At 43.7% G+C, this 72,089-nt stretch overlaps 1 protein-coding gene and 1 pseudogene across 1 annotated transcript; both read right to left on the bottom strand.

The window, feature by feature from the left end:
- Positions 1 to 20,243: 20,243 nt before the first annotated feature.
- On the bottom strand, positions 20,244 to 46,494 carry LOC129819836 (brevican core protein-like). Its single transcript, XM_055876462.1, has 14 exons — positions 46,153 to 46,494; positions 37,487 to 37,566; positions 36,383 to 36,769; positions 36,064 to 36,238; positions 35,432 to 35,559; positions 34,344 to 34,637; positions 32,283 to 34,163; positions 31,122 to 32,123; positions 25,968 to 26,075; positions 24,938 to 25,096; positions 24,299 to 24,381; positions 24,002 to 24,146; positions 23,533 to 23,715; positions 20,244 to 22,841 (listed from the first exon to the last, which is right to left on the bottom strand). The coding sequence occupies exons 1-14, from the start codon at positions 46,170 to 46,172 to the stop codon at positions 22,714 to 22,716; spliced, it is 4,773 nt and encodes a 1,590-aa protein (XP_055732437.1). The 5' UTR covers positions 46,173 to 46,494; the 3' UTR covers positions 20,244 to 22,713.
- Positions 46,495 to 58,739: 12,245 nt separating this feature from the next.
- LOC129819473 (probable 39S ribosomal protein L24, mitochondrial) lies at positions 58,740 to 70,191 on the bottom strand (annotated as a pseudogene).
- Between the last annotated feature and the right edge of the window lie 1,898 nt (positions 70,192 to 72,089).

Here is a 72,089-nt window from a genome sequence, read left to right as displayed (position 1 = left end):
ATTTCTGCCCTGCTCGAGCTGCCCCAGTCAACTGTAAGTGCTGTTATAGTGAAGTGGAAACATTTACGAGCAACAACGGCTCAGCCGTGAAGTGGTAGGTAACACAAGCTCACAGAACGTGACCGCCGAGTGCTGAAGTGCCTAGCGTGTAAAAATCGCCTGTCCTCGGTTGCAACACTCAGTACCTTGTTCCAATCTGCCTCTGGAAGCAATGTCAGCACAACAACTGTTCGTCGGGAGCGTCATGAAATAGGTTTCCATAGCTAAGCAGCCTCACACAAGCCTAAGATCACCATGCGCAAGGCCAGGAATCGTCTGGTGTAGTGTAAAGCTCGCTGTTTTTGGACTCTGGAGCAGTGGAAATGCGTTGTCTAGAGTGATGAATCACACTTCACCATCTGGCAGTCCGACGGACGAATCTGGGTGCGATAGAATAAATCTCTCGCTCTCTCTTGCTCTCTCGCTCTCTCTCTCTGCCTCTCTCACTCTCTCTCTCTCACTCTCTCTATCTTATACTTACCCCTTTGAGCTGTCAATCATTAATTGAGTGGCACATTGGCCTTTAAAACCAATAGGGAGTCTCTTACAGTGCATTTGGAGGCCTCAGCTACAGGGCCAATACAAATGAATTATATGTTATTACATTTAGTTACTTACACTACATCACCAGAAGTATGTGGACATCTGCTCGTCAAACATCTCATTCCAAAATCATGGGCATTAATACGGAGTTGGTTCCCCCTTTGCTGCTATAACAGCCTCCACTCTTCTGGGAAGGCATTCCACTAGATGTTGGAACATTGCAGTGTTTTGTCCTATATTTATATTGTATTTATTAATTTATTTTTAATCCCAGGCCCCCGTCCCCGCAGGAGGCCTTTTGCCTTTTGGTAGGCCGTCATTGTAAATAAGAATTTGTTCCTAACTGACTTGCCTAGTTAAATAAAGGTCAAATTAAAAATTAAAAATTGCCTCAGGGACTTGCTTCCATTCAGCCACAAGAGCATAAGTGAGGCCGGGCAGTGATGTTGGATGATTAGACCTGGCTCGCAGTCAGTGATCCAATTCATCCCAAAGGTGTTCGAGGGGGGCTCTGTGCAGGCCAGTGAAGTTCTTCCACACTGATCTCGACAAACCATTTCTGGATGGACATCACTTTGTGCATGGTGGCATTGTCATGCTGAAACAGGAAAGGGCCTTCCCCCAAACTATTGCCACAAAGTTGGAAGCACAGAATCGTCTAGAATGTAATTGTATGCTGTAGCATTAAGATTTCCCTTCAGTGGAACTAAGGACCCAGCCCAAACTATGAAAAACAGCCCCAGACCATTATTCCTCCTCCAACAAAATTTACAGTTGGCACTAAGCATTCGGGCAGGTAGCGTTCTCCTGGCATCCGCCAAACCCAGGTTCGTCCGTCGGACTGTCAGATGGTGAAGAGTGATTCATTACTCCAGAGAACACATTTCCACTGCTCCAGAGTCCAATGGTGGCGAGCTTTACACCACTCCAGCCAACCCTTGGCATTGCGTATTGTGATCTAATGAACATTCTAAGGAACATTCTAAGGAAATTCCATTGATTAAAATATTAATTGGATGCAATATCCACCCCAAAATTGTGTGGGGCTGCTCGGCCATGGCAACCCATTTCTTGAAGCTCCCAACGAACAGTTCTTGTGCTGACGTTGCTTCCAGAGGCAGTTTGGAGTGTAGCAACTGAGGACAGACAACTTTTGCATGCTATGCACTTCCAAACTCAGCGGTACCATTCTGTGAGCTTGTGTGGCCTACCACTTCCCGGCTGAGCCGTTGTTGCTCCTATAAGTTTCCACTTCACAATAATAGCACTTACTGTTGACAGGGGCAGCTCTAGTAAGGAAAACATTTGATGAACTGGCTTGTTGGAAAGGCTGCATCCTATGACGGTGCCACAATGAAAGTCACTTAGGTCTTCAGTATGGGCCATTCTACTGCCAATGTTTGTCTGTGAAGATTGCATGGATGTGTGCTTGATTTTATACATCTGTCAGCAAGGGTGTGGCTGAAATAGCTGAATCCACTCATTTGAAGTGGGGTCCACATACTTTTGGCCATGTAGTGTAGTAGGTAGCGACGGATCAATAAGTAGACCCATCTACTTCCACGCCACTGCTCCATTTCTGCTGTTGACATTTGATTAACATTCAGGCTGTTCCCTCCATTGCCACATTCTCCTCCCATTCTCTCTGACTCTCTCCTGCAAGCCACTCTGTGCAGACATAGGGTCTTAATCTGATCACCCTGTTGCAGGTAAACATTGTAAAACCTGCAATGCAGGACATTTTTAACTTGTAGTGTATTTGAGGTTTAAAAAGACTTCTGAAGTTTGTAATTTCCACTTTGAAATTTCAGACTTGCTTTTCTCTTACGAAAAATGTATCAACCCCAACAAAAATGTCCAATAATTATAATCCACATAATAATTCACATTTCCTGTTGCTGCAGGATTATTTTCCTGCTGTAGCAAACTGGCTCAAATTAAGATCCTACATCTGTATGTCAAAGGTGAATTGTTTAAAATCACCATGGCAGGATGAACTTTGTGTGTGTGTGTGTGCGTGCGTGCGCGCGCGTGCGTGCGTGCGTGCGTGCGTGCGTGCGTGTGTGTGTGTGTGTGTGTGTGATTCCTACAGAGCTAGGGAATGATAGGGTTTGAGTTGGTGCTGTCCATGTTAAAAGTGCTGTTGATATTGTATTTGTGCTACTTGGAATGCAAGGGAGATTGTTGTACACAAAGGTTGTTGGTCATTTGGAACAGGATGCAATGAGAGTTGGGGTGAAGGGTTATGGGTAAAGAATATCGGTGGGATTCCCAGCCAACTTGGCATGCCTGTTTAACACGATTTTTAAAAATGTTGTACATGCCAGCCCTCCAATGAGATCCAATGCTGTTATTTGCTGTGCTGCAATTTGTTGCTCATAAACTAAAACCTCCCCTTTTTTGTCTATTGGCTAGTGACATTTTTAAAGTATACCAATAAAATATACTAATATACATTTGGAGAACCCCCCCTTCTCTAACAATTTCTCTCCTTCTACCCATGGGAGTTGGGGTGGCTGGTCATTACCGAATGACAAGCACGTTGCGCTTGGTGTGGGGGCAGAGGGAAAATCTTTGACCAGTTTTCAATTAGTGCCACACGTCCTTTGAAAAAAAGGAGGAACCCCATAAAGTGTTCATAAGCACTGGCCTCTCTTCACCCCTTCTTGACCCCATGACCTTGGGGTCAAGGCCCATAATGCAATCCCATTTGGGGCCGTGTAGTTGTCCTATTTGGTGGAGGTAAGCGGTCCAACCTTCCCTATTGATGTCCAGCCTATTGGGGCCCATTGACAGCCTGAGATCCGTGGCCGGGCCCCTCTTTAAACCACCTCTCCCAATATCAGCCATCCTTCTAGAATGCAGGTTCCTCCTCTAGTCAGGTTTGCAGAGGTAGAAGGTTCCTTTTGACTCAATTATTATTGAGACCACAGTCCTGCACAAAACCCCACGCCATTGGTCCAAGCATAACTCGGTTGAGTTGTGGACAATAGGATATTTGTTTGAGACCCTGAGACTTTAGCCAAACAACCATAAGAAAAACTGCATTCAGGGTTCACCTCATTGCTGTAATAGCACAAGTGCACACACACACACACTGTTCAAAATCTGATAAAGCTGTTTTCCATGTTGCTGATGGTGAAAGGATTAGTAGGGGCCAACCTTGGTTAGGATCTGAGAAATTTGTTTAAGATTCTGCTCGGGTTCGGCGTTATTATCATAATCCCAATTAGTGACATTTTCTTGCATTTAGAATTAGAGCTTTACGCCAGAATTAAATGTTTTCTTAATTACCGTCCATTCATTAATACAAACGAGCACCTGGCTTGGCTCATGGGAAAGCCCTGCCGTGCTGGTTTACGTGGAGATGGGGCCTATAGCGGGATTCTCCTGATGATGCCCACTCAGCCACTCTGTTCCGCCATCACACACAAACATGGCCCTAGCTACCCCCCAGGCCCAGTTTAACGCAGTGCGTCAAAAAATAAGCACGGCAACTGTGCCTTCAGTCGTTTGATCCTTTTCAAAGTAGAAACTGTATTAATTTAGCCAAACGCGAAATACAATCTGGATGCCAACAATATCCCTTGCTGCACTAATATCACAGTTTATATAAAGTATTCCTGAGGATTATCTTTCACACATACGGCCAACACACACACACTTTCGCAATCATAGGCATGAAATACTTTTCAAATGTACAATAGCTCGAACACAGATCATTAGGCTGGTAAGGAGTTCTGTTTCCTCTCTTGAATGACTATAATACATATGATCTTCAAAAAAAAATCCCCCCAAGCTGCTATCAAAAAGAAAAAATGTACTAGAACAGTGCATTGAAACTAATAACAACATTTGTCCTGTCTTCCCTTGGCTCTCTCAACACACCCAACCATGAGTGTATAAACATGGCTCAATATTGCCATCTAGTGGTCGAAGAGGAAGTGAGCGCAAAGGCCTATTCAACTTGACAGTTTACCCATCCACATCGCTCCGGCCAAATGTAGTTTCTTCTCCAAAATGAGTCTGACTTTGCCGCCCTCCCCTACGATTCTTACAACGCAAACCATTTCTGACCGTTCTGACCGGTGTCAGCAATCGGTGGGTTGTGCCAGAGCCAGCCTACTTGATGAGTTATCAATTTTGACACTGATTTGTTAGAAGTGATTCAATCCTTGAAGTCACACAAACGACCTCTATGATGGCAGATTTAGACCGAATGTATGTATGTGCGATCAATAGATCAGCGGAATTAAATTCAGGGTGAGTCGTCAGCAACTATTCAACCCCTCAAATACTGCCCCAATATGGCTGTGTTGGTTTACACAGCCAGCGCAATTCTGGTACTTTTGACCAATCAGATCAGATCTTTTGTCAATAAGGCTGCGTTTACACATGCAGGCCAATTGTGCTCTTTTGCCCAATTATTGGCAAAATAGATAATCTGATTGGTCAACTGACCAATTTGGGAAGGAAAAAATATAATAATTGTGCTGCCTGTGTAAACAGAGCCTAAGACCTTGGAAGGAGCAATATTTTAGCCGTTGCATTGAAGTTTTGCTAACGTTGTCAACCTCGTGAAGGAGAACCAATTGCAAAGTTGCAGTTGGAGAATGTAAATCATTTCTAACTCATTTAATTCCAATACATTTTAACCACTGTAGTTGACTAAATCCTAATAACACCTATAGGCTCTTGGTATTATTTGTGGGGTTACTAATTATATGCATTGAGGTAGTAGCCTACTTGGTAATAACTCAAATGTTTTGCATCGTTGAATATATCATAAGAATAACAATATCATTATTGAAGGCTGCAAAGTACATCGAGGTGGCTCACTAAACTTGCACAAAAAAAGGCCAACCCTCTCAACCTAACACCCTGAATTTCTCTCTCACTTCAATCGCCTGTCAATCACCCATCACACCCTTTCCAATTTCTAACCAATCAGTGCACATGGATGCACTTCAGGACACTGTCTCTCCCCCTCCATGTTAGAGCATGCTTTCTACCGGCCTGAGAGCAGTAGAGGACCACGGTTGGATATGGAGGAACCATGGCGGAAGCGGAAATGCTATTTGATTCTGATGGCAGGATGACGTCATCACTGGAAGGGAGTTTCAAGAGGAGTAATGGCGGCTGGTAGAGCTTTTTGAGTCGATGTGACATTCTTAGCGTTCATAGTCATGGTTATCAACTGTACCACAGAAATGGAACATAAATCACAGAAAATAGATGTTGTGGTGGCAGCTGCAGAGAAGTACTTGGATGTACGAGATTTTGCTGCGGTGGAGTTAGTGTGGGTTTTAATGATAGTGTCCTGTCCTAACCAGGCTGCCGGCCTGTTGTAAGATCAGGGCCAAGTAGTGGAACAGTGGTGAGGTTTTAATGGTGTAGGGTTAGTTGGTAGGACAATTTTTCTTCCCTTTTCCCCATCCTGTTTCCTTTCCCTTTTGTGTCACAAAGTGTAATGAATTCCCAGTACAGAACAGTATGTAGAAACCACAGGAGGTTGGTGGCACCTAAATTGGGGAGGATGGGCTCGTGTTAATGGCTGGAGCGGAATAGGTGGAATGGTATCAAACACATGGTTTGATGCCATTCCATTTGTGCCGTTCTAGCCATTATTATGATACGTCCTCCCCTCAGAAGCCTCCACTGGTGGAAACACAAGGCTAGATAAGAGAAATACATGAATAGGGAGGACGTGACTGGCCTCACACTTCAGTACAGTAGGTGGCGGTGTATGCACCTTTCAGTTGGTTGCAATCCTCCAATACCAATTTAAAAAGAAGAAGAAGAAGAAGAGGAAGTAGAAGAAGAAGAAGTAGAAGAAGGTGGCACGTTGATTGAGTTTGGTGAGAGTGAGTGGAAGACAGTAACAACAAAAACACAGCAAAAATTGTACATTTTATACATGTATCTTAAAGCATAATTGAGAAATAATTGATTTAAGTTGGAATACAGGACGTCGCCTGATGATCCCAAATAACCCCCCCCCCCCCCAAAAAAAAATGATGATGTTTGTTACTATTGCCGAGCCAATCAAGGCCCTGATTGGTGAACCACTGTGCTGGACATCTTTTATGTTTGAGCTTTTCTAATAACTAATTTCTGTGTTCTATTCATGTGCTTTTCTGTGTTCATGCAAGTGACTGACGGAACAAATCCTCACTATCAGCAGCTGCAATTTGGCAGCATGCCCAGACCTTTGTTTTGAGAACCAAAGATATCTCAGTTTCAAGGTCTCGGCTTAGAGAGAAGTCTCGTGAGGTATTGGTCTGTCACATGTTATGAACCAGTATTGGTCGGTCACATGAAAGAAACAAAATGGTAATGATGAATTAATTATGCTAAATCATGTAAATATAACTTGTCTGTGTATAGCTGTATACAAGACAACTGCTGGGACTGCCCCAGCAGAGCTCCTGATTGACATGTGTACTATGGTGCATTGAGTTGGTTGGAACCTCTCCAGCACTCCGATAAGAAAGGATGATTAATTTAAGATTGACTTCGTGTCCCTAATGGTAATTTAGACTATACCATTGATCCATTCACCGCTCTTTAACTGTTGGCAAGGTTAGAGATACTCACCACACAGTGCTTTTAAAATACAGTGTTTTCAACACACATATACTAGATTGTGCATGTTCTTTTATACAATAACTCATATTCAACAGTCCTCACCTAGGATTTGAACTCCCAACCTCTTGGTTCACAGTACACCAATCTTCCTGCTATGCTACCATTTCCATGTCATGTGTCAGTTAATCTGACCCTACTCATCATTGTTTTGATTGACTTATTTCAGCAATTTAAGGGCTTTCAGTATACTTGTCTAATGTTGATGGGGCATGTTAACATGCTTTAATGATACTCCTGAACATGGGTTGGAACCGGTTCAGGGAACAGAACAGAAAAGCGGAAAATAACAACATTATTTAAGGAACAGAACCAGAACTAAAAGCGACCGTGATCTATACTGTTCCGGAACAAAACTGTTATTTTAAAAGCATTGGAACAGGTTAATAACCTTCTTTAACATTCCATGCATTTTTTTCCAGTCCAACAAAAATTGCAACAGTGTCTATGCAAAGCCCTCACTCTGTCTCTCAAAAACGTATTCCAGCGTCTGCCTGCCAGCTGGAAATCTTTGCCAGTGGGTGTACGTGTGTAAGCTATGATCTGCCCCTCCCCTCTGTAGCATAGGTCAGTAGCCTACTGACAAAGTTACAACCACAATTCAGAAATTAGGGAGATGTTTAATTAGAGAAGAATGGATTTACTTTTTCAATGCTGGATAAGGATACCATAGTTAGTTATCAAGTGTCACATTGGATTTATTAACTACAAAAAGGTAAGACGTGTTTTTCATTCTAGTGCTGCTCTGCACACACAAGCTTGTTAGCTGGTAGGCCAGAACTGGTAGGCCAAAAAACGGCCTATTTGCCAGGTGAAATGCAGCCTTTTATTCAAAAAAATGTACACAAACACCAGAATGAGAAAAGGCTGACCTGAGAACTGGTAAACTAACACTAACTATGGGTGAATAACTGCTTAATGTAAAGTCTACACAATGTCTCCCCCTTGTGGGAACAAGAATACATTGTTTGTTTTTGTTGGAGAGGTTAATAATGGGATGGAAATCTTTTTGAGTTAGATATCCTTAGGAAAATCTTATATTAGCATAACAAGGTTGTTGGTTGAAGTTTATGTCTTTATCTCTTTGTTCAATTAATGTCAGGGGTATTCATAATTTACTCAAACGTAAGGCTATTTTCCTGTATTGCAAACGATTTAATGCAGACTTTAACTTTCAACAAGAGAGTCATGCTTGTTATACCGATCTAGCTTTTTGGAAAAAAGCATTTAAAGGGAAGGTCATCAGTAGTAAGACTCACCACTCTGCAGGTGTAGCAGTTTTAAGAGGTGCATTTAAAGGGAAGGTCATCAGTACTAAGACTCACCACTCTGGACGTTGTTTAATTCCAACAGTGAATTTTTGTATTGTGTCTTGTTCAGTTGTTTATTATAAAAACATTTACATTTACATTTAAGTCATTTAGCAGACGCTCTTATCCAGAGCGACTTACAAATTGGTGCATTCACCTTATGATATCCAGTGGAACAACCACTTTACAATAGTGCATCTAACTCTTTTAAGGGGGGGGGGGTTAGAAGGATTACTTTATCCTATCCTAGGTATTCCTTAAAGAGGTGGGGTTTCAGGTGTCTCCGGAAGGTGGTGATTGACTCCGCTGAGCTGGCGTCGTGAGGGAGTTTGTTCCACCATTGGGGTGCCAGAGCAGCGAACAGTTTTGACTGGGCTGAGCGGGAACTGTACTTCCTCAGAGGTAGGGAGGCGAGCAGGCCAGAGGTGGATGAACGCAGTGCCCTTGTTTGGGTGTAGGGCCTGATCAGAGCCTGAAGGTACGGAGGTGCCGTTCCCCTCACAGCTCCGTAGGCAAGCACCATGGTCTTGTAGCGGATGCGACCTTCAACTGGAAGCCAGTGGAGAGAGCGGAGGAGCGGGGTGACGTGAGAGAACTTGGGAAAGTTGAACACCAGACGGGCTGCGGCGTTCTGGATGAGTTGTAGGGGTTTAATGGCACAGGCAGGGAGCCCAGCCAACAGCGAGTTGCAGTAATCCAGACGGGAGATGACAAGTGCCTGGATTAGGACCTGCGCCGCTTCCTGCGTGAGGCAGGGTCGTACTCTGCGAATGTTGTAGAGCATGAACCTACAGGAACGGGTCACCGCCTTGATGTTAGTTGAGAACGACAGGGTGTTGTCCAGGATCACGCCAAGGTTCTTAGCACTCTGGGAGGAGGACACAATGGAGTTGTCAACCGTGATGGCGAGATCATGGAACGGGCAGTCCTTCCCCGGGAGGAAGAGCAGCTCCGTCTTGCCGAGGTTCAGCTTGAGGTGGTGATCCGTCATCCACACTGATATGTCTGCCAGACATGCAGAGATGCGATTCACCACCTGGTTATCAGAGGGGGGAAAGGAGAAGATTAATTGTGTGTCGTCTGCATAGCAATGATAGGAGAGACCATGTGAGGATATGACAGAGCCAAGTGACTTGGTGTATAGCGAGAATAGGAGAGGGCCTAGAACAGAGCCCTGGGGGACACCAGTGGTGAGAGCACGTGGTGCGGAGACAGATTCTCGCCACGCCACCTGGTAGGAGCGACCTGTCAGGTAGGACGCAATCCAAGCGTGGGCCGCGCCGGAGATGCCCAGCTCGGAGAGGGTGGAGAGGAGGATCTGATGGTTCACAGTATCAAAGGCAGCCGATAGGTCTAGAAGGATGAGAGCAGAGGAGAGAGTTAGCTTTAGCAGTGCGGAGCGCCTCCGTGACACAGAGAAGAGCAGTCTCAGTTGAATGACTAGTCTTGAAACCTGACTGATTTGGATCAAGAAGGTCATTCTGAGAGAGATAGCAGGAGAGCTGGCCAAGGACGGCACGTTCAAGAGTTTTGGAGAGAAAAGAAAGAAGGGATACTGGTCTGTAGTTGTTGACATCGGAGGGATCGAGTGTAGGTTTTTTCAGAAGGGGTGCAACTCTCGCTCTCTTGAAGACGGAAGGGACGTAGCCAGCGGTCAAGGATGAGTTGATGAGCGAGATGAGGTAAGGGAGAAGGTCTCCGGAAATGGTCTGGAGAAGAGAGGAGGGGATAGGGTCAAGCGGGCAGGTTGTTGGGCGGCCGGCCGTCACAAGACGCGAGATTTCATCTGGAGAGAGAGGGGAGAAAGAGGTCAAAGCACAGGGTAGGGCAGTGTGAGCAGAACCAGCGGTGTCGTTTGACTTAGCAAACGAGGATCGGATGTCGTCGACCTTCTTTTCAAAATGGTTGACGAAGTCATCAGCAGAGAGGGAGGAGGGGGGAGGAGGGGGAGGAGGATTCAGGAGGGAGGAGAAGGTGGCAAAGAGCTTCCTAGGGTTAGAGGCAGATGCTTGGAATTTAGAGTGGTAGAAATTGGCTTTAGCAGCAGAGACAGAAGAGGAGAATGTAGAGAGGAGGGAGTGAAAGGATGCCAGGTCCGCAGGGAGGCGAGTTTTCCTCCATTTCCGCTCGGCTGCCCGGAGCCCTGTTCTGTGAGCTCGCAATGAGTCGTCGAGCCACGGAGCAGGAGGGGAGGACCGAGCCGGCCTGGAGGATAGGGGACATAGAGAGTCAAAGGATGCAGAAAGGGAGGAGAGGAGGGTTGAGGAGGCAGAATCAGGAGATAGGTTGGAGAAGGTTTGAGCAGAGGGAAGAGATGATAGGATGGAAGAGGAGAGAGTAGCGGGGGAGAGAGAGCGAAGGTTGGGACGGCGCAATACCATCCGAGTAGGGGCAGTGTTTGAAGTGTTGGATGAGAGCGAGAGGGAAAAGGAAACAAGGTAGTGGTCGGAGACTTGGAGGGGAGTTGCAATGAGATTAGTGGAAGAACAGCATCTAGTAAAGATGAGGTCAAGCGTATTGCCTGCCTTGTGAGTAGGGGGGGAAGGTGAGAGGGTGAGGTCAAAAGAGGAGAGGAGTGGAAAGAAGGAGGCAGAGAGGAATGAGTCAAAGGTAGACATGGGGAGGTTAAAGTCACCCAGAACTGTGAGAGGTGAGCCATCCTCAGGAAAGGAACTTATCAGGGCGTCAAGCTCATTGATGAACTCTCCAAGGGAACCTGGAGGGCGATAAATGATAAGGATGTTAAGCTTGAAAGGGCTGGTAACTGTGACAGCATGGAATTCAAAGGAGGCGATAGACAGATGGGTCAGGGGAGAAAGAGAGAATGTCCACTTGGGAGAGATGAGGATCCCAGTGCCACCACCCCGCTGACCAGAAGCTCTCGGGGTGTGCGAGAACACGTGGGCAGACGAGGAGAGAGCAGTAGGAGTAGCAGTGTTATCAGTGGTAATCCATGTTTCCGTCAGTGCCAAGAAGTCGAGGGACTGGAGGGAAGCATAGGCTGAGATGAACTCTGCCTTGTTGGCCGCAGATCGGCAGTTCCAGAGGCTGCCTGAGACCTGGAACTCCACGTGGGTCGTGCGCGCTGGGACCACCAGGTTAGAGTAGCAGCGGCCACGCGGTGTGAAGCGTTTGTATGGTCTGTGCAGAGAGGAGAGAACAGGGATAGACAGACACATAGTTGACAGGCTACAGAAGAGGCTACGCTAATGCAAAGGAGATTGGAATGACAAGTGGACTACACGTCTCGAATGTTCAGAAAGTTAAGCTTACGTTGCAAAAAATCTTATTGACTAAAATGATATAGTACTGCTGGCTGGTGAAATAGGCTAGCTAGCAGTGGCTGCGTTGTTGACTTTGTTTGAAAGTGTAGCTAGCTAGGTAACCTCTAACTGGCTAGGTAACCTCGACAATTACTCTAGACTACACAATTATCTTGGATACAAAGACGGCTATGTAGCCAGCTAAGATCAAACAAATCAAACTGTTGTACTGTAATGAAATGAAATGTTATACTACCTGTGGAGCAAAGCGGAATGCAACTACTCGCTCCAACCCGGAAGTGCGTATCGTAGAGGGAGAGGCAATAGAAGTGTTGTTTCTTGTATTATTGTCTTTTGTGTCTTTAGAGGACTGCTTCACCTTAATGTCCCTTTTCCCCCCTTTCCCTTTTCTTCTGTCCTTATTTTGTCCCACTTTGTCCCTTCTTTGTCCCTTCTTCTCTTCTGCCAACTAGACACTCCTTGTTAGCTAGCTAGCTTCTTCCAGGAATGTCCCTAGCAACTGCCTAGCAACAGGTAAACAACTTAGCTAGCTAAGAAAACGGTATAATTTTATGAAAAAATTGTTACTTTTTCAAAAGCCTTTCTTCTTTGTTTGCTGCTTGTTTGGTCTCCTATTCAGTTTGCAGTTTTCTTTTGATTTTTTTTCGATGTACTTTACTCTAAAAAACATTTAAATTTCAATATTTGTAGGAGCTCATCTTTTCAGCTGCTGCTGCTTAATTTGGAACTCCGGAACTCCGGAACATTGACACTAACTACGCTGCGTCTTGGTCCGATCCCTGCTACACCTCCTCTTCAGACGAAGAGGAGGAAATCTGCCGTTACAGAACCACCCACCAAAACCGGACCAAGCAGCGTGGTAAAGGACAGCAGCAGCAGCGGCAAAAGACACAGGATTCATGGACTTGGGAAGAGATTCTGGATGGCAAAGGACCCTGGACTCAGCCAGGGGAATATCGCCGTCCCAGGGCAGAGTTGGAGGCAGCGAAGGCAGAGAGGCGCTGGTATGAAGAAGTAGCACGGCGGCGCGGTTGGAAGCCGGGCAGAGAGACTGACGGCTCTCCCCCCAAGGTGCGGACTCCGGCCGCAAAACCTGAACCTATAGGGGAGGGTCTGGGTGGGCATCTGTCCACGGTGGCGGCTCTGGCGCTGGACGTGGCCCCCACCCCACCATAGTTAATCCCAGCTTCCGTGGCCTCCTCTTAATGGCGTCCCTCCATATTAACACCACTGGACTAAGGGGCAGCACCGGACTGAGGGGCAGCACCGGACTAAGGAACAGCACCGGACTGAGGGGCAGCACCGGACTGAGGGGCAGCTCCGGACTGAGGGGCAGCTCCGGACTGAGGGGCAGCTCCGGACTGAGGGGGAATTCCGGCATCGCCGGCGTGACAGGTAGCTCTGTCAGCTCCTGGCTGACTGACGACTCTGGCAGATCCTGGCTGACTGACGGCTCTACAGATCTCTGACGGCTCTGAACTGGAATGCAGCCCTAGGACAAGTGACCTGGAATGCAGCCCTAGGACAAGTGTACTGGAATGCAGCCCTAGGACAAGTGAACTGGAATGCAGCCCTAGGACAAGTGAACTGGAATGCAGCCCTAGGACAAGTGTACTGGAATGCAGCCCCAGGACAACTGAATTGGAACAAAGTCTCGTTGTCTGGTAAATATTGTATATCTAATAAGGTGAAAGAAGCATCATACAAACTCATTCATATAACCTACCCTGTAAAGACCTTTATTATACACAATTTACAATTGGCTCATTCATCCCCCTCCTCTCCCCTGTAACTATTCCCCAGGTCGTTGCTGCAAATGAGAACGTGTTCTCAGTCAACTTACCTGGTAAAATAACGGTAAAATAAAAAATAAAATAAAATTTTTTAAAATAGCTATTGATAACAAATGTGTATTTTGTGGTTGTCACCCAGAAACTCTTGACCATTTATTTTGGGATCGTTCTTATGTCAGAAGATTTTGGAGTTAGAATATTTTATTTTAAAAGAAATGACTATTAATGTTAATCTGAGAGACTCTGATATTATGTTCTATTTTGATCCAAATGATATGGACCTTGACTTAACTTTCATTGTTAATTTGTCTATCTTTCACGGAAGATTCTTTATCCATGAAATGAAGTGGGTAGAAAACAAATCCCTCTTCACATTTTTTTTTAAAGAAATAAAACAACAACAAAAAAACAAGCTTGTTAGCTAGCTAGCTTTGGTCCAACGTTAAACCAACTCGGAAGTTCAAAAACATTCAAAGCTCTTCCATAGAAGCCGCTCCTCTTTAGGTATAATTCCGTGGGCCTAATTTAGATAATGCATGTGGTAACAAGATGCCCAGCGCTTCAACTCAAGCTTCTGCCATCCTCTCCTCACTCTCTCCTCACCCTCAAAATGTCAGTTGCATCTCGTCCCTGACACTGTGACTGGCAGCACAGTGTGTGTGTTTGTCTTTCACTATGATTAAACTATGCTGTTACAGCCAAATACAATTTGCTGTTAACAACTTTCCTATACAGATTAAATGACTTACCCGCTCCACAGCAAGCTGCTCTATCCGCACTGATTGGTGAAATCATTTAATGTTGAGCTAAATGTAAACAAACCAAAAATATTCAGAGGTTGAAAACGGAACAGAAAGGAACAAAATAAACCGGTACTTTTTTTGGGTTCGAACCTGTTCAGAACTTTATTTTGCTGGTTGGAACAGAGGAACAGAAAAAGAAAAAAAAAGAAACGATTGGAAAACAATTTGCGTTCCAACCCCCTGCTCCTGAAAGTTGTTCTTGAGTGTACTTTGAACAGAGCAGAGGTTTACTTCAAAGTGCAGTCACCCTATGGCTTACAGCCTTACTGTACACTTATCAAGTTACACCTACACACAGAAACTGATACACAGAAATGTTCCTCCAACGTTCCCATGAAACGTGTCTAGAACAATAATATCTTATGTTCTGAGAACATGGCAACCATGTTCTGTGTGTGTTTGGTGGTACGTTGGTGGAATATTCTCCTCACCCACAGAAAAGTGGGCACGAGAGTTCTTGCAATGTGCCTATTTATTTCCACAATCCTGGTTTCTCTGTCACACGGTGGCCTTGTTAGTAGCAGTAACGTGGATACAAACTCACTTAAAATCTCCTCACATACCGTCCTTTCTCCATTTCAGAAGTTCAAGTTGTCGATGCTGTATGAATTTACTTATTTTCCCAGAAACTTTTCATACTGTCCTTTCCAAGTTGAATACTATTGAATCTGTAAGGCCGAAAATTACACTTCTAATAGATATTAAATGATGTAAATACTACATGGGACCATGTGCCTGGAGTAGGACCTTCCATTTTGGGCCATAGGGTCATGGGAACCATAGTTCTCTGATGTGTCCAAAGTATCTGTACCATGTATTTCACAAAACCTGCAACATGAACTAGAATTAGGTAAAAAATAAATGAATCCTAGCATGTGTTTTAACTGAACAAATGTGTGTTTTGACTGCAACTACCCTGTTGATATTCTCACCCAGGGAACCTTTCCTGCCTCTGTCGATTCAAATTATAGCTGCCTGAAGCCTTCACCATGTATGCTACTATGGCCTATTTATTGCCATACTTCCTCATGCCATTTGCACACACTGTATATGGACTTTCTTTTTTTTCTATTGTGTTATTGACTGTACGGCTGTTTATTCCATGTAGCTCTGTGTTGTTTCTGTCACACTGCTTTGCTTTATCTTGGCCAGGTCGCAGTTGTAAACGAGAACTTGTTCTCAACTAGCTTACCTGGTTAAATAAAGGTGAAAAAAATGTTAAATGCACATGGTAGACAACATACGGAAGACCTGAGATCAGCCACCAGTCATTTTTATATGGCTGTTTAATGGTATGATTTAATGCTGACCAAGTTGAACTACCCTCATTTATTGCAAGATGAAGCCTCTGGGAAATGTGGATTATTACTGTAACATTAGCAAATAGATCAAATATTTTTTTCTTCGAGTGGTATTAACCAAGTTCGTGCAACGAAGAACAAGTGTAAATGAACACTAACATGTTTGTAGTGTGTCTGTTTTTAAGTATAATGTAGATCAGTATAATGGTCATTCCCGGAGAGGGAGGAGGCCAGAAGCCTTTGTTTGTTTCTTTGTGTTAAAGGGGAAGCCTGAAAGAGATTTGGAGGACAAATTGAGAGAACCTGCAACTTTACCAGAACAAACTGGTAAATAAATCCTCTTTCCTCTGACCGTCTGTAAAAGAGAATGTGGCGAGGGCTTCCCCTGGCACTTTGCATCCTATTAATGTGTTTGTTGGAGGAGCCTGGAAGGTTGCCATAACAAAATGGTGAATAACCTCTCCCCCTGGCCGCATGTAAGTCAGCAGGTGGCAAGGGCTACCCCTGGTTGTTTGTAGACTATTCATGGCCTATGGCGACATGTGCTCTCTAAGAAATAGGGGGAAAGGTTATGCACTAGGTATGCGTTTGTTTAAGGAAATGCAATCACAAATTCACATCCATTGTTCAAAGTTCACCCAGTGCACATCCTCATGACAAAACATTTTTTCTCCATGTGAAGCCAATAACTAGCCTGCTAATATTGATATGCTTTAAGGCCTAGTTAACTGCTATTTAACCTAACCTGATTTAAGATGTGCATCTATGTGAGAAATCAGTATATGAGGACCGTGTTGTGTGTACATGTGCACAGGAGACAGCTAACTTACAGAGTTCAATAATATTTTAGTTTTTTTGCCTGATTTACATGTTATTTTGGCCTTAATTGATGTCACATATCAGTTTGCAAACAATGTAAAAACACATTTATTAAGTGAATAAAGCTGCATACAAACATAGTCACTTTCTTGAGTAAGGCAGCTCTAAAATGCAGGGGTTTCAGCCTAGCTCAGTACATTCTGTGGCAGAGGGGCAGCCAGTGAAAAATACAGAGAGTAGGTGTTGGTTATCTTCTCTAGTTGCGTCGTGATTGGCTCAATGTTCTGTCACTCATGGGGACACTACGTCACTGCAGAATCTACAGGGTGAGCTAGGCAGTTCAAGCCCACTTAGGTGCTCCCATAGATTTACATTAGAAGTGCCCATCCAAGAAGGCTCAAGTTCATTGGCCACAGATAAAATCACGTTTTATCTACCGTAGCTTTGATTGGACCGATCATGTCCGGGAGATGACACTTAATGGGATGACCTGAAGTATTCTGTTTTTACAAAATGTTATGCTGTTTTCAAATGAAACACAATACCTTGCTCTTGTTAAAGCTTTTATAATTGGATGACACTTAATATGTTGTGAAATCTGTTGTGAATGTATTGTAATATAAAAAAAAAAAAAAGATAACTGCCTTGATATTGCTGAACCCCAGGAATAGTAGCCTTGGCAGCAGCTAATGGGGATCCATAATAAATACAAATACAAATGTCAACATCGTACTTTCAAAATCTTAGCTAGCAAGCTAGACAAGCAGTTATCGTCATGAATCACATCGACAATCTGGCAAATCCCTTTAGATCCTTGTCACATGAAGAGAAATTATAGATAAAACATATCAGTACTCATTGCCCATTGGACATAAACATTACACAACAAGCTGGAAATTGCAAATTCATCAATAAGTGGTTTGGAAGGAATCAGTGGCTAACTGCCAGTGTTGCAAAGCAATCAATATTTTGCTTCCTCTGTCTGCTATTCGGTGGAGAGGGTGTTTGGTCCAAGTCTGGGTTTAAGGATTTAAAACATCTGTCAGAAAGAGTCTCTTTTCCAAGCTTAAAAGGATAAACATTGACACGCAACACCATGGGCCAGACAAGGTTTAATACAATAGTCATGCTGTCAAACCAGCATGACTTCTTCCGCTTTCAAAACAACTGGAATCTCTGACTGGGAAAATACACTTTGAACGGTCATCCAACTCTGAATTCCAAGTTCGGAACTCGGTCCTCTTTATAGAGCTCCGACCTGAAAATCTCTGACGTCATGATTCAACCTCGTTTTTTTCTGAGTTCCCAGTTGTCTTGAAAGCACCATAAATCCAGAGAATGCCAGACTTTGATGACAAACTTGGATGACAAAATTTGCCCACAAGAAGGACCGCCACGCCACCTTCCTGTTCAAGTGATCACAGCACAACAACGGTGAGTCCAACAATGTCTTGTATGCTTCTGCATGAATAATGTAATATGCCAGGGAGATATGTATGCTGTAGCTAATAAAGCAATACTAAGTGTATGTGGTGTGGTAAACTGTTAGTAGCCCATGTGCATCACCCTAATAATGTCACGCCCTTGATCTGTTTCACCTGTTCTTGTTATTGTCTCCACCCCCTCCAGGTGTCGCTTATTTTCCCCAGTGTATTTATCCCTGTTTCCTGTCTCTCTGTGCCAGTTTGTCTTGTATGTTTAGTCAAGTCAACCAGCGTGTTTTTCCCCATACTCCTTTTCTATTCTCTTTTTAGTCCTCCCAGTTCTGACCCCAGCCTGACTCTGGACTACTTTCCTTCCTGCCCTTTGGTACCTATTGGACTCTGATCTGGTTTGGACCTTTTTGCCTGTCCACGACCATTCTCTTGCCTACCCCTTTGGATTAATTAACATTGTAAGACTCCAACCATCTGCCTCCTGTGTCTGCATCTGGGTCTCGCCTTGATAAATAATTTGGTCCCTTTCCCCCTCAGAACTTAGCCTACTGTTCTGACTTGGCGGTGCACATTTAGCCTATAGCCTGTTTTAGAGAAATGTCATCATTGAATATTGTAAGAGCTTTCTTTGTCTGCTTATATGTCCCCTTTATTTATCCTATGGTTCTGACTTGGTGTACAGGCAGAATACTGTATGAACGGCCCATGTTCTGAATTCTGTCGCTGTACATTTCAAAGGGGCTGAACAATTAGTTATATGGACTACGTCCATCTTAGCTCACTCATTAATGTCTTAATCGAATTTACGGATTGCCTCTTATTCGCTCATTGTTCCCTTATGCCCTAGTTTGTACATCTCAATTGTTACAGGCCTATTGCTTATAGAGGTCTATCTCATTAGTATCTTATTCATCATTTTAGGCAATGTTGGAAGGATTTCATTGTTTTGCTTACTTTGTGTATTATAATTAGCTCATGTGCTTTTCTTGACGAGGAGGAGATACTATATAATGTTGTTGGGTCTGTAACCATGTTTATCAGGGACAGCCTCTTCTCATTGAAATATTTGTTCAGTAAAGTTCTTATCGACTTACACAAATTCACAAGAAGTCAGTAGTATCCACATTTGTTTAAACAAGTCAGCCATATCAGCTATGGTTTTTGAAAAGGCAGTAAATGAGGATGATTGAACTGTTTCGCTGCCAGACAAGGCTTCGCTGATAGCCAGGAGTAGTGGTGGTAAGGATTCACTCCGCGGTGCTGAAAGGAAAGCTCTATGTAGGACCTAACAGTTTGTGGGCACCGTTTCTCACTGTTATAGTACAATTCATGTATTGTTTAGTGTTGTGATGTGTAGTGGCTTTGCTGGCACTTTGAATCTTGTTGCCCCACCAAGATTTAAAGTGCATTTGGAAAGTATTCAGACCCCATGACTTTTTCCACATATTGTTACGTTACAGCCTTATTTGTAAAATTGATTAAATAAAACATGTTTCTCATCTATCTACACACAATAAATCAAATCAAATTGTATTTGTCACATACACGTGTTTATCAGATGTTATTGTGGGTGTAGCGAAATGCTTGCGTTTCTAGCTCCGACAGTGCTGTAATATCTAAGAGTAATATCTAACAATTTCACAACAATACACACAAATCTAAAGGAATGGAATTAAGAAGATATAAATATTGGGTGCGAGGCCTCGCAGTCATGGGTGAACAGGGAGTACACAATACCCCATAATGACAAAGCAAAAACAGGTTTTAAATATTTTTGCGTATGTATTAATAAAAAAAAATTTTTTTTTACTTATTTACACAAGTATACACATTTTGTCATTATGGGGTATTGTGAGTAGATTGATGGGGAATAAAACAAATTCAATCAATTTTAGAATAAGGCTGTAACGTAACAAAATGTGGAAAAAGTCAAGGGGTCTGAATACTTTCAGAATGCACTGTACATGCTAAAATCACCACTGGGTAGAGCAGATCTTGTTGGGATGCCGATGCTCCTCATTCTGGAAGAGCTGCTTGTCTAGGTAACATGCTGTTACTTTAGCTCTGCCAGTGCCATGTACAGTTTGTAGATGCATGAGTTTCAGGGTATTTTGACCCGTTTTTTTGTTGTTGTTGTAAATATAACCTCTAGATACAGTCTTCATCATCACCTGGACTGTTAAATAAAATAATTAAATAATGTGCACCTGGATCTCTGACTCCATCTCAACTGTTGATCCTCCACACCAACTAAATAGGCACACAAACAGTCAGAGAAACGTTCAAACTTTATTTGAGTTGGTTTATAAAGGAACAGTATTACCGTAAAAGATGCTTATAAAAACCGAAGCAAATAAAGAACAAACAAATACAATTTCCGATAATGGCTGTGTGGTTAATACTCATTAAATCCTTGCCTTATTCTAAAAAAATAACTTTATTACAACATAAAGCTTTTCATAGAACTGTGTCAGTAAAATGTAGGGCATCTATCAGAGGGAAGAGTGGACAGTAATTCAAATATACTTTGAGACAAAATTAATATCATTGATAAGTACAGTAATGACATCGTCACCATGGTCAAATCTTTTGCATGCTACTCACTCACTCACTCTAGCCTTTTTCACCCCAAAATAATTATGACCACTGTGAGAAATGTAAATTCTACTTCGATAATGGAATTGACTTAATAAACAAGCTTGTTTGGAGTTTATTTTCTAACATCCTGCTGCACAAACCTGCCAGTTTCATTCTTATGGACTTAAAAACTGAAACGTACTTCATGCAGGTATCATACGCAAGGGAGCTAGCACCATTCTTCATATAAAGTCTGTTGATGACAAAAGTCTAAGAAGGCTTAGGGTTGTGAGATGGTTGAGATGGAAATAATGCTGAGTTCAAGAGTTGATATGGGTTCCTAAGAGCGCAGGGATTTTCTGCCCCAATTCCAAACCAACCATTCCTTCCATTCCGAAGACTTTGTTATGTCACCTCGTGCATCTGAAATATTTGTATTGGTATCAGCAATGTGGTAATAGCCACACCTAGCTCTCTGGTAGGCTTGGTGGAGTTTCCATCATATTGCGTACACCTATGCAGTCCTTTTCGCTTAATGACGGGGACTCATAAAGGACATAGGGGTAGTGATGTGAGACAGGTTAAGTTAGACCACAGAGTCAACACTCAACCAGACATCCCTATAATGACTCACCTGTCCTGCAGTGTACTCAATAAGATGAAAAGTTCAAATCATGGCAGGTAGAAGTATTACTTATAGAACTACAGTCGTTCCCAAGTCCCGAGTCTACAGGCAATCCAACGTGGTGTCAGGGCAATTGGTATGAATCTGTACGTAAATCTGTGACACTCAATTTAGTATGATACATTACGTTACATTACGAATAAAATAGTGGTCGTACAATATCATACGTCTTGGAGGACATATAGTATTGCAAGTCTTTGTCTGAGACCACGTTGCTTGTTGCGCTGTAACAACAAAGGACAATTACAGGGATAATTTAAATTGGTGGTTACGGGAACTAACTACAAAGGTTAGGAGAACTAAAATGACAAAGGTTAGGTGAATTTACATAGCAGGTGAATTGGGTTAAATTTAGAATAAGGGTTAGGGGACAGGTTAGCTAAAATGCCGACGCGACTCGAACATGCAACCTTTGGATTGCTAGACTGTAGGGATCATACCTCTTGGAGGTGCTCAGAACTACACAATTATATTCTGTGCGGCTCTGATGCCAGGCTGGGCAATCATATCTATTCTACACAATACATTTCTATCTGAACATTCTGTAACGTTTGCACCCTCCTGAACAGACCCCAGGTAGTCCTTAGCTGATGGAATATGAATGGAATTGCAAACAGACCAGCTGTTGTTGAAAATATTATGGGTGGATTTATAAAGTTGATTTGCCAATAATAGTCAATAAACAATGATTGAGAACTGACATGATACATTATGGAGATGAGATCACTGAACACCATTAGCGTGCTGAGGCCTGTTTAAAACCAACAAGAGACCTGGGCTTACAGATGACCCCGCACATTGAATGCAATGGCATCCTAGATAGCTACAATGTGGAGCCCGGAACATATCTGGCGAAAAGTCCATCGGTTTACCTGTTTCCAATAATCCTTTTACTGAATTCACATCTACAATCCATACCTCCTTGTCCATCCTTCTGGATTGTCCAAAGTGTGGTTATCTTTAAAGAAACCGTCTGAACCAAACCGGCACCAGACTTCACCTGTGATAGACAGTGCTCAAGACGAGCCACTGCATATCCTACTGTCTGTCTACCACACCTGGGGTTATGTGCCGGTGTGGAGGAAAGTTTATTTACAAATCCACACATTATACAATCCGAATGAACGGACAAGGAGTTACTGATTATAGATATGCCTCAGTGATAGGATTTTCACAGAATATGTTCTGGGTTCTGTATTATAGCGTTCTAGGACAAAATTGCAATTCATTGCATCCTATGTAGGGCTACAAGAGACCTTCAAGCCCAGGCTAACCCTACAACAGATTCAGATCGATGTGCTTTGGGGAGGACAGTAGGAATGTAAGAGGTTATGCTTGACTGACCCTGTGTCCCAGTACTCTTTCCTTGTCTCCTTTCCTTCAAGATCACCCCATTGCCTTTACCTGTTAAGCCATTTCAGATCTCTGGTCAATGAGGAAAGGAAACTCTTGAAGTGTACTGGGACATGGTATGGAATTTAAAAGTTCCACTTGATGTCCCAGTATTGAGGCGTTTCCTTTGTTGTTTGTGATTCATCTTCAGCAAGCTCCTGGCTTCCTGTGGTTAGTGATGTTACTCCTACTGTCTGTGCTGTGCTTCCTGCCCCTGAAAGAAAACCCCCAGCACAAAGTTGAAAATAAAGACCTGACAAATCTGTTGGATAAAAATGTAGTGTCATTTGTTCACCACTTTCACACATCTATCTTGTTCCTCCTACATAATCTCCGGAGTGAGAACTCCGTCTGATTTAGACACTAGTCTTCTGGGTTGGCTTCGCCTGCTGCTATGGCATTGCCTTGACTTAGGACGGGACTCAGTGAAAGGCACATTTCGACAAGGGCACAACACTGTCAACATTGCGCCTTCTACAGGCAATTCCCTGACAGTCGTGTAGACTGCACTCACAGTAAACGCTGCGAATGTTGGCTCAAGCGTAAACTACCTTTCAAGTGCAGTGTGCTTGTCGACAATGCGACTTTTGATTGAATCCCAATGACAGATCTTATCTTCCAGAGCTAAAGCAGATTCAGCAACTCCCCACTACAGAACAACAACTGACGTTCCGGGTTAAAATCCCCGTCTCCAATCTTAAGCATCTCCTTAATTAATCGAAAGAATCAGTGACACTCGTGTCCTTAATCATGATTCTTCAGTACTTCATTCTTGCTGACAGTCTGTACGAGAGATGAACTGTATCTCAACAACTGTTCTTGAGTCATATTTAGCCATATCAGAACTGCAATGGAAGATGGTCACGAATTAGAGATAAGTGGGTGGGTCATAGAACTGTTCATACCAGGGATGCAGAGGATCTGGGGCTCCTCCCACTTGCCACCCGGCAGGCACACGACCAGAGGGTTTCGTCTCTGCTGGAAGCCCTGGGCACAGTAGTAGCGCACAACGGCGTCTGTCTCGTACCTCTGGCGAATTTTCCCAAAGGCGGATGCGTTCCGGACTTTGGGGGGAGGGCCACATGAAGCTGTGGGAGGAGTTACGAAGACTGTAGGTGATCATGTATTTTAAATCGTAAATGAAGTCGTGAAAAGTTGAAAGATTATTTGTCCGACGGACACATTCAATACAGTTTCGGGCAGGACAATAGTTTGGGACTGTATTGAATGTGTGCATTAAACATCTACGACTACTTCTATAGTCCTCTAAGTTACATCAATGTAATCTATTGCATAGAGGTAGTTACAGGTACAGTAGGTAAAGGAACTTGTCGATTGGTGCTTGTTTGTAGTAACATCATGTCTATTACTTACAGGTGCCTTTCTTGCAGGTGTAGGCCAGGTGGTAGTTGCAGGGCACATCGCTCCAGCGCCCAGAATCATGCCATACCATCACCACACAGTCCTCTCCAGACAGGAAGTAACTGTCAGGCTGGCCCCTGTACCAGTTCTCATAGAGCTGTGAAGACAAGGTGAGAGACACAAAGCTGTAGTATTTTATAAGCATGGGAGATAACGTCTTGTGTTTCCTCTAGTCTTAGTAGCTGCATGTCATCCTGTGGACAGGTTTTGACCCAGTACTTTTTCTCTGTCAAACTAATCTGGACTCACCAATGGGTTGCCATCGGACCAGTGGAAATCCCCCTCGATGGTCTTGTCGTTCAGTCCAGTCCACTGATACTCCTTAAAGTTATCTGCGGATAGAATAATACATTTTATTTGCTTTTCAAGCAGTAGGCCTATCGCTTCTCCAACAAGTTATACAGTAGGTCTTTGTCTTTGTGCTTCCACTGCTAATATCAACAACTCTGCCAGGGTTTGTATTGCCAAATGACTGGGTTTGAATTGGAGGTAATATGGCCACGTAGTTTAGAACATGCTGAAGCTGCCCACAGCACTTCCATTGTTTTTTTGCTACCGTCAGCAGTTGGTGACAGTGGCTGAGTACAGTTTGTCACTCTGGTTAAAGGTAAGTGTGCATGTAACTTATTTAGTACTTTTGGGGAACTACCTCACCCAGATTACCATTAGCATGTAGCACTTCCGCCCAGCAGGGTCAATGGCATGACATTAGTCCTTCCTATGCTAATAAATAGCACACGTAAAACCTTGAGAGCTAGCTATTGTCTTTCCGATGTATTCATGTGCAGTCAACTGGTACACTATGCTAACAAATGAAGTAGCCTATCAATGAAAGAGGAAAGGGGGTGTATGAAGTTTTGTGGCTTGCTGTCACTACTCCCAGCGTACTGTTAATGAAGTCCTTCTCTTCAGGTGTCATGATTGATGCCAGGTGGCCCCCCACCATGCGACAGTGCTGTTCCGCCACTTCCCAGCTCAGCCGCTGGTTGAAGTGCTTGTAGCAGTTCCCGTGGAACTTCTGCCAGCCCACCTCACACTGCTCCAGATCTAAAAGACAGAACAGAAGGAAGGGAGTGTTTTTATTAATTCATTTGAATGATTAAGAGGGAAAGGTAAGATTTGTTGAGCTTTTCTGACCATTGAACAAGAAATAAAGAGAAGGGTTGGTTTTGAAAAACAATGAGGTGATCCGAAGGAAACTACCTTAAAGACCTTGGCCGGGATTCAATCTAAGACGCATTATCGACAAGTGCAATGCACTTGACTTTTGAAGGAAATTGTTTAAGCTGGAGCCGACATTCAAGGTGTTGACATGAATGTGATCTCCGCGAAGGTCAGGAAAATGGCCTTTGATTGAATCCTTCCCTTACATTTCCCCTGATTCACGGAGCAGATGGATCCATGAGGTTCATCCATCTAAAGAACACTTCTCATCTCACCTTCTTTCCATTTCTATTTTCTCATCCCTAAATCTGTGTGACAGGAACACAGTGGCATAGCAAGCAGGTCTCAGAGAAGAGCCTGCGTCAGACAGAACTGAAGGGGGACAATCGTTCCAAAAGCAAGGTTTTGTCCTCTTTGAACAAGGTGGGTCTTTGAGTTTGACAGACTCCTAAAGCCACAGTGTGTAAGATATCCATTTTATTGATTTTGAGTTAGTCATTAATAGACTAGTTCTACAAAACTAGTTATAATAACAAAACAATGAAGGACCTCTTACTTTCTTTTACTTCTTTTATTGGGAAGATGAGTGGAACGTGGCTCCACTCATCAGAGCCTGACTTATTCTGCTTCAGTACATACAAACCCCAAAGTATTTTTTACTGAATGTGGTAATGCATTACTCGGGGATTATAACACTGCTTGATAGCACTCGTACAATTATAGAGGTATTGTAACAGCCGAATGAGAAGCTCACCTGTCTGACAGAGGTCACCTCCATAGCTGGGCAAACAGAGGCATTCGGTGCTCCCGCCCATCTCAACACATGTGCCGCCGTTGGCACAGGGGTCCTCCAGACAGGCATCTGAAACACAGCAAGAGGCCAGTCCTGACAGCTCTGATAACCATATGCAGTATGTCTAATAATGTAGTAATACTACTAGTAAATAATAAAGTTGTACTGTTGTACAAATAATAGGTAATATCATACAATTATAGCCTAGTGTGTAGAAGGCAGTGACGGCAGTAGCAGCCAAGAGGAGAAAGAAAACAAAGTTGGTTAAAATATGAATATGATGATAAAAGAGCTGAAGATAGAGGAGTTTAGAGATTATGTAAAGAAAAAGCAAGGTTGGTAAAGGTCTGTAATTCCTGCCCGAATGATGTTCCATTAACTCAGTTTGACCATAGTCCTTGTCATGTTCGCTGAAGATATCACTGTAACCTTGAATGATTCCCACACTATTCTCCAGGTCAAGTACTTGTTAACCCTCAGGGTAATTTCGCTCTCTTCTGGTGAGGATGAGTAATTTCTATCACATCTACAATTATGCTGATTTCAGTGTTGTACTAATTAGAAATGTAGTGATGGTGATGGTGATGTGATATAAAGGGCAAGGGAATTTGTAGTACTGTCTTTATCTGCAATTGATTGCCTAAAATGAACCTGTCATGATGTTTTCCATTGGTTATACTTTTGCATGTATCTCTGTGTAGATGTAGTTATATTTTGGTCCGGAACATATTACCAAAGTACGATGTTAAGTTGGCTGACAATTGTAAAAATGAACTAAGACACATTATGGATGCCTCATACCTTATAGTGGTATTTCTGCAATCTACTGTAAATGTAACCTGGGCAGGAACCAGAAGTGAGAGAGTAAGACTTAGACATCCGACCATTTGGGATGAAATTATAAGAACACCAAATATAATCTAATTGAAAGTATCACTTCACCTCTTGTGTCAGACTGGATGGAGCACACACATGTATAAGACAAGAATACCTCCCTGTTCTCCTTTCCTTTAGTACCCTCCAAGCTCATCATTAAACTCGGGGCCCTGGGTCTGAACCCTGCCCTGTGCAACTGGGCCCTGGCCTTCCTGACGGACTGCCCCCAGGTGGTGAAGGAGGAAACAACACCTCCACTTCGCTGATCCTCAACACAGGGGCCCCACAAGGGTGTGTGCTCAGCCCCCTCCTGTACTCTGTTTACCCATGACTGCGTGGCCACACACACCTCCAACTCAATCATCAAGTTTGCAGACGACACAACAGTAGTAGGCCTGATGAGGCAGCCTACAGGGAGGAGGTTGAGGGTCTTGGGACAGTGGTGCCAGGAAAATAACCTCACTCAACGTCAACAAAACAAAGGAGCTGATCGTGTACTCCAGGAAACAGCAGAAGGAAATGGTGGAAAACTTGGCGTACACATCAATGTGTTCCTCCCTGTAGGCAGCCTACAGGCATGAGTTCCTCGGCGTACACATCAATGACAATCTGAAATGGTCCACCCACACAGTGTAGTGAAGAAGGCCTCTTCAACCTCATGAGGCTGAAGAAATGTGTCTTGGCCCCTAAAACCCTGACAAACTTTTACAGATGCACAATTGACAGCATTCTGTCGGGCTGTATCACCGCCTGGTACAGCAACTGCACCGCCCACAACTGCAGGGCTTTCCAGAGGGTGGTGCGGTCTGCCCTACGCATCACTAGGGACAAACTACTTGCCCTCCAGGACACTTACAGCACCCGATGCCACAGGAAGGCCAAAAAGATCATCAAGGACATCCACCACCCGAGCCACGGCCTGTTCACTCCGTTATCATCCAGAAGGCGAGGTCAGTACAGGTGCATCAAAGCTGGGACCGAGAGACTGAAAAAACGCATATATCAGACTGTTAAATAGCCATCACTAGCCGGCTTCCACCCAGTTACGCAACCCTGCACCTTAGAGGCTGCTGCCCTATATACATAGACTTGGAATCACTGGCCATTGAAATGATGGAACACTATTCACTTTAAAAAATTATGTTTACATACTGCTTTACTCATCTAATATGTATATACCGTATTCTGTTATACTGTATTTTAGTCAACGCCACTTCGACATTGCTGGATCGAATATTTATATATTTCTTAATTCCATTCTTTAACGGTTACATTTGTGTGTATTGTTGTGAATTGTTTTTAGATACTACTGCACTGTTGGAGCTAGGAACACAAGCATTTAGCTACACCCACAATAACATCTGCTAAATATGTGAAAGTGACCAATAAAATTTGATTTGATTTTGCTTAACATGCAGTCAGCCAGTAGATGGCACCAAAGTTCATATATTGAGTTGATACAACACTCACAAGACGTGTACAGTGCCTTCAGACCCCTTGACCTTTTCCACGTTTTGTTACGTTACAGCCTTATTCTAAAATTGATTAAAAAAAATATCCTAATATCCTAAAAAATATCTACCCACAATACCCCATAATGACAAAGCAAAAACCGTTTTTTGGGAAATACCTTATTTACTTAAGTATTCAGACCCTTTGCTATGAGACTCGAAATTGAGCTCAGGTGCATCCTGTTTCCATTGATCATCCTTGAGATGTTTCTACAACTAGATTGGTGTCCACCTGTGGTAAATTCAATTGATTGGATATTATTTGGAAAAGCACACACCTGTCTATGTAAGGTCCCACAATTGGCAGTGCATGTCAGAGCAAAAACCAAGCCAAAACCAAGCCACTCCTCAGTAAAAGGCAATTGACAGCCCGCTTGGAGTTTGCCAAAAGGCACCTAAAGACTCTCAGACCATGAGAAACAAGATTCTCTGGTCTAATGAAACCAAGATTTAACTCTTTGGCCTGAATGCCAAGCATCACTTCTGGAGGAAACCTGGCACCATCCCTATGGTGAAGCATGGTGGTGGCAGCATCACGCTGAGGGGATGTTTTTCAGCAGCAGGGACTGGGAGACTAGTCAGGATTGAGGCAAAGATGAACAGAGTGAAGTATAGAGAGATTCTTGATGAAAACCTGCTCCAAAGCGCTCAGGACCTCAGACTGGAGCGAAGGTTCACCTTCCAACAGGACAACAACCCTAAGCACACAGCCAAGACAGCGCATGAGTGTCTTCGGGACAAGTCTCTGAATGTCCTTGAGAGGCCCAGCCAGAGCCCGGACTTGAACCCGATCGAACATCTCTGGAGAGACCTGAAAATAACTAACAGTACAGCAACACTTCCCATCCAAGCTGACAGAGCTTGAGAGGATCTGCAGAGAAGAATGGGAGAAACTCCCCAAATACAGGTGTGCTAAGCTTGTAGCATCATACCCAAGTAACTCGAGGCTGTAATCACTGCCAAAGGTGCTTCAACAAAGTACTGAGTAAAGGGTCTGAATAATAATAAATGTGATATTTCAGTTTTACATTTTTTTATAAATTAGCAACATTTCTAAAAGCGTGTTTTTGCTTTGTCATGATGGGGTATTGTGTGTAGATTGATTAGGGGAAAAAACGAGTTAACACATTTTAGAAGAAGCCTTTAACCTACCAAAATGTGGAAAATGTCAAGTGGTCTGAATTCTTTCCGAAGGCACTGCAACTGGCTTCACCTGTGTTACGAAAGCTTGAGGTAGAAATTGTCCTTAACTACAATTGTAGGATCAGATTACCCAACCCCCGATTTTAACCATTGTGCGGATAAAAAAATATAAGATGCTGTGTCAGTAGTTAGGGCAACTTCTACCTAATCTGTCAGGAAAGTAAAGCACCAGTGAGTAAACCAAAAATTAAAGGTCATGTCCTCTAATTTCGATTTTCACCTTTAATGGTTACGTCTCTGTGTAAAAGCACATTTACTAAAATGAGACAGCAAATGTAGCATTTTATACAATTCAGTTCAAGTTATCCAACAGGCTGGTTTATGGTCTGTTGGTTGAATGGTTTTATGACTTGTGCCATCCTGTATGAGTTCATTCCTTAGAGGAGAAAGCACACATGTTTAAATAACAACCAATGCTGTTAGCTGTGCTTGTGAGATGCTGATTCGGACTCTCTATCTATACAATCACAATCTGCAAAGACCCATTTTAGATTAGATGACATGGAACTAATCATGTCACACTGATGTCACTTAAGCGTCAAACAATAAACCAGCCTCAATAGTTTCCCTTTTCCATTAAGCAACTCTTACTCATTACAAATGTTTAAAATTTTCGGGAAAAAACTATGATCAGACTGCCATCTAGGAGGCCATTGTCCTTCTTCAAATGGTACGTCCTGTTATACTGGGAGATTGATGGCATTACATACATTTGTACCTCAATTAACATCACAAATATTCTGATAGATGTAATTTAGATATCTACAAGAAACATTCCATTATTGTGGTTATAAAAGTGACATTCTGTGCTATACAATCTACTATAGACTAACTCAATAGCTGCTGAGTTAGTTTAAAAAAGGTGCTGATGTTTTGTAATCGGGATGCTATCCCTCTATTAAATCAATATTATCTGTAATCTTTACCAATAAAATGTCAGTGGTGTTGCATTTGGGAATCAGTGCTGTTACATTCCGAGTTAGTGGCGTTACAATGGTTGAATGACACCGTTTTTTTCCCATTTGGAATTGTGCTCAAATTAATATGGGCCCCTGGTAAGAGGAAATTGACTGTCTGAATGCTGAAACATTCAAGACGGCGAAGTTGCAAGTTGAACATCAGTCTTACAGGAAGAATTGGAGGAGACAAACAAGCATTGCAATTCTCTTTCACAGAAATGGTGTGTCCGGGTAATACAGTACTTCACAGAAGTCAATCTTTGAGTGAAAAAAAAACATGATGCACAGCAAGACTGGTTTGTTTGACAAATGGTAAAAGGGAGTTGTCCCATATATCTGTCAATGACGAGAAGCAGGGTGCTCTTTATCTGGGAGGGAAGGGAAGGAGGGTGAGTGGGCTGCTGAGACAAACAGTGAGACAGACGAAGAGGAGCCGTTGAGAGGCTGGTGGTTTGCAGAAAGTAGTGCAAGGCAGCTTGGGGTGGGAGTGGCCAGGGTTTAGTACATCACGGTGCCGAGCAGCAAGAGGAGGGTGGTTAGGCTGGTTAGGGTGGCTCTAGTGTTACCTGAAATCTTCCTGGCACTGCCCACGGCAGCCCTCTCATTGGGCAACATGAGCAGGGTGGGTGGCTGGGTGAGGCCGAATTCCAGATCCAACCGGCCCTGATCCACGGGGGGCATAAGAGCCGTCACCCTCTCCGGCTCAGATATTTCTGGGGGACCTTGTGTCGTGGAGGTGGTGGGGCTCCAGGTCCGTGTGGCCCACTCTGTGGAGGTGTACATGGTGGATGTGGACATGGTGGCTGCGGTGGGACCCGTACTTGAGGTGGACAAGGAGTCTGACTCAAACAGATCAGGTTCTTCTGAGGAGTCTGGAAGATCTGTCTGGGAAGAGGTGTAAAGGGGTTCCCCGCTGTATTCAAGGTCATCCTGAGAATCTTGGGGTGCAGAGGTGGTGCGGTGCAGATCCCAGCTGGATGTTTGCGACTCAAGGGGGAAGACGGTAACTTTTTCTCCCAGGGATGGTTCATCGGTGCTTGGCTCATGTCCACTTCCGTCTTCTTCAGGGTCCGTGGTTGTGGGATCCATCTCTATTCTGGACATGGTCGTTGTTTGATAGCCCATAGTGGTAAACTCGACGGGCAGCTGGGAGGTGGTGGAGAGGTCTGGAGACTCGGTAGTGGCTATGCCCTCTCCAGACCCCAGGTGCTCCTCATCAGACTCCCCTGGTGCCAGTTCCACTTCTCCTGAAGGTTCCAATCTCTCTGGAATGACGATACCCTCAAAATCTAGACTGGTGCGGCCTTCCGGCCTAGTGGAGGAAGTTACTTGTGGATGGCCTACTGTGGAGTATACATCCAGTCCCAGCTCCTCAGAATGATCCGGTCCAGATAAGATGCTGCTTGAATGCATAACTCCTGTCTGCTCCTCACTGGGGATGCTGGTGACTCCAGGGGAGGCAGACATGTGAGTGGTGAAGGAGGAGGAGGAGGAGGAGGAGGAGGAGGAGGAGGTGGGGGTGGGGGATCTGTCTGTATGGATTTCCTGGTGGACACCTAGTTCTATCTCTGTAAAGAAAGTACAATAAATATTTTGTTGCATGATTATCAAGTTCTACACGGCTCCACAATGACAAAGTAAATAGAGTTAGGAGTAACATCATGTCATGTATCATAAAGCTATAAAGCCCTAAGTACTTCAGGAATTGGCTGCCACATTGGCCATACCTTGGGACACATCTCCAGATCCATCCAGGGCCGACCACACTGAGGTTGCCTTTGCGTGAGGGGAGAGGGTAGACCATGCTGGGCGGGGATCAAGCTCTCCCGGGGACTCGGTCGAGATGGATGTCTCCTCAGGCTCTCCCACGATCATCTCTTTGTGTCTTCTCTCTGTGGCACGGCCACGTGCCTCGGTAGCATTCTCAATGGGTTCAAAGGCCATTGTGGTCGTCTCTTTTGTATTCTCCCGATGACTCTGGTTACCTCCTGTTGTGCTGTAGTTGGCTTCCACTTGATCCAACTCAAGATTGGTCTCTGGCATCGGCTGGAAGTGCTTAGAAGATCCTGACTGTTGGTAGTCAGGTTCCTCCGGGTTCATCTCTGGCATCGGCTGGTAATGTCTGTGTGGCTCGTAGGACGGCTCTGGGAATTCTGGGGTTGTTTCCAGCACTAGCTGGTAGAGACTGGAATTGCCTTCGTGGAGAGAGTCTAGCACACTGGAGGTGCTGGGTAGTGAAGTAGATGGAAGGGAGGTATAGTCTCCTTCGTGGAAGAAGTCTGGCTCACTGGAGGTGTTGGGTAGTGAACTAGAATTCTGGGAGTAATAGTTTCCTTCGTGGAGGGAGTCTGGCTCACTGGAGGTGTTGAGTAGTGAAGTAGAATTCTGGGAGTGATAGTGTCCTTCGTGGAGGGAGTCTGGCTCACTGGAGGTGTTGGGTATGGAACTAGAATTCTGGGAGTGATAGTCTCCTTTGTGGAGGGAGTCTGGCTCACTGGAGGTGTTGGGTAGTGAAGTAGAATTCTGGGAGTGATAGTCTCCTTCGTGGAGTGAGTCTGGCTCACTGGAGGTGTTGGTTAGTGAAGTAGAATTCTGGGAGTGATAGTTTCCTTCGTGGAGGGAGTCTGGCTCACTGGAGGTGTTGGGTAGTGAAGTAGAATTCTGGGAGTGATAGTCTCCTTCGTGGAGGGAGTCTGGCTCACTGGAGGTGCTGGGTATGGAACTAGAATTCTGGGAGTGATAGTCTCCTTCGTGGAGGGAGTCTGGCTCACTGGAGGTGCTGGGTATGGAACTAGAATTCTGGGAGTGATAGTCTCCTTTGTGGAGGGAGTCTGATTCACTGGAGGTGTTGGGTAGTGAAGTAGAATTCTGGGAGTGATAGTCTCTTTCGTGGAGGGAGTCTGGCTCACTGGAAGTGTTGGGCAATGAAGTAGAATTCTGGGAGTGATAGTCTCTTTCGTGTAGGGAGTCTGGCTCACTGGAGGTGCTGGGTAGTGAAGTTGAATTCTGGGAGTGATAGTCTCCTTCGTGGAGGGAGTCTGGCTTACGGGAGGTGCTGGGTTTGGAACTAGATTTCTGGGAGCGATAGTCTCTTTCGTGGAGGGAGTCTGACTCACTGGAGGTGCTGGGTATGGAACTAGAATTCTGGGAGTGATAGTCTCTTTCGTAGAGAGATTCTGGCTCACTGGAGGTGCTGGGTAGTGAAGTAGAATGCTGGGAGTAATAGTCTTCTTCGTGGAGGGAGTCTGGCTCACTGGAGGTGTTGGGTAGTGAAGTAGCATGCTGGGAGTGGTAGTTTTCTTCTACAGGAAGTGAAGTCTCGTCAAAGGGCTGGAGAATGTCCTGGGAAGAGGCTGTATGGGTGAGGGGGACCTCTGTGCTTGACAGGGCAGTAGGGTGAGTCCCCTGCAGGTCCTCCTGAGCAGGAGCCGACTGGAAGACGGGGAGGGATTCCAGGACACTCTGGGCCTCTCGCTCCACTTGCTCGGTATCCTGGCTCAGATGGAGCTCCTCAGCAGGCTCCATAAGAACGACAATATCTTGTCCGATGTCCTCTGGCTCAGTGGCCATGTAGTCCATGGGGGCATCAGTGTGAGGATTCCCAATACCTGAGAAGAACAGGGGTAAGACAGGGGACTCAGAGAGATAGTTTTATCTCCATTCATATGACAAACACCTTCTCTGCATAAGATCACAACAGAATCGCCGGAAGCATGCAATCCGACAAATCTCTGGCAATACTAAAACTATCTATTTTACAATGAATTAGTCCAGTACAATACTCAGACCTCTGAAACAGTAAACATCATGGCGGCTGGATGATTCAGGGAAGCCTGTCTGGTTGCTGTAGCGATACAGAGTCTTGACCCCTGCCTGAGGCCCTCCACAGCGCTCCCTAGGGATGATGATGGGGTACCGCACACTGCCATCAGACAGCCAGCCAGGGTTGCAGCTGTCCAAACCCTTGCTCCACGCAACGTACAGCTGCCCTGTGGTAGCCAGCTCTGCCTCTTCCTTCTCGCAGTAAGCCCGAGCCTCGTCCAATGACAGCTGCTGAGGGGCAGAGCCATGGAACACCTCCCCTACACAAAAGGGTCACGTGTTAGACCCCTAATGGGAATTAGATTCCAGCCGCTTGTCCTAGATCCTTCATTTCCCTGCAGTATCTGGAAAAACACAAAAGGCTGGACACGTGGGAGAATGAGACCTTGGTTGGGAAATTGACTTTGAATATGTTACACATAAAAAAGGTATTGTAACTGTCCTTGGAGGGAAAGTGCTGTCAATGTCTAAAGTGTATGCTGTTTAAATACTAATGATCTGACTCATCTAAAGTGTGTACTCTGTCTACTAGCTAAAAACCCTCCATACCTGTAACTTAAACGGATAGTTCAACAAAATTACAAAATTATATATGGGTTCCCTTGCCCTGTAAGTAGTCTATGGTCAAGGTATGACAATGACAAGCAATCCATGCTTTAGTTTAGTTTCCCTGGGACTGTTACCACATGCTAACGTTTTAGCATTTGTGGCACAAATCCCATTCAAGAAATGGGACCGATATTAGCATTTTTCGCACATCATGTCAGCATCCCTTCTTTAACCTGTCTCCTCCCCTTCATCTACACTGATTTAAGTGGATTTATCAAGTGACATCAATAAGGGATCATAGCTTTCACCTTGATTCACCTGGTCAGTCTATGTCATGGAAAGAGCAGGTGTCCTTAATATTTTGTCCTTTATGATTTTTGATGCAACGTCACAGACTTACAAACATACGTTATTGCTCTGTAGAATCACATTTACATCCTTTTTTACAGGGAGCTTTTCACACTGACTTTTTACGATAAGCTATTCACAAGTTGTTGTTTTTTACCGTCAATATGCTCCACATAACAATACACATCAAACAGCTCCTCTGATTCCAGTGTCCCATAGTTCCTCAATCCCGGGCGGCCATCCATGTCACCATAGCAACCTTCCCGGGGAACTTGGATTGGATATCTGCAGAATAGGTGCAAGAACTGAAAATATTTGTATTTCCTGTGAATAGAAAGCATTGTACAGACTAACTCTGACAGGTGAGGGGCCTCAGTCATTGTTATATAATCTGTTAGCAGGATTTTTTGTGTTGGAAACATGGACCAAATGCAGTCCCAATCTTACACATGTAAGCCATGACAATACACATGAGGAAATCTAGCATATTTAACACCAGGACTAGAGTGAGCAGGAGGAGGATTCAGCTACCGTCAGGTCAAAACACATTCTGCCAGAAAAGGGCAACAGCTCTGCGTGAAATAGTATTACATACAACACAGTGGGCCAAATTCAAAGCCCCAGTAGCCTATTAGACGTGTGAATTAGCTCACTGCTGTGGGTTGTCATTCTATAATCTTGGCACCTGAGCACTTTCTCGTTAACAACTCAGGTAGTCAAAACAAAGTCTAGCAACTTTAAGAAATGTGTCTTTGTATTATAGGTCATGTTGTGGATACTGGGGTTTACCTGACAGATTGGTCAGCGAGCCAGCCTGCGTCACATTGCTCATAGCCATCGTAATAGGCTGCCAGAAGCTGGTCAGGAGTGGCGATGTGTGCCCCAATGCCCTCGCACGCCCTCTGGGCCTCACTGAACGAAAATGCATAGCGGCCAGAGGCATGTCTGTAGTGGAAGACCACACCTATATGCACACGCGTGTGCACAAACAGAAACATAGACACACAGAGAAATACGGACAGGCTTAAATACACAATATGTGGTAAAAACTGCAAGACAAATTTAAAAAATCACAAAAATTCACAACGACTCCTACAACCTCTGTTACCTTTGACCTTTATCTGTGTGAAATCACTGGCGTCATCCAGGCCTTGCTGCACCTCGCAGCGGTAGTGCCCCGTGTCGCTTGAGCGCAGCTCCCCCAACCAGAGGGAGAGGTCCTCAGGCGAGTCTGCAAAGTTGACCAGGGAGGCTCGTTCTCTGTAGGCCTCATTGACCCTCACCCTTTGACCCCGCGCCACCAGGATCTCTGTCTCCTCCTGCTCCCCCTCATGCAACACGCTCCACTTGACCCGGGGAGGGATGGGGGGCGAGGAGGATGAGGGGGGCCCAGGTGACAGGGACACCAGACAGGTGATTGTGATGGAGCCCCCCAGGTGTGCACCAGAGATGGGGGTTGTCTTGGAGATGGTGACCTGGAGTTGACGGTTGTTGTCTAGGTCAGGAAGGAGAGGCACAGTCAGTAAACAATGCTACTGAGTAAGTGGCCGGCTATTGACCTCTAGTGGTGGTGGTGAATAATGCATTTTGGGGACAATCTTCAAGATTTTGCAGCAATTTTTATATTCCATGGATGAGTTCCGTGATTCCATGATCACGGAATGGCGGAAAACCAAATACTTTAATCAAGTACGTGTTGAATACCTAGAAATATAAATTATACACAATTTATGTTTATCTTAACTATCTCCAAACTCAAGCATAACAGCAACAATTATGCAGAAATTACTACACAGCAACTGAGGCTTTACATTCTAGTTAATGAGGTCCACAGGGCTGCTAAGGTTATTTCTTTGTCTCTGCGTCCAGTATGAAGGAAGTTAGAGGTAGTTTCGCATGCCAATGCTAACTAGCATTAGCACAATGACTGGAAGTCTACAGGAACAGCTTTGACTGTAAGTCTACAGGAACAGTTAGCATACTGCTAGTTAGCAATCAGGCTAACACTAGTTAGCAACTTCTTTCAAACTGCACGCAGAGACATAAAAATGGTATCCACAAGTTCATTTGACTCTGGGGAAGTACATAAAGGAGAAAATCCCGAAGTATCGCTTTAAAATAATAACCTGATCTCAAAATAAATGTTTTAATGCAATGCATTGCCATCCCATATAATAATAGTCCATCAAAAGACACTTTAGAAGATTTGTACCTTCTGAGTATCCTGTTTGGGCGGGGAAAGCCATGGTCAGGTGGCAAACTGCGCACAGAAGGGGGAGGAACCTTACTGGTCTGTGGAGGAGAGGTAGTGAGAGTGAGATGGGAGGAAAATGGGACATATTCCATATACACCCTATGGCAAATGCACCTTGTTTGTACCGCATCGAAGAAACAATCTCTACTTCGCCAATTGGTTCCAATATTCTTTTTAAAGCTTATTTTACTCCTACATTATTTACCCTCTATGATTTGAGTATACATAAGGACAGAGGGGTCAAAATGTAATGAACGATGAGTTTTAAAATGTTAGATCAATGCCAGAGGGTAAACAAGTAGATTGAAGGAGATAAACAGGGTCAAACAGATCGATGGAGAGCTGAGAGCGAGAAGGAGCAGAGAGAGGGATATGTGGTGAAACAGAGGATGATGAGATTCAAAGTGGAGTTGATGAAGAGATTAGGGGAAAGCACACATGAGGAAAACATTTGTGGGGGAGGACAGAACATTTACCATTTATGGGAATAAAGTAAAGACTAAACGGTCACAATTAAATTAAATAAAAAAGATCAGGGGCTTTGAAAGCCTAATACAGGACACAGAGGCATGGGAGGAGCAGTAGCTCAGCCCCCAAAAAGTAGTAAATCCACATCTGACCGGAAGCGATTCATCACCTCCACGAGCAAATTACATGTCTGCATAGCCCAGGGCTGCCTGCCAGTGCTCCTTCGCCAGTCTGGCCCTGTTATTAGCTCAGCAGGCATGGCAGGCCGCTCTCACTGACCTCACACGAACTCACAGAGTCGGCCACGATGGAAAGGGGGGGACCATAAACGTCTACATCACACAAATAAGGGCAGAAGCATTTTTGAGTGAGTACGTTTCAGGAAAGTTAACTGAACAAAGCTTTTACTTTCACCTCACACACCTACTTTTCAGATCCTTCTCCAAAAGGGTAGGATTTTACCTTTTGCTTCACATAAATTAAAACAATTACATTTTGTGTGCCTTGACCACCAGTTTAATCACCTATAAAATGATGATTTCACTCATTATAACATCATTATGTCATCCCCGATTTTCTTATATTGCCTAGTTTGCTGCCGTTTGGCTTAGCTGGTCGTAAAAACCTCTCTTCCATCAATGATGAAGATAGAATCTCAATTGGTTTTTCTCAACTCCTTGCGACCTCTCCTCTGTCCTCCCCTCTTTTTAAAAAAGGTCAAAGGTAATCAAGGAGAGAACGGGAGGAAACGTGGAAACAAATCCATCTCTTTGAAATGAGACCTTCTTCATTAGCGCTTGACGTTTAAAGGTGTGGTAACCCAAAATACATGTATGAAGTAGTAAAAACACATTTAGCTAGTTGTGCTAGAGATTTTATAGATAAAAGGACAAGTAGCGTATAATTTTTAAATATGTGCATACGCAACAGCTTATTCAAAGGGGGTGTGGCAGATTTAAAAAAAAATGTTCAGCGGAGAATACGTAGAGGACGCACTTCGCAAGAGGAGTCTACTGAGGTGAGGAGGACACTCCTGTGTTCGCCTACTAACGAACTGACACTCCTCGACCACTCAACCACTTATCGGGTTTCCTGGTCACGGAGGAGAGGAGGAAGGAGGAATCTCCCTGAACGTTTTGACTGGTAGCCTTAGTGGAGTTGCCAACAAATGGACGTTATCAAGGTAACACTCCATCTTAACTCCTCCTTCACATTTACTGGACTGGTTGAACAGTGCAGAAGAGAACCTCCCCCGACAGTTTTTTATTATCGTCAAGACCAGAATGTGGGGGATCTTGTTTCAGGCATTTCTTTTATGCCTGGCTACGTTAGGTTAGCTCAGGGTTTCCCAAACTCGATCCTGCCCCCCCCCCCCCCCCCCCCAGACACAGTGGACAATTAACAAACACAGTAGACAATTAAGTCACTTTGACTGCAGATACTGTTTTAGAGACAAGCAGAGTCTGTGAGCTGCCCCAAAAACACAGCCCTGCTCACATTAAATGAAGAAGGTCCTCTCATCAAAATACATATACTGTGTGTGTGTGTGTGTGTGTGTGTGTGTGTGTGTGTGTGTGTGTGTGTGTGTGTGTGTGTGTGTGTGTGTGTGTGTGTGTGTGTGTGTGTGTGTGTGTGTGTGTGTGTGTGTGTGTGTGTGTGTGTGTGTGTGTGTGTGTGTGTGTGTGTGTGTGTATGTGTTCTTGTTGGGGGAGTTCACTCCTATCCAGCTGGCTTGGCTCAGGCTTTTTTTGTCATTCTATGTGACTGAAATTCTAATAATCAAGCACCAGTTGCACCAATCCACCTCCAACTCAGTTTCACAGAGCTTACTACTAGCCTACTAAATGAGCCCCAGACACCCTCAAAACAGAGCCACGTTCATTCGCTTGACCAAGGGCGACCTAGTACATACAGTGCATTCGAAAAGTATTCAGGCCCCTTGACATTTTCCACATTTTTATTAAGTTACAGCCTTATTCTAAAATTGATTAAATAGTTTTTTCCCCCCTCATCAATCTACACACAATACCCCTTAATGACAAAGCAAAACGTAAAAATGACATTTACATAAGTATCCAGACCCTTTACTCAGGACTTTGTTGAAGCACCTTTGGCAGCGATTACAGCCTTAAGTCTTTTTGGGTATGATGCTACAAGCTTGGCACACCTGTATTTGGGGAGTTTCTCCCATTCTTCTCTGCAGATCCTCTCAAGCTCTGTCAGGTTGGGTGGGGAGCATTGCTGCACAGGTATTTTCAGGTCATTCCAGAGATGTTTGATCGGGTTCAAGTCCGGGCTCTGGCTGGGCCACTCAAGGACATTCAGAAAACTTGTCCCGAAGCCACTCCTGCATTGTCTTAGCTTTGTGCTTAGGGTCATTGTCCTGTTGGAAGGTGAACCTTTGCCCCAGTCTGAGGTCCTGAGCACTTTGGAGCAGGTTTTCATCAAAGATCTTTCTGTACTTTGCTCCGTTCATCTTTCCCTTGATCCTGACTAGTCTCCCAGTCCCTGCCATGGAAAAACATCCCAACAGCATGATGCTCCCAGTTCTGACCTTTCTGCCTGTCCTGACCCTGATCCTGCCTGCCGTCCTGTACCTACCTGACTCTGATTTGGATTTTCCAAGCTGTTTAAAGGCACAGTCAACTTAGTGTATGTAAACTTCTGACCCACTGCAATTGTGATACAGTAAGTGAAATAATCTGCCTGTAAACAATTGTTGGAAAAATCACTTGTGTCATGCACAAAGTAGATGTTCTAACCGACATGCCAGAACTATAGTTTAACAAGAAATTTGTGGAGTGGTTGAAAATTGAGTTTTAATGACTCCAACCTAAGTGTATGTAAACATCTGACTTCAACTGTAGTATCTGCGCATGTACGGGTGTGCTTCACGCAGCTACAACGTGGTAGCTGCGGGACCAAAACAGCAGATAAGTTTAGCCTCACGCTTCAATGCTGGAGTCGCTCGCAATTGAGTCAATTGCAGTACACAGATCGTTCATCTGTGCTTTTTTTTCTATGCTCATCATTGCTGTTACTGTATATCAAATCCAGTCAAAGGACTCCAAACACAGTGCAAACAAACAGACACAAGTGTCGTATAAAACGACACCATGCCTTGTGGTGGAATAAATGTTGTTTGTATTCGCGCCAGCTGGGTTAGCTCCACAGACAGGCGGCCATTAATATTCTTGACTGGAAAACGTCGGACAAAAGGCGAGCGGCGCGCGAGTGGACAGCTGCACACTGTGTTTCACTTTATACCCATTCTCTTACAAAAGTCCACATTGGAAAATTACAGGACAAGAGACACTGGCCCGTTTTCTTTATTTTTTGGAAAAAGAAGCCAAAAGATACTAGGAATCACTTAAAACAGGATTTGAAGAAAAGCAATGACCACATGAAGAGGACACTAACCAAGGGCGTCTCAAACTGTATCGTTGTTACACGAGTATCCATAAACACAGGTTTGTGTTCGTCCTAATGGCGACAGACTGATGACGGGGAATTAAATGGCCGTTAAACCTGATTCTTTGGTGCCCCTCTTGGCCACATCTTTCAGAAAGAACGTCCTTGACCAGTTATTGTGCCATCAGCTTTTCTGCTCTTTTTAATTAAGAAAACAGTGAATAGAACTCAAGCGTGGCCCAGAGACGCCACCAACAGCACTGCCATGTCCAGAAAAAGCTGCCTGTGCAATATCCTCTAGTACATGACACAGTACAAAATAGGGCACTTTCAACCAGTTCTTAAAGCGTAAATCATTGTCTACAGACTCTGAGACGTGATAGTACTGCATCCCATTGTGACATAGCTACGCCACTCTGAGACCATCATCCACTGCACTGTCCGAATGCGCACCTTCCTAAAATCCCCAACCAACGTGGCTCCATGTACTCGTCCTTTTTTCATTTGAATGTGTTGACCGTTGAAGAAAATTGCTTGAGCCGCGTGGAAAATTTGAAAGCCAACGGTCCATTATTGTAGAACACATGGTTTGGACCATGATGGACGCTTTATGCAGACACAAAAAAGACAGGCACAATGCAAGCAAACCGCTTATGTAGCTGTTGAGGAGTAATTGTGGAGACTTTGAAAATAGGTTATCACAACCCATGTTGCACTTTATTAGGATATCAAACACTTGTACTGTACAAGAGCCATATCAAGGTCAAATCACATAAACAGCTACAAGCTCTGGGTGTTACAGCACTGACACTTGCAACCATTTTAGTGAGGTTACCTTTTCTGTCACTTCATTTCAAGGTTGCTTAATGGAGTGTTAAGTTTAGACATAATCTTACTCTCCCTCCTTACCTCCTGCTCTCCACTTCCATCAGTATTTGTTCAGGCCCATTCACTTATATGGACACCTCTCACTTTTCTGCTTATGCTCCCACTCCCCACCCCCCCGCTCTTCTCCCCCTATATACCGTGTCCATTACTGAACTGAACTAAAGGAGCCCACAGTCCCCGAGGCTGCGTGGTAAAAGCCAGAGAAACAGAGTGCACTCAGAGCGTCCTGCTCTTGCCTCCTGCAGGGTGGGATGAAAGACAAAAAGGTGCATGATGTCCTGGTTTCCCGGATGAGAAGACTGAGGAGACTGTGTCACAGGGGAAGCAGAGGATTTTAGCAGTCTCTGCACGGCCTAGCAACGGCACAACATCCACATGTTTTATAGAAAATTACAAAAGGAATGTTCTGGCCCAGATACACAAGAGAATGTGGGCCGCTTGTTTTTAATTCTCTCAGCTCTTAATCACTGGTCTAACCTCCATAACCCTAGTTCATTCGTCTAACTGCCCCTTTATCAATGAATACAGAAGGCTAGTTCAAGTTCCTTTTTTAAAATACTACCTCTGAATCTTCCCTACAACCTTGTCTGTTAAAGGGATAGTTCACCCACATTACTTATTTGTTTCCTTACTCTGAAACAAAAATCCCCACTTTGGGTTCAAAGGAAACAATGTAATTTGGGTGAACTATCCCTTTAACAACCATGTAGACCTCAGATAGGGTTTTGCTTGTTCCTCAAACCTGCTTCCTCAAATTCATAAATCACTCATATCTGTTAACATTAAAAAAAGTCCCTTAGGGGAAATTTACTCTCCCAACTCCCCCAACTTACGGCCGCATCGTAACTTGAAAATTGTGTGTGTGCTGTAATTCGAACTTTCATGTAAATCAAGTATTGATGTCAATGGGAGATTGATGTCATTGACTTGGAAATCTCTAGTCAGGATTATTCTATGTTCTTTGGGCTGGACTGGAGATTCAATAGAGAGATTGTAAATGCTAATAGAGAGATTGTAAATGCTAATAGATCTATTGAGTTTATCCATCTATCCTTCCATTTCATTTAGCCATCAAAAAGTGTGTGAATCACACAACCACCCCACTATTGAAATTTAAGCTTCTTGGGTGGGAAACGGTTGGTTGAAAATGTCATTTGATTGAACCCAGAGTCTATCAGAAAGTGTCTTCAAATAAACTAAAAAAGCATTGAAATTGAATTGACCCCAACTCTGGTTTCAACATAGTTGTACAACCTACCAGTGGTTGATGAACTCTTCAGAAGTTCACATTCACAACCAATAGTGGCAATAACATTTGTTTTTCAAGACCGTATCTCTCAAAAATATCTTGGGGGGTGGGTGTTCTACTGTAATGTGGGATATAGACAACAACCTTTGTAGCAACAAAGTACACAAGCTAGCAGTAGTAACAAGTAATGTACACCCACCGTGTCACCAGCTGTTTGAAACCATATCTGGCATCATAGGTTGGTTAAAATGAGACCTGAAGTTCAATATTGTTAATAGTTTGGTAGTTATTAGCTAGAATCCTATTGGTTCCACTAGATTAAAGTTTCTAAGCAGTGCCGCAGGGGTCAAAACCCATCATGTGAATAAGCAACGACTCTCTTTAGAAAAGAGTTCCTGTTAAAATGAAATATCACCACGGTTTTGTCCCGTCACAGTTGCTACTTATTAGGCTTTATAAGGTCCAAAGCAGGCATTTTTATTTCTAGGTAAGAATGAAGTACCTTACTGTGAGTGTTTTCAATTAAAATTCTCAAAAAGAAACAAAAATAATTTTGCTAAGACTGTCTGGGAGTGGTCTGAGTGGGGAGTGGAAAACTGAAAACTAGCTGTTATTGGCAGAGAGGTTTGGAACTGTCTTTCTTATTGTTCTATTGATGATGTCACCAGGCAGGCCAAAACTCCATCCTACCAAAAAATGCTACAATTTCAGGCAGTCTTTTCAAACAGCTCTTATACTAAAAGGGCATTATCATCCTTTTCACAATTTCACAGTATTATTCCAACCTCATAGTGTGGAAATATATATAAAAAACAGCAAATTCACGTTTTTGGCTGCACCAAAGACTGACGCTTATAGCCTGTGATGCCAAAGGCAACATGTCCATTAAGAGACTACATTAGAGAGGGGGAGAGAGGGGGGGGGGGGGTGAAATAGAGAGCTCGCAGGGACATCTGGGCACAGACGTCAATTCTACGTCTAATCCTACAATTTCAATTTCAATGAAGTTACGTGGAAACAAAGTTGATTCAACCAGTGTGTGCCCAGTGGGAATAGACAGAGTGGGAGAAAGAGGAAGGAAAAGTAAAGACGAAAGACAGTGAGAGAGGCGTTATTTATGACCCTGTCTAAACTGAGAAGTACTAGGAGTGGTACTGTACTAGAGGACAGCAAAAACGAAAGTGGTGAAGGAAAGTTATTTTGTGCTTTAATGGATGGATAGAATAGAGATTTTAGGTGTTTAATGGTGTTTAATGGTGTTTAGATTTCTACATTACAAAAAGAGCTAAGACCTAAAAGTCTAAGCCATTGATTTTCAATTTTAGTACCTCTTTAGGGATATATATATATCTTTTTTATGTATGATTTGGTAAAATATTTGATTTGGCGTTTACTACTATTGCCACTAGAAACACATTGAATAATACATTCATAAATGTAAAAAAAAAATACAGTAAAAAAATAAATCATAAGGAATAAGGTTTTTAAGTGTCAGGAAATATTTTGCATTTTTTTGGACACATATTTAACCCCTTACTTTTGTTGGCACAAACTACCTCCATACTTCCATTAACTTGTATGAACACCATAGTATTCCCGAGAGTCTCATCTTTCCATAGAGTGGTCACTTTAGTTTGTAGGCCGAACCCTTTTGTATGCTACAGATTTTATTCGTAAGAAGACTGATTTTTGGACATCTCATGGTCTGACAAACACCACTGTATCTTGGCCACCTTCCACCACAGATGCGGAAGGCTGACATAGGTGGATGTGGTCATTGAGACGCAGCCCATGTACACAAAAAACATATCTCTAGTTTAAACTGATGGATTTTAATGGGGATTTTTAAAAATTATGTCACTTAGATTGACGCACGGGTGCGTCAATAGACTCTTAAGGGTCTCTTAAGGGTCTCTTAAGAGTCTATTGACGCACCCGTGCGTCAATCTACTGGGAACTCTATGCAGGTATGGGACGTGTACGTCCGACCGGCTGCAAAGGACAGGGAGAAAAGAGAGTTTGAGACAGTGAGGGCAAATATGAAATCGTGAACTGCCATGGGCGGAAGGTGTCTCTTACTAAATAATACTGCTGATGAAAGTGCGTATTTATGTGGAAATACAGTTTATGGAACATCTTGCAAAGCTCTGTAGTGTTAAACTTTAAGTTGCAAAGCAAAGTTAAAGATGCATCAGTCAAAAGACAATGCAGAGAGATTGTGAAATTAAAAGTTATGCTACTGGATTTATTCTCAATCTGATGAAAAGAGGTTCAAATTACGCATCCGATTTTCACTGTAGAATAAGAAACGTGGAACATTATTCTTAAGAAAAAGACATTCTGAGTGCGCAGGTGAGCTTAAAAGAAATACGACCCTAATCGATCTAATCCTGTTTGTAGCCCTATTATAGCCCATGTAAATAAGAGTAGGCTAAATTCAGGACCACCGGGGAAGGAAAGCAATGAGAGGAAATAAAGAAAACTGCATGTCACACATAAGTGCAGGCTATATATATACTCTGACAAAGCCAACTATAACTTTCTGCCCTCATTTAAACGCCATCGGTCCAAACTTGTTAGGCTAAATTATCAATAAAACGTCACCTACCGCATTATTTTGACAAACATTTCGATTAATGGTTGTCCAATCCTGGATTTTATAATATTTTTTTGGTTGAAAGGATGGGAAGTCTTTTCGGCATCGGCTCCCTCACTTGGTGCAGTGCGCGCGGGATATTGCGACGTTCAATACTATACCCAAGAATACTGGGAACTCTATGCAGGTATGGGACGCGTACGTCCGACCGCCTGCAAAGGACAGGGAGAAAAGAGAGAGTTTGAGACAGTGAGGGCAAATATGAAATCGTGAACTGCCCACTTTTTTCATTCAACTAAGAGGATGGAGGATCAATGTGTCCGTCTAAAGCGATGGGGTAAAAGTGGGATGGGATGACACATGGCAATGCAGTTGAACTGTTTGAGCGACGTCGCAACGTAGGCTTATTCGTGACGTTTAATGACGTTTAATGGAAAGGATAAGACATGGTTTTATTGCAAGGGTACAATATAAGAGAAATTCCGTGGGTAGAGAGGAGAGACGAAGGGGGAGAGTGCGTCAGTCAGTGCAGCATTCGGATAAATTGCTGATGCTGCAGGTAAGCAACGAGAGAGAATAGACTAGAGTCGCAGAGAGCATGCAAAGAAGGCGATGGGAAGATGCAGCCTATGAAAAATGATTTATTGAATATAATGTATGCCTGCAGGTAACCATGAATAATGCATTTACAATAAGTTTATAATGCATTTCAATTGGTTTATTTTGGTCAATGAACATTATACAAATTATTTCGAAATTCCAGATATGTATATTTAATTATGTGAATGTAGGATTATTTCAATCAAAATCAGTACACACAATGTTTATGTACACAAAAGTTGACAAAGACCTTTGAACTTCACAAAGTTCCTCTTCTGCTAATGATTTCTGAAAGTGTATCAATGACAACATTGTCTTCTTAACCCCAAAGAGCAGTACGCAAAGCAAGCACACATAGTGAGGCATCCCATCCTTAGGGTTACACTGTGAGTGGATGGTGCTTTGTAGATGTCCTCTGCCATGGCAGAAGTGGCGAGACACAGAGGAATTTGACACTGATGAGACATTGCTGGGACTGTTTAGGCGGGAAATGGCAAAGCAGAAAGGGCTAGGTCGTGTTCATTATGCTTCAAACAGAAGAAAACGGACTGAAACAGGGAGAGAATACCTGGAATTGTCCAATAAGAAACATTGCAAAACATGATAAGGCTGTTTTGCTGGCTATGTATGGGACTATTTTTAAAAGCCCAGAAAAAGGTGCCATTTCTGTGGTGAAATTTCAGCCTCTCTCACTTTTAATCAGACAACCTGCCCAGCCCAGAATTATCCTGAGTGGAGTCACACTTTTCCCCCATCCTTTGCCAACCACAGCTGATTAAACCCTTTGCGTTCTAAAATGAAGATCTTGATTGGTTGATTACTGGAGTCAGGTGGGTTAGCTGAGGCTAGGGCAAAAGTGTGACATCAATCAGGACCCGAGGACTGGAGTTGCCCATCCCTGAACTAGGCTGTTCAGATTTTGCAAATCTCACGAGACTCACAGACTCAACCTTAACAACAACCACATCCCAAATGTTGAAAGCTGTTGTTTCCAGGATTTGAGGGCCTTAAGGATCCACCCCTTTTTTTCAATTTTTGCCTAAAATGACAAATCTAACTACCTATAGCTCAGGACCTGAAGCAAGCATGTGCATATTATTGATACCATTTGAAAGGAAACGCTTTGAAGTTTGTGGAAATGTGAAAGGAATGTAGGAGAATATAACATATTGGAAAGGTTAAAAGATAAAACAAAGAAAAAAACAAGAGTTTTTTGTTGTTGTTCCATCTTCTTTGAAATGTAAGAGAAAGGCTATAATGTATTATTCCAGCCCAGGCGCAATTTAGATGTAGGCCACTAGATGGCAGCAGTGTATGTGCAAAGTTTTAGACTGATCCAATGAACCATTGCATTTCTGTTCAAAATTTTGTGTCAAGACTACCCAAATGTGCCTAATTGGTTTATTAATACATTTTCAAGTTCATAGCTGTGCACTCTTCTCAAACAATAGCATGGTATTATTTCACTGTAATAGCTACTGTAAATTGGACAATGCAGTTAGATTAACAAGAATGTAAATTAGATTAACAAGAATGTAAGCTTTCTGCCAATATCAGATATGTCTATGTCCTGGGAAATGTTCTTGTTTCTTCATGCAAATCACATTAGCCCACGTTAGCTCAACCGTCCCGCGGGGGACCCACCGATCCTGAATAGGATAACCCTTTCACCTCCCACTGGGCACAGAAGTCAATTCAACGTCTATTCCACATTGGTTTGATGTAATTTCATTGAAATTACTTGGAAACAACATTGATTCAGCCAGTGCGTCTCCAGTGGGCTGACTGCAGGAATGCTTGGTTCATCCAGTGGGTGAAGAACAATAGCCAGGCATCCCGGGTGGCGCAGTGGTCTAAAGCACTGCATCGTAGTGCTGGCTATGCCACCAGAGATTCTGGGTTCGAACCCAGGCTCATTTGCAGCCGGCCGTGACCGGGAGGGACATGGGGCGACGCACAATTGGCCCAGCTTCGCCCGGGTTAGGGTGGGTTTGGCTGGCAGGGATATCCTTGTCTCATCGTGCACTAGTGACTCCTGTGGTGGGCTGGGCGCAGAGCACGCTGACCAGGTCGCCAGGTGTACGGTGTTTCCTCTGACACATTGGTGCGGCTGGCTTCCGGGTTGGATGTGTGGTTGTGTCAAGAAGCAGTGCGGCTAGATTGGGTTGTGTTTCGGAGGACGTATGGCTCTCAACCTTCGTCTCTCCTGAGTCCGTACAGGAGTTGCAGCGATGAGACAAGACTGTAACTACTACCAATTGCATACCACAAAATTGGGAAGAAAAAAGGGATAAAAATTATTATTTAAAAAAAATAAGAACAATAGCCAGACAAGTTATTTGTGGTCATGACTTAGTCTGCAAACCCCCGGATGATCAAAGCGGCAATAAACTGTTGGACCTCGACATCCTATTGGGTAGACATAGGCTTCTTCTGCTTCATCTCCACCACTTCCTTGGTCCTCCTCACCCTGATGGTGTCCTTTATCTACCTGAGATGGCAGGTGGTACCTCTTCCTGGCTTATCTCAATGACACCAAAAGGAGGAACAGGTGCACACCTCATCAGTACGCCGCCTTTGTCTCAAACACCCAAGAAGGGAGAGTTAGAGGAAGAGCAAGGCTGGAGACTGTCTGTACCATCGGGACTTCAAGACAGGTAGTTGTGTGTGTTTGTGTGTGTGTGGGGGGGGGGGGGGGGGGTCTTCATTTATCAGAAAACAAGTATTTACCTGCTTGTAATTAACCCATTGGTTGTAATCAGTTAATATAATGTCTTCTCAACCAGAAAAGCAGTTTACAACCAGAAAATGATGGTATAAATGTTACCTGCTGGGTGATTCACCTAGCTACAGTGGTTCTTCATTTAAAAGTTGCGAGCTTGCACCGCAGAACTTAGAGGTACCCAGCGTCACGGCTTCATTGCTCCAGACCACCACAAGGGGGAGTTAAAGCACTCATTATGTATTTAGGTCCCAAGGTTTTTATATGACCAATCATATCGAGTGGTTCCAATGACAAATTTTGACTCGAGCCACAGTTGCCTTCGTGGTGTTCTTCAACAAAGATGGCTGACAAAACATTACGGTGGAGCCAGATGTAAGTTGTTATAACATCATAACGAGTCAAGCAAACAATTTACAATTGAGAGGAATATGTTAGTAAATGTAGAGACAAACAAATATTTTTTTGTCATAAAGTTAATTTACGAAAATCGCTATTTAGCAAGTTATCTGACGAGCTAACATTAGCCAGCTAGCTAGTGTTAGGAGAATGGATTTGTAATTCGTGTTGTTTAATGTTTTAGGCACTCCTGACAAAACCAGCAAACCAGGCTGTTGTCTTGTAAAACAGTGGATGTAAAGAATCTAGCTTGCTAAAGCATTTACTGCAAATTGAATGTACAATTGTGGAAGCTTTCCTTGCAATGCAGCTGAAGTAACATAGCTAGTTAACTATTTACTTGCTTATTGTGTAGTGGAGGATAAAAATAACTGTATGCCTATGGATGTGTAGCTAGCTACAGTATGTAGCCGATCTGTGTATCGTCCCTAAAACATTAGGTTCTGAACTCATATTCATACCAATCTATGAACCTCAGCTATCATAGTTGTTGTATCAACTTCAAGTCTGAATGGCATTAATGAAGCTTATGGATAGAGTAGAATATAATAACTTTATTGTGCCATGGATGCAAGTCCTATACACATGTACTGTAGTTATTACCACGCATGAGATTCCCACATTGTAGCCTGTACATTGAATATATTCACTGATCATGTACTCTTCCTTGGCAAACAAAGGTACAGTTCAGGTATGAATCTCTGAGACATTATTTTTCAGTCATATCAAACTCCATTATTTGAATGATTCTGTGTCTGCGTGTATGTATTACAATTATACACTTCAACAGTGTTTACCACTCCTGCTCCTGGGACATCAATGATTACACATTGTAACTATGCAAAATACTAGAAACATGATTGATTTGTAATTCATATATACAGAAAAAGAACTATGCATATCGAACTCACTTCATCTGCATTATTCTGAGGACACAGAATAGTATTTCAATGAGATACTTAATTTCAACCAGTGGAGAATGTGCAAAGCTTTATTGAAAGGAGTTCATTATCCAGGTGTTATAAATACATAAATGCATTATAATTATGATAATTGTAATAGGAAACAATGGGAAGGCCGCAGAGTTCCAATCTTATTTTTGTTGTTTACATTTTGTTGTTTACATTTGAACTATAAAACAACGTGAGCAGGTCTCACTGCCAACAATAGCGAAGCAGGCATTGTGACGTTGAACAATAACCTGGGAATAGAACGTTCGGAAGGTGAGTTGTTGCCACGGTGCTCAATAAAACTAATAGGAGCTGGCAGGGTGAACAATGCACTAATATAAGGCCTGTTTTTTCACGATTACTTCAAAACGACGGCAAGCACCTGGGAAATATGGTCATATTATGAAACTGGGCTCCACGGCGGATAAAATGAACTTTTTTCAGGCTGCTTACCACTCTCTCCCAAAATACATCATCCAGGAGGATCCTCTTGATGGGGCTGTCCATATCGGCAGACTGTGATATGGCCATTTCTTGGAGAGACTCCTTCCCCTACAGAAAACTGTCAAACATGATGACAACATCACCCCAACGGGTGTTTCTGGGCAGCTTCAATGTGGTGCTCTTATTCTTCACACTTTGCTTGGTGAGGTACATTGCTGCAATAACTTGATGACCCTTCACATACCTAGCCATTTCCTTGTCTCTCTTGTAGAGTGTATCCATTGTTTTCAGTGCCATGATGTCCTTGAGGAGCAGATTCAATGCATGAGCAGCACAGCTGTGGGTGTGATGTGAAGGCAGGACTCCTCCACGTTAGACCAAGCAGCCTTCATGTTCGCAGCATTGCCAGTGCAAATACCTTCTGTGGTCCAAGGTCATTGATGACTGCCTTCAGCTCATCTGCAATGTAGAGACCAGAGCGTCTGTTGTCCCTTGTGTCTGTGCTCTTGTAGAATACTGGTTGAGGGGTGGAGATGATGTAGTTAATTATTCCTTGCCCATGAACATTCGACCACCCATCAGAGATGATTGCAATACAGTCGGCTTTCTCTATGATTTGCTTGACCTTCACTTGAACTCTGTTGAACTCTGCATCCAGCAAATGAGTAGATAAAGCATGTCTGGTTGGAGGAGTGTATGCTGGGCGAAGAACATTCAGAAATCTCTTCCAATACACAGCTCGAGCAAGACATTCATCAGCATTTCTCTGACTACGTTCCTCCATTGAGTCAAAAAAACTCTGATTCCAAGAGGACCATGAGCTGTTGCTATCGATAAGGTGTCTGATTCATCATTTTCACCTTGAATAGAAGTAAAGGGACTTTTGTCAGTGGTTGCTTGTTGTGAGCACTGAGGAAACTTTATGTACAGTCGTGGCCAAAAGTTTTGAGAATGACACAAATATTAATTTTCACAAAGTCTGCTGCCTCAGTTTGTATAATGGCAGTTTGCATATACTCCAGAATGTTATGAAGAGTGATCAGATTAATTGCAATTAATTGCAAAGTCCCTCTTTGCCATGCAAATGAACTGAATCCTAAAAAAACATTTCCACTGCATTTCAGCCCTGCCATAAAAGGACCAGCTGACATCATGTCAGTGATTCTCTCGTTAACACAGGTGTGAGTATTGACGAGAACAAGGCTGGAGATCACTCTGTCATGCTGATTGAGTTCGAATAACAGACTGGAAGCTTCAAAAGGAGGGTGGTGCTTGGAATCATTGTTCTTCCTCTGTCGACCATGGTTACCTACAAGGAAACACGTGCCGTCATCATTGCTTTGCACAAAAAGGGCTTCACAGGGAAGGATATTGCTGCCAGTAAGATTGCACCTAAATCAACCATTTGTCGGATCATAAAGAACTTCAAGGAGAGCGGTTCAATTGTTGTGAAAAAGGCTTCAGGGCGCCCAAGAAAATCCAGCAAGCGCCAGGACCGTCTCCTAAAGTTGATTCAGCTGAGGGATGGGGCACCACCAGTACAGAGCTTGCTCAGGAATGGCAGCAGGCAGGTGTGAGTGCAACTGCACGCACAGTGAGGCAAATACTTTTGGAGGATGGCCTGGTGTCAAGATAGGCAGCAAATAAGCCACTTCTCTCCAGGAAAAACACCAGGGAGAGACTGATATTCTGCAAAAGGTACAGGGATTGGACTGCTGAGGACTGGGGTAAAGTCATTTTCTCTGATGAAGCCCCTTTCCGATTGTTTGGGGCATCCGGAAAAAAGCTTGTCTGGAGAAGACAAGGTGAGCGCTACCATCAGTCCTGTGTCATGCCAACAGTAAAGCATCCTGAGACCATTCATGTGTGGGGTTGCTTCTCAGCCAAGGGAGTGGGCTCACTGACAATTTTGCCTAAGAACACAGCCATGAATAAAGAATGGTACCAACACATCCTCCGAGAGCAACTTCTCCTAACCATCCAGGAACAGTTTGGTGACGAACAATGCCCTTTCCAGCATGATGGAGCACCTTGCCATAAGGCAAAAGTGATAACTAAGTGGCTCGGGGAACAAAACATCGATATTTTGGGTCTATGGCCAGGAAACTCCCCAGACCTTAATCACATTGAGAACTTGTGGTCAATCCTCAAGAGGCGGGTGGACAGCAAAACCCCACAAATTCTGACAAACTCCTAGCATTGATTATGCAAGAATGGGCTGCCATCAGTCAGAATGTGGCCCAGAAGTTAATTGACAGCATGCCAGGGCGGATTGCAGAGGTCTTGAAAAAGAAGGGTCAACACTGCCAATGTTGACTCTTTGCATCAACTTAATGTAATTGTCAATAAAAGCCTTTGACCCTTATGAAATGCTTGTAATTATACAGTACGTCAGTATTCCATAGTAACATCTGACAAAAATATCTAAAGACACTGAAGCAGCAAACTTTATGGAAATTAATATTTGTGTCATTCTCAAAAATTTTGGCCACGACTGTACTTGGATGATTCTGCATCTTTGTTGCATTCTTCACATATGATTTGGCACAGAATTTGCAAATGTACACAGCTTTTCCTTCTACATTAGCTGCAGTGAAATGTCTCCACACATCAGTTAGTGCCCATGGCATTTTCCTGTTTTTGTAAAAAAACAAAAAAATACAATTCCATGTACAGATAAATAGTTAAGCAGTTAGATTAAACAACTCCTTTGTAAAATAAATGTTTTAAAATTAAACATATGGAAACAGGTGAATTAACACTCCTCAGTTAGCAGGCTCAAGCAAGCTAAAACCCACATGGTAGCAAAAACTAACTAGCAGAAATTGTTAACAAGTTAGAAATTATTTAAACACACTTTGCTGTAGGCTACTATTTACTAGTTAGCCTATCATGTATGTCATATAAAATATATTCACCCCACCCAGTATTGTAATCAAAACTTACCAGAAAGCATGTAGTCCTTGGCTCAGACAGTGTAGTAGTGTGGGCTCAATAGCATCTCATTAGTGTGCAAGATCTTGAGAATCAGCTGTACATGTGTTGGAACAGTGCACTGCATATGTGATGGAAGAATGCACTGTGCATGCAGAGGGTTGCAATTAGATTGATTTGGGGATAGTTTAACCAAAATATGCCACAAGACCTAGAATTGCCTTATGTGTATCCCACAAAAAAGGTTCACTGTTTTAAGCAAACTTTTTTGATGAATTTAAGCAACATTACACAATTCCCGGGCTTAACTTCCCATGGAAATGTACCGGAAAGTTTCCGACCCTTTGCAACCCTAAGCGTGATTCATCACCCCAGAGAACATGTTTCCAATGCTCCAGAGTCCAATGGCGGCGAGCTTTACACCACTCCAGCCGACGCTTGGCATTGGGCATGGTGATCTTAGGCTTGTGTGTGGCTGCTCGGCCATGGAAACCCAATTATTGTACTGATGTTGCTTCCAGGGGCAGTTTGGAATTCATTAGTGAGTGTTGCAACCGAGGACAGACAATTTTTTACGCACTTAAGCACTCGGCGGTCCCGTTCTGTGAGCTTGTGTGGCCTACCACTTCGTGGCAGAGCCGTTGTTGCTCCTAGACATTTCCACTTCACAGCACTTACAGTTGACCGGGGCAGCTCTAGCAGGGCAGAAATTTGACGATCTGACTTGTTGGAAAGGTGGCATCCTATGATGGTGCCACGTTGAAAGTCACTGAGCTCTTCAGTAAGGCCATTCTACTGCCAATGTTTGTCTATAGAGATTGCATGGCTGTGTGCCCGATGTTATAAGGACAGAGGCGTTTTCCTTTTGAGGACCTGGCTGGTTTATTCAGGCATCCAGGTGGACGACTAAATACACATTGAACGAGGGTGATTGGTGGTCCTAAAGCACAAGACTATTTGTGCCACGTCTCAGAGTGAAAAAGCTTTGAGAATTATTATGTTAAGAAATAAGCACAGTTTCTTAGCTTACATGAGGCCCAATGAATGTGCCCAGAAAAAAACTGCCACTGTGAATTAATTCAGTTTCAATTCGTGACCAATAATAACCAAATACCCTTCGGTGAGGGAAGCCACGTTAAATGGATCCGACCAAACAAAACCAGATGCATTCCTCAGTTATAATATAAACATTTTCTGACATGCAAGTAACCATAGCCAGTGGAGGCTGCTGAGGGGAGGACGGCTCATAATAATGGCTGGAACACAGCGAATGGAATGGCATCAAACACATGGAAACCATGTGTTTGATACCATTCCACCTATTCCGATCCAGCCATTACGACGAGCCCGTTCTCCCCAATTAAGGTCCCACCAACTTCCTGTGCTATAGACACACAGAAACCATCATCTGGTAGCACACAGGTCATTAAGTGACTCATGGGCGTGATTTCAAATGCGGTTCAACATTGCTTCAGAAATATGCTGGAACTCCTTGAAACAAATAACCTACAATCAGTAGGTAGACAAACATTTTACTTAATCCATGCCTACAGGTGGGATGCATTTGTTTTCCATGGACAGGCAGGGTTACCCAAGTATATCACCTAAATTAGAAGGAACCGAGTTGTGTATATTCGAAGTCTGTAATTTAGCCCATCTGAGTCACTCTCAGCGGTCTTATTTAACTGTTACAGTTCCTGCTTATTTACCACATAAAGGAAAATACAGGGTGGCATATTTTATAGGTCACTTTTATCATTACTGTGCAGGCTCAAAGATGGGTTGTTGGGAAATGTTTTTTCATTTGTAATGACAATTAAATATTGAGAATTCCAGATAGGGAGAATTTTCTGTCATTGTTCGTACAATATGTCCCTCCCTATACGTTTGCTTTGGTAATGTAAGTTATTGCAGTATCCATGCCACTATAGCTTCTTCAGTTGAATTCAGAAAGAGCGACAGAGATCTCAACACACACAGGCAAGAGTTCTGTCTGCTATAGGCCTCCTCTGACTCGCCATATTCCTACGCCGCGATCCATAATGCACTCACACGACAGTGGGAAAAGAGGCCAGCTGTTAAGTCATTTTCCCCATTCATTCCTTCCCTTTTAAAGAAACCACAAAGCCAGACTTTTAGCTGACTCGCTGTTCTTTTTCCTTGGATGCAAATAGCGGTGGAAAACTGGATAACCGGGAAAAACCTGGGCAAATAACTGTGCTTGTCTCACTTACAGTAAGAAGCTGACTGCTCTGGCCAAACCTCTGGCTAGTCATACTCCCAGAAGATGATGGCAATTCATTGACCAAGGGAGGATATGGATGACCATGAATGAGGTAATGATGTATTTATATGACACGTGACACATCATTTCTCTTGTCTCACCGGCTAGCGGTGATAATAGTTTCTCCTGCAGTTGGAAACCTAGGAAGCACTTTTCCCTGGGTGGAATGGAAACCAGTGAATATAACATGTCAGCTGTGGTGTTTGGAAGAATAATATACATTAGGGTTATGAGGGTTTATAGCCACACACACGTCTGGTTGATCCTGAGAGTCAAACAGAAGATGATTCATGGCAGACCACCCCGATAGCATAGCAAACTGTGGCACAAAAAGTGTGCATGTGTGCAGTCTGCATGTGATGTATTCCTTTGTTCATAGTGCAGAGTATGGCTACAGAGAAAATGGGATATTTTAAAGTGGACAGACAAGACAAGCTAGGCATTTAATCAAAGACATACACGCATGAAAATTGACAAGTTAATAACCAAGAAGACACACAGAAAGCCACTTGACAAAAAGGGAGGGAGTATAATGCAAATTATAATGTGAGTTCTGGAGACGGGATGTCTTTAGGTGAGGTTTGGCAGGAGGGTTTATTTATGAGCTTCAACTAATCTAAGCATCACCTGGATCTACAGTATACATTTATGAATATGTAAATAGTCAAGCAGGATGTCACAGTATCTAGGTTTCCATCCAATTTGCGATAGATTTGCATGCGAATATTCGAAAATCCGCATAAAGAAAATATGCGCAATTCCCCACCAATGGTGTTTCCACCAAACGGACTTGTTGCAGATAAAAAATATGTGCGTGATGACGTAATGCACACAATGTACTTTTTCATGTAACGAATAAAAATCTAATGTTCAATGTGTTTTCCATAGCATTTTCAACTCAACGGATAGTTTTGTCACAACGTCTGTTGCGTTAAATTGCGAATGTGCCTACTCTGGTTTTGACATCTACGCTCTAGCCAATAGCTCGCAGATACAGTTCGGGTAGGTTGGTCTTCATGATGAGGTTATTAAAGAGCAATAATATTTCTATTTGTCAAACGGCAGTCAAGCATCATTCATCATGTCACCAGAACCAGAATAAGACCCTCGATATGTATTGAAAAGCAGCACCAAGATCCCGCACTTTCACAACCCTGTGAAGTGCGTCATAACTTATTTCCTCTGTAGCCTAATAAACGGCATGGTTTCTGAGTCTTATTGGGAGCACCACACACCATGTCATCGCGTGACTCCCAAGTATACTTCCATATGATCTTTGATATGATGGTTAATATATCCATATTTCTGCATGAAGGCGTTTCCACCACCATTTCTTGCATAATTAATTTTACCAAAACAAAAAGATCCCACCATATCAAACGAACAAATTATCTGTTGGCTTTTATAAAATTGTACCAAAATTTCCTGTTTCCATCACAGCTGTCCTGACTTGTTTTATATGGTATGACTTTATTCACATAAAAACTGTGGATGGAAATGGACTTAAGAAGACTGCTTTTCAGTTGACTAAGGTAAACAGTAGGTTATGGGGTTGACTGACAGAATATCAATAATCAATTGTAAATCACTATTGTTTTTTATGGGGGCTTTCCCCTTCTTGGCCATCATCTAAAACTTGGAGTGTTTTGTGCACCACCTTGTGGTAAGAGTTTGAATAACGTCAACGTCACACATATCCAACTTCCCATAGAGGTGACGGTATATAAAACGACACACCCTAGTCCAGGGCTCTCCAACCCTGTTCCTGGAGAGCTACCCTCCTGTAGGTTTTCAATCCAACCCCAGTTGTAACTAAACTAATTAAACTTGTCAACCAGCTAATTATTTGAATCAGGTGTGCTAGATTAGGGTTGGAGTGAACCTACAGGACAGTAGTTCTCCAGGAACAGGGTTGGAGAGTCCTGCTAGTCAAATGAGGCAAGTGTGGGCCTATTGAGAAGACTTCTCGCTCCATGCCACTCCCTAGCTAGGGATTTACTTCTGGAGTTTCTTCATTACTTGGTCCTTCGCCTCTTTCCTCCAGACAGATTGGAAAGAGAGACACAGACATTTGTCTTAAAGTTTAACATGGCTAAAGGCCATTATTACAACCTGGCCCCAGAAGTATAATATATCTATTTTTAACATATAATAAATGGCCAAAGTGGCTGTGAGCTTTCCCAAGATGAGTAATGACTTAAGGTATTTTCTGCTTCAGCCTCCTAGACCCTTTTACAAGAGGCTGGCAGCTTATTTTTTTCCCCTGCCGCTGCGTTTGCTTTGGCTCGACCGTTAGAGCCTTGACATCTTTGTTAACTCTGATTTCAGACCGTCTGTCAAATTCGGAGCTCTCTATCAGTCAAACTGTCCCTCAAATGCCAAGTTCTGCCCTGCAAAGTAAACCCCTGTTTAAAAAGATTTAGTTAGTTGCTGATTGTGCAGTTTTGGTAACAACGAGACGTCATTGCAGCTTCACACATATTCATCTAAGTCTCAGCCGTAGGTTTGCTTAGGGATGCTTTGACAAGACCACTTGTTAAACATCTGAATGGATAACTAAAGTAGCCAATTCAACAACAAGTGCAGATGTAGCATTTACAGCGTTGTACATCCTCAATTTGTAGCACAGAAACATGAGGCTTATTTCTGTTGTTCATTTTTGATTTCCCATTCTCTAGGAAAACGTCAAGTCAAATCAAGAACAGGATTGTGTATTGCTTAGACACATATTCATGACATGAATACGAATCAAAACATGTAAGACAGACTCTGAAAGCATCATGAATATTGAATTCTGCTGAATTTCTGCCTGAAACAGGATCAGTAATCCAGTTTCATATCTGTGTGCACATGATGGTTCCCATCGTCGTTACTGTACTCCCTCAACCTGTTTCCACTGGTATCCATCTAGACTGAGCCATGTGGAACTGGTAACATGTCTTTAACACACAGATATAGGCCTACAGTAAGTCCATAAAGAGCAGTCAGTCACTTTTTCTCCCGTTGTGACCAATGTGGAAATAAGAAGAGGGAGACCATGGATGCAATTCCCCAACCCAACCCGTGGCTGTGTGGCCCAGACACCAGAGGGTCTCGCCCCTCAGTACCAGTAAGTCTTCCGGTTCCGCCTGGGCTCTTCGATGCCCAGCTTCTCCATCACCTCCTCCTCCAGAGTCTTGAGGGAGGGCGTGTAAGTCTTTTCCAGTGTGTCCTCCGGACTAGTGTCCGTCTGGGATGGCAGACATCAACCAAAAAAGGGGATTCCAAAATTAGGGGTGTCAATTCAGAAGGAAGGGTGTGTATGTATACTTACACTGAGTATACAAGCATGTCGCTGACCCAACTCACCTACAGTGCCTTCAGAAAGTATTCACACCCCTTGACTTAATTCACTTTTTTTTTTTTTACAGACTAAATTTAAAATTGATCAAATTAAGATTTTTTTTTGTCATTGGCCTACACACAATACAGCATAATGTCAAAGAGGAAGTATGAGTGAGTCAATAAGTATTCAACCCCTTTGTTATGGCAAACCTGAATAAATTCAGGAGTAGAAATGTGCTTTAAAAGTCACATACGTTTTATGGACTCACTGTGTTTAACATGCTTCAGTGAAACAGTGAATTTCAAACACAGATTCAACCACAAAGATCAGGTAGGACTTCCAATGTTTCGCAAAGTAGGGAACCTATTGGGAGGTGGGTAAAAATAAATGGAATATCCCTTTGAGCATGGTGAAGTTATTAATTACACTTTGGATGGTGTATCAATACATCAAGTCACTACAGTCACTGCTGCCGGAGAGGAGGAAACCGCTCAGGGATTTAAGCATGAGGCCTATGGTGACTTTAAAACAGTTACAGAGTTCAATGGCTGTGATAGGAGAAAACTGAGGATGTATAACAACATTGTAGAATCTCCACTAACCTAACTGACAGAGTGAACAGAAGGAAGCCTGTACAGAATAAAAAATATTCCAAAACATGCATTCTTTTTGCAACAAGTAACTAAGCAATTAACTTTTGTAATGTTTAAAAAGTGTTATGTTTGTAGCAAATCCAATACAACACATTACTGAGTAACACTCCATATTTTCAAGCATTGTGGTGGCTGCATCATGTTATGGGTATGCTTGTAATCGTTAAGGAATGGGGAGATTTCAGGATAAAAAAGAATGGAGCTAAGCACAGGCAAAATCCTAGAGGAAACCCTGGTTTAGTGTGCTTTCCACCAGACACTGGGAGATGAATTCACCTTTCAGCAGGACAGTAACCGAACACACAAGGCTAAATCTTGAATGTTCCTGATTGGCTGATTTACAGTTCTGACTTAAATCTGAAAATGGTTGTCTAGCAATGATCAACAACCAATTTGACAGAGCTTGAAGAATTTCAGAAAGAATAATGGGCAAATGTTGCGCAATCTAGGTGTAGAACGCTCTTAGAGATTTACCCAGAAAGACTCACAGCTGTAATCGCTGCCAAAGGGGCTTCTATGAAGTATTGACTCAGGGTGTGATATTTTATTTTAAATAAATTAGCTTATTTTTTAAAAAATTTAAAAAAAATTGAATTCGGGCTGTAACACAACAAAATGTGGAATAAGTCTAGGGGTATGAATACTTTCTGAAGGCACTGTAACTTCCACAATCTGTCATATGGTACACATCACCCTAATCCCACAGCCCATTTCATCCAACTGCCAGAGCAGTCCTTCCAGTATTCCGCATATTTTTTTTTGTCACAGAAACGTGCTGATGAGGGAAAAGGTTTGACTTGTGGCTTGATTGAACCATATTATGCGGTAAATCTGTGAGATTGGTTGAGATTGGTTCTTGTAGTGCGCGATCGATCAGTTTTATACGATGATTATATTGTTTTATGCTGTAATTTGCCAAATTTGCAAGCCCTTGCACAATATGCGGGGAATTGTTGATTTTGCTAAAATGCGATCGCAGAATAGCAAAATCTTGAGACGCAGGAAATTTTTACTTCAGCACAAATCTGACATTTATATAATAAAACGAATAAAAGGCCCAGTGCATTCAACATGAAGTTTTCTGTGTTTTTTGTGTCATATTTGTACAACAGCTGATGAAACTAACATTGTAAAAGTTTGAAACATTTGAAAAAATCTAATCTACACAGGACCTTCTAATCAGCAGGTTCTCCATGGGTGGAGTTATGGCCTGGCTGGTGACTTCACCAGGCGGTATAAGTTAAAGGCTCACTGCAGTCAAAAACGTGATTTTCACGTGTTATGTATTTATATATTTCCACACTGTTTGACTAATACTGTGAAATTGTGACAATTATGATAATGTCCTTTTTAGTGTAAGAGCTGTTTGAAAAGACAGCCTGAAATTTCAGCCTGAAATTTCAGCCTGTTTTGGAGGGATGGAGTTTTGGCATGCTAGGCAGTACATTTGTTAATAGACCAATAAAAAAGATAGTTCTAAACCTCTCTGCCAATAACAGCTAGTTTTGAGGTTAGATATCCCTCCCATTAGGCCCCTCCAATTAGGTCCCTCTCTCAAACCAGTCCCAGACAGCCCTAGCAAAATTCTAGCTTGAGAAATGTTTTTTTGCTAAAAAGCAATTTTTGTTTATTTTTGACAATTGTAATGGAAAAATATTACAGAAAGGTACTAAATTGTTACCCGGAAATGATTTGATATTGAGATCTGCAGTTGCTCCATTAATTGTTTTACTTATAAATTACCCATTGAATAATATAATTTATTAATCCCTCATGATCTTAGTTCAACAGTCCCATTAGAACCCAAAATATAGCTTGTGTTCTGCTTTTGTACTCACTCATCCTGACCCAAATTTTTGACAAGCTTGACTCTCAACTCAATCCATCTAGATTTCTTTGCGCTTCCTCTAGCCTCTGGTTCCTCCCTCCCCATACGCACACTCACCGTTCTACTACTGCGGTACGATGCCATCTCTGCGCTGGAACACTGGTTTGGGGACAATGCGGCCCGCCCTGAGGGAGACGCGCACCTTCTCCCCTTCCTCTGTGAACCTCCACTCCACCTCGGTCGGTTTCCTGATGGAGCAACAGACAGGAGTCAGGCTTGGTATCAAACTCAGTACTAAAGTAGTCGGGATCAGTCAGGGTTAGGATCAAAGAATTCACTAACTATTTAAATACAATAGAAATGTGGATACATCTGTGGACAAAAATCCTACTTATTGCACCTTTAAATCCAAGCCCTGCACATAAAATCAACTGAAAATCGAAACTCTGAGCATGGAGTGGTTCTGGATAGCTACTGGGTGAGCAGGCTGTTGTTCAGCTCTTAGCGGGGCAGTCGTTTCAAATTTGCATGGGTGTTTTCTACACCACCCTGTGGTAAAGGTTTGAATAACATGAAATATTCAAAATTAATCCCTGGTAACTGAATAATTTGTTTAATACTGGGCTGTTACCAAAGCCTGCACACCCAGCAACTATCTAGGAACAGGGTTGGTAACCATGGGCTTAGAACAATGTTAGAATCTGAACTTCCCCATACTGCTCTGGGACTCACCTGTCAGTGGGGTCGACGAGTGAGATGTCTCAGACAGGGGCGGAAATCTGAGATCAACCTTGGAGGGGACAATTACATTAAATTTTCTCAAGAGCAATTCCTGAGGGGGACACCAAAAGTAGTGCTGTAACACATAGCATACGTTGTTAAATGTATATTGAGGAACCATAATTCCTACAACTGGATAATTGATAGGTACAGTAGTTAACTGAAGGGTTTTCCCAACTTGTTCAAATGTTTAAATCATTATAATTCTACTACTAATAATAGTTATAGCAGTGCTCCTTACCAGTCCAGTATGTATGCAGGTATTCGTACTTACAACCAGCAATATCAAGAAAGGTCAGTAGGTGACAATGGGTGTAGTACACTGTACACTGTATGGGTGTAGTTTTCATAAATACAATGAACATGGTGTGATCACATCTAAAAGAATCTCCATTGAGAACCATCACAAAGTTGGTCTCCGTATTGAATTGACCTTTTAATTTGACTTTTTCTGATACATTTATATAGTCATTAAATATGTCCACCTGGCCTGAGTCTAATACAATATCTTTACAAGAACAAAAAGCTTAAAATAAGTACAGTTCTAAAAGCAAAATAACTACTTCAATGAAAAACCCAAATAAATCAACCAAAATATCCTTCAGTCAGTGTCTCAACTCTTCAAACAGCAGCTATGGACAAGTATGTCGCACAAAGTATGCAATTTTAAATAAAATAACATGAAATAAATCATTTGTAAGTGTACTAAAAACTACTAAACAAAAGAACTATCAATTACACCATGGGTTCTCAAACAGGGCTCCATGGACTAATTGCAAGGGGTCCGTGAAATAAAAAAGTGTAATGAATGTAGTCAGTACCACAAGGTTTCCAGTAAGTTTACATATAATATAGAGGGGGTGGAGGTCCCTGAGGACCGCGCAAAACGTTGCCTGCCTTGCCTCAAAATATGCAGGGGTTCCAGTACCCCAAAAAGGTTGAGAACCACTGCTATACACACTACTGAACAAAAGAACCGAGCATATGTTTGCGGGTTTCCTCAACAACACATCAGTTGGCACTTTCGCAATGCCCTCGCCTGTTGTCTCCGACACCCTGTATAGCCCAATAAACTTGTGAGGGACAAGGTCATGGTCAACATAATGCAGACAGACATTCTCCTGTTCAGCACCAGAGACATCTTGAGTATAATCAACAATTAATGAAAATTGTACAATCGGAAGAGACCTAATCTCAGCTGCAATGCCTCGAATGACTATTGGCCATGATGTTCAGAATTTCATTCTGCGCTTTGGGGCCTGTGTACATTGTGGTACGCTCTGTTAACCACTTCAGTAAAATGGGATCATCCTCTTCTGCCCTAAGTTTCAAAATCTGGTATAAATTCCCACTGTCATCCGTGTGGCCTCTAAAGGCTTGTCCCTGTCTTACTACATGCCGCACCGAACTAACAATTTTCATCAAGCAATGCCTTGCGTCATCCAGCTGTTTACCCCACGCGCTGGACATAACTGGACACTGATTGCATTTAGCTGGTGTGCTGTTACAGTTACAAAGTGGCGGTGGGTTTGGCAATTTTGATGTGCTGTGAATTTTTCAATGCCTTTTCTCCAGTTCCTAAATCCTGCACTAATGAAGGCAGCATCAGCTCTTTGGCCAAAAGATGGCTGGCTTGAAAACCTGTAAAGGCAGTCAATGTTGTTCTCCTCCTCAAACGAGGAGGAGCATGGATAGGACCAAGATGCGGATTGAGGGAAATAAGCCATCTTTTAATGAAAAAACAGCAAACAAGACACTACAAACTACAAAACAACAAACGTGACTAACCTTCAACTGTCCTGTGAGGACACAGGAACAAACACCCACAAAACACCAGTGAAACCCTGGCTGCCTTTGTATGACTTGAGAATCATACCAGGCCGAACACAAAACCCCACATAGAAATACAAACATAGACAAACCCACCCAACTCACGCCCTGACCAACTAAAATGAATACAAAACAAAGGAAAACAGGTCAGGAACGTGACAGAACCCCCCCCTTAAGGTGCGAACTCCGGGCGCACCAGCACAAAGTCTAGGGGAGGGTCTGGGTGGGCGTCTGTCCACGGTGGCGGCTCTGGCGCTGGTCGTGGTCCCCACCCCACCATAATCAATCCCCGCTTCTTTATCCCCCTCCCAATGACCACCCTCCCACTAACACCACCTAAATGAGCGACCAGCACCGGGACAAGGGGCAGCACCGGGACAAGGGGCAGCACCGGGACAAGGGGCAGCACCGGGACAAGGGGCAGCACCGGGACAAGGGGCAGCACCGGGACAAGGGGCAGCACCGGGACAAGGGGCAACACCGGGATAAGGGGCGGCAGGTCCTGGCTGAGGGACTCCGGCAGGTCCTGGCTGAGGGACTCCGGCAGGTCCGGGCTGAGTGGCAGCTCCGGACTGTAGGGCAGCTCCGGACTGTAGGGCAGCTCCGGACTGTAGGGCAGCTCCGGACTGTAGGGCAGCTCCGGACTGTAGGGCAGCTCCGGACTGTAGGGCAGCTCCTGACTGGCGGGCGTCTCTGGCAGCTCCTGACTGGCGGGCGTCTCTGGCAGCTCCTGACTGGCGGGCGTCTCTGGCAGCTCCTGACTGGCGGGCGTCTCTGGCAGCTCCTGACTGGCGGGCGTCTCTGGCAGCTCCTGACTGGCGGGCGTCTCTGGCAGCTCCTGACTGGCGGGCGTCTCTGGCAGCTCCTGACTGACGGACGGCTCTAGCGGCTCCTGACTGACGGACGGCTCTACTGGCTCGGGACAGACGGGCGGCTCTACTGGCTCGTGGCAGACGGCTGACTCAGATGGCGCTGGGCAGACAGATGGCTCAGACGGCGCTGGGCAGACAGATGGCTCAGACGGCGCTGGGCAGACAGATGGCTCAGACGGCGCTGGGCAGACAGATGGCTCAGACGGCGCTGGGCAGACAGATGGCTCAGACGGAGCTGGGCAGACGGGCCGTTCAGGCACCGCTGGGCAGACGGCAGACTCTGGCCGGCTGAGACGCACTATAGGCCTGGTGCGTGGTACCGGAACTGGAGGTACCGGGCTGAGGGCACGCACCTCAGGGCGAGTGCGGGGAACAGGAACAGGGCACACTGGACTCTCGTGGCGCACTCTAGGCCTGGTGCGTGGTACCAGAACTGGAGGTACCGGGCTGAGGGCACGCACCTCAGGGCGAGTGCGGGGAGAAGGAACAGTGCGTCCAGGGCTCTGGAGACGCACAGGAGGCTTGGTGCGTGGTGCCGGAACTGGAGGCACCGGGCTGGAGACACGCACCATAGGGAGAGTACGTGGAAGAGGAACAGGGCTCTGGAGATGCACTGGAAGCCTGGTGCGTGGTGTAGGCACTGGTGGTACTGAGCTGGGGTGGGAAGGTGGCGCCGGATATACCGGACCGTGAAGGAGGACACGTGCTCTTGAGCACCGAGCCTCCCCAACCTTACCAGGTTGAATGGACCCCGTAGCCCTGCCAGTGCGGCGAGGTGGAATAGCCCGCACTGGGCTATGCAGGCGAACCGGGGACACCACCTGTAAGGCTGGTGCCATGTACGCCGGCCCGAGGAGACGTACTGGAGGCCAGATACGTTGGGCCGGCTTCATGGCATCCGGCTCGATGCCCAATCTAGCCCTCCCAGTGCGGCAAGGTGGAATAGCCCGCACTGGGCTAAGCACGCGTACTGGGGACACCGTGCGCTTCACCGCATAACACGGTGTCTGACCAGTACGACGCCCTCTTACTCCACGGCAAGCCCGGGGAGTTGGTTCAGGTATCCAACCCGGCTTCGCCACACTCCCCTTTAGCCACCCCCCCAAGAAATTTTTGGGTGAGCCTCTCGGGTTTCCAGCCACTCTGCCTTGCAAGCGCCTCATAATGCCGCCTCTCCGCTTTCGCTGCCTCCAGCTCCGCTTTGGGGCGGCGACACTCCACTGGCTGTGCCCAGGGTCCTTCTCCGTCCAGAATCTCCTCCCAAGTCCATTCCTCTTTTCCCCATTGCTGTAGTTCCTTTTCTCTCTCCTCAATCCGCTTGGTCCTGTTGTGGTGGGTGTTTCTGTAAAGGCAGTCATTGTTGTTCTCCCCCTTAGACGAGGAGGAGCATGGATAGGACCAAGATGCGGATTGAGGGAAATAAGCCATCTTTTAATGAAAAACAGCAAACAAGACACTACAAACTACAAAACAACAAACGTGACTAACCTTCAACTGTCCTGTGAGGACACAGGAACAAACACCCACAAAACACCAGTGAAACCCTGGCTGCCTTTGTATGACTCTCAATTAGAGACAAACAATACACACCTGTCTCTAATTGAGAATCATACCAGGCCGAACACAAAACCCCACATAGAAATACAAACATAGACAAACCCACCCAACTCACGCCCTGACCAACTAAAATGAATACAAAACAAAGGAAAACAGGTCAGGAACGTGACAAAACCCTTGGCTACAGTGAAAACACAACACTCCTTTTATTGATGGATTATAATGTAGCCAGGGGAAATCGCGAAACCATCTCTCTTGAAACGTCAACACTCTGTTGGCAAGAGTTTGCGGTTCCATAAATTGTGGGTGTGGCTGATATGGTTATGTGCCATCACTGTGGTAACTGGACAATGCTGTGCCACTGTCCCCTATACTGGTGCTGCTGGCAACAAGGGTGACACTTGGTCCTGCCGTGGCTGTGACACTGTCCTCTGAAGTCTCTCTCCCTGGCTCTTTCCCTTTCACCACCCTAACTGACTCAGTCTGTCTCCTAGAAAATAAATAAGGTGTTTGCCGTACTCCTAACTACCGGTACCCAAAACTACACAATTAATCACAACAGCAATACCATTGCCGTAAACAAATCTTAGTTTAGTCACCAGTTTAAGTTGAGAGTGGGGGTATCCATGGCATTTTCCAATTATGTCCCTATTTTACAAGTCAAAAAAATTGAGAACCTTTCATAATGTTGCCAAACAAAGACTCAACAAACTTACCTGAGACTCCCTGTCCCTGCCAGTCTGTCCCTGCATATCTGTCCCCCGCTCTGCTGTCTGTGTGCCATATGTTGCCTGCTCTGCCTAATGACATCATTGTGAAACATTTCCATTAGCATTTCACTTCTTTCTTATGAACATTTTATCAACTAGTCTTTGAGATATTAGGATACTAGAGTTCTTACTATGCGTTTTGGTGTACTGACAAATACTCTGATGTCCGTCTTCTTACTTTTTTCTGCCATATTTCTACCTGGCTGGCTGGCTGGCCTAGCTGCGCACACACACATTTACACAACACATGCTGCAACCTTTTGTAATTTAAATAGTTTGTTTCATATTGGCTGGCTTCCAACAATAGCTGAATTTGTAAAGCTAGCGAGCACCAATTCCGTTTCTGTGTGTTTGCTATAATCTTTGCTACCTGGTTAAATAAAGGTGAAATAAAATAAAATAAAAAAAGTTCACTAGCGACAATTTATCTTTTGCAACGAGACCATTATATATATGTAAGACAATGGTAGAAGAGAGTGTAGTTCTGTTCTGTTCAGTTTGGACTTCAGTTTATTGCTAACCTTATCACAGGGACGTCGAAGCACTACAGCTGCATGCTGATCTTGCAATAAACTGACGATAGCAAAGATTCCATCTTTGACGACGCCACATAAATGGAATAGGTACTAGCTAGCTTGATATTTAATGTTTGCTTTAGTTTGCGCGCTAGCTCTGCAAATTCAACTAGTGTGTGAAGCCTGCCAACATAAAAATAAATAAATAACATTGCTATGGACCTGCTATGGATTGACTGAATTAACCTCACGTCAGTTACGTACAAGTCCCTTTCGGGCAGTAGATACGAACCCTTTATTACCTTGCCAGCTAAAGAACTGGCAGTGGATCAAACCATTGTGAGGCAAAGGGCGGGGGGGGGGTCGCAATCTTTTGAAATTTAAATGCGCTATTAAGTGTCTATAATCAGCACAAGTGCTTTCATTGCGTATTATTAATATTATTGAAATTACATAGTTATGTTTACAGTGATATATTGGGGGGGACAAATCATATTTTTCCCAAGATGGGGGGGTCGTGTCCCCCCCGTCCCCCCTGGGATTTCCGCCCATGGTCTCAGAGTAGGAGGGGAGCCTCACTGGCAATGTAGGTCCCCGGGTAATCTGCAGATTTCCCAATGTACCTGAAATGCCAAGATGGAGAGATAGTGGGTTCATTTGATCTATTCAAACATTGCAGAGATAACGGCACTGTCCGCTGTCCCTGTAACACAGCCTGACACTTTTTTATATTATTAAGAGTGTTTGTTAACGGAAACATGCCATACTTGTTTATCATCATAGGCCAAAACATGACAATGGATTGTCACTTTTGCCACAAAGCCACAGTTATTTGCCACAAAGCCACAGTTTCCCAAAGGTATCTTCAGGCTAAGTTCATAGTTAGAACCATAGGATCCTATGCTTCTAACGACAAACTTAGCCTGAAGATACCTTTGGGAAACCGGGCCCAGGCTTGTTATAACTGTGGCTTTATGGCAATCTCACCAAGTCACTCTTGGTTCTAACAACGAACTTAGCCATAAGATGCTTTTGGGAAACCGGACCCTGGTCTTTGCTTTTGCAACTGTAGCTTGGCCTGGGAAGCTATTGAGAGGGCTACACAGGTTCAAAGACAGTCCACTAGAAACTAGTATGATAAAAATGTTAGAAGGAAGCCCATTAAGCAATTGAACTGGGCATTTACGAAGCTCCTCTTTGGTAGTCAGGACAGTATTCTAAAATGCAAAGATAAAATAAATAGGGGACTGTGCAACAACAACCATAGCTGGCACTATCTGTACCCTGTATCAGCTGGCACTACCTGTACCCTGTATCAGTGTATCAACTGGGTTATACAGTATATATGTTTACAGAAGAGCATACAATTGTTGGGTGCTTATACTGAATTTAGTGTATGCATGTGTTCACTGTTATGGAAGTGACAAAAAATACCCCCTCTTACAACCATGACTGGGATTCTTACCGTGGTCAGCCCGTCCAGGATGACCCAGTTTCTGTGTCTGAAGACCTGGGCCACTTTGCCCTGTTTTCCTTTGTCCTTCCCAGAGAGGATCTCAACCTGGTCATGTCTCCTGGAGATCAACATACTTTGGTACGAAAAGTGCAAATCAATCCCAGAACAACAGCAAAGAACCTTGTGAAGATGCTGGAGGAAACAGGTAAAAAAGTATCTATATCCACAGTAAAACGAGTCCTATAACGACATAACCTGAAAGGCCGCTCAGCAAGGAAGAACTTTTTAGAGAAATGTCCTCTGGTCTGATAAAACAAAAGTAGAACTGTTTGGCCATAATGACCATCGTTATGTTTGGAGGAAAAAGGGGGAGGCTTGCAAGCCGAATAACACCATCCCAACCGTGAAGCACGGGGGAGGCAGCATCATGTTGTGGGGGTGCTTTGCTGCAGAAGGGACTGGTGCACTTCACAAAATAGATGGCATCATGAGGATGGAAAATTATCTGGATATATTGAAGCAACATCTCAAGACATCATTCAGGAAGTTAAAGCTTGGTCGCAAATGGGTCTTCCAAATGGACAATGACCCCAAGCATACTTCCAAAGATGTGGCAAAATGGCTTAAGGACAACAAAGTCAAGGTATTGGAGTGGCCATCACAAAGCCCTGACCTCATTCCCATAGAAAATTTGTGGGCAGAACTGAAAAAGCGTGTGCGAGCAAGGAGGCCTACAAACCTGACACAGTTACACCAGCTCTGTCAGGAGGAATGGGCCAAAATTCACCCAATTTATTGTTGGAAGCTTGTGGAAGGCTACCAGGAAAATTTGACCCAAGTTAAACAATTTTAAAGGCAATGCTACCAAATATTGATTGAGTGTATGTAAACTTCTGACCCACTGTGAATGTGATGAAAGAAATAAAAGCTGAAATAAATCATTCTCTCTACTATTATTCTGACATTTCACATTCTTAAAATAAGTGGTGATCCTAACTGACCTAAGACAGGGAATTTTTACTAGGATTAAATGTCAGGAATTGTGAAAAACTGAGTTTAAATGTATTTGGCTAAGGTGTATGTAAACTTCCGACTTCAACTGTACATTTACATTCTAGACAAGTCTGTGCTTCCAAGTTTGTGGCAACAGTTTGTGGAAGGCCCTTTCCTGTTTCAGCATGACAATGCCCTCGTGCGCAACGCGAGGTCCATACAGAAATGGTTTGTCGAGATTGGTGTGGAAGAACTTGATTGGCCTGCACAGAGCCCTGACTTCAACCCCATCGAACACCTTTGAGATGAATAGGGAACGCCGACTGCGAGCCAGGCCTAGCTGCCCAACATCAATGCCCGACCTCACTAATGCTCTTGTGGCTAAATGGAAGCAAGTCCCTGCAGCAATGTTCCAACATCTGGTGGAAAACCTTCCCAGAAGAGTGGAGGCTGTTATAGCAGAAAATGGGGACCAACTCCATATTAATGGCCATGATTTTGGAATGAGATGTTCAATGAGCAGGTGTCCACATTATTTTGGTTATGTAGTGTATTTACCTCCTTCATGGAATGACAGGAACACTTTCAATTTTCCATTCATTTAAATTAATGAAGTGTGTGACTATGTCAAATGTGTTACTAAAGTCTGGCATGGATATGGCCATATGTGTAATGTGAACTCACCCCCCCCCCCCCCCTAAAAAAAGAAAATACATGTAGCGTAGCCGCAAAGGTCCTGGCATGTGTACAATACATACATTAGAATTATAATGAATGAAGCACAAAGCCTAGTCTTATTTCCATTGTGATCCTTTTATTTAATGCTATTTAAATATTCAAATGTCCAGTCGAAGCCATTCAGCACTGGAAGCTGTTCGACAACTGTATCCACACAATTTGCCCAGTTTGTGACTTTCATTTCTTACTTTGATTATTGGCTGGTTTGACAGTTTGATAGTGAAATCAGTAAGTTGGATATATTCAATATCTTGAGCCTCATGTCATGTCCCATGTTTAACCATCATAATACAACTGAC

The sequence above is a fragment of the Salvelinus fontinalis genome, chromosome 22 (assembly GCF_029448725.1).
Source record: "Salvelinus fontinalis isolate EN_2023a chromosome 22, ASM2944872v1, whole genome shotgun sequence".
NCBI classification, from domain to species: Eukaryota; Metazoa; Chordata; class Actinopteri; order Salmoniformes; family Salmonidae; genus Salvelinus; species Salvelinus fontinalis.
This window is presented reverse-complemented; position numbering and strand designations above follow the sequence as displayed.

Bases quoted from the DNA above. Each gene is read 5' to 3' on its own strand.
- LOC129819836 (XM_055876462.1), bottom strand. From the start codon at position 46,172: ATGTTTGTCAAAATAATGCG. The intron at 26,076-31,121 runs GTAACACTAGAG...GCTGTGTTTCAG, and splicing joins CAGTGCCAGGAAGATTTCAG to ATGCCTGTCTGGAGGACCCC. The intron at 22,842-23,532 runs GTATGAACAGTT...GTTTTCTTTCAG, and splicing joins CCAGATCCTCTGCATCCCTG to GGGCAGGAAGCACAGCACAG.